Source organism: Balaenoptera acutorostrata, chromosome 14, assembly GCF_949987535.1.
Source record: "Balaenoptera acutorostrata chromosome 14, mBalAcu1.1, whole genome shotgun sequence".
NCBI lineage: Eukaryota > Metazoa > Chordata > Mammalia > Artiodactyla > Balaenopteridae > Balaenoptera > Balaenoptera acutorostrata.
Window position 1 is genome coordinate 10,773,901 of NC_080077.1, and position 72,089 is coordinate 10,845,989.

Below are 72,089 nucleotides of genomic sequence, written 5' to 3' on the forward strand. Positions count from 1 at the left end.
CTTACTTCCCCTCAAAACCACATCATTTTCTGCCACTTCTCTTAAGGCAGTCAAACTGGTAACTATATTTTGATACTATTTACCAACCACCAGATAGATGCCCTGACAAATGATTACTGAAAATAGAAACTAACAATGGGCAAGGATTTTCTTTCAGTTTCAGGCTCTTCAGACCCTTTGCCTCCAAACTTTTTTTTGATTCTGTGCCTCTGTTTATTAAAAAGAATGTTGTAAGCACATGGTGTACATGTATGTGATATATAGACATATATATACACACACTTGTATGTAATTACATTATGCATATCAGTAACATAAGCAAAAATACAAACCAAATGGGATGAAAAATATTAAATAATATTTAAACATAAATTTATTTTATTTTAATGGTTGTGATGATTAATTTTGTATATCAACATGACTGAGACATGGAATGCCCAGATACCTGGTTAAACATTATTTTGGGTGTGTCTGTGAAGGTGTTTCTGGATGAGATAAACATTTGAATTGGGTGGGAGAAATAGGGAGAGGTTGGTTAAATGGTACGAACTTTCAATTATAAGATGAATGTGAGTAGGCTGCATCAAAATTGTTGAGGCTGGAATAGAGCAAAAGGCCAAGTAAAGGAGAATTTGCTCTCTCTGCCTGACTGATTGAGCTAGGACATTGGTCTTCTCCTGCCCTAAGACCGGGAGTTACACCAGCGACTCTCCTGGTTCTCAGGCCTTTAGACTTGGGCTGAAACTTATACACTGGCTTTCCTGGGTCTCTAGCTTGCAGATGGCAGGTCGTGGGACTTCTGAGCTTCTATAATTATATTAGCAAATTCCTTATGATAAAGCAAACAACAAATTCCATATGTATATCTATACATACATCTCCTATTGCTTCTATTTCTCTGGAGAACCTGGTCTAACATTTTAACATAATGTTATGTCATTTTTGCTCTCATTAAAATATCTCAAAATCTGAAAATATCACTGGGGTAAAGTTCATTGGCCTTGAGGAGTCTTATTTGCACCTGGACCTGATATAAATGGTGAGATTCTAGATTTTGAGTTCAGGCTGTGATATGATGAGACTTTGGGGGCACTTAAGAGGGAGTGAGCATATTTTGCATGTAGGAGGGATGACAATTATTAGGAGTCAGAGGGTGGACTATAGTAGCCAGTCTCCAAAGTGGCCCCCATGATCTTTGCCTCCTGGTATTCAAACCTGTTCAGTCCCCTCTTACAGCACATTGGGGTTGGTTTACGAGACCAGTAGAATACGGTGCAAGTGATGGTGAGTGACTTCAGACGCTATGCCATAAGAGATTTTGCCACTTTTTCCTTGCTCTCTGAGATCACTCAGTGTTCGGGGAGTCAGCTGCTAAGTTGTGAGGAGACTCAAACCTAACAGAGAGGTCCATATGGTGAGGAATTGAGACTTCTTCCCAACAGCCAGCACTCAGTAGCCAGCCAAGAGTGAGCCATCGAGGAAGTAGATCCTCCAGCCCCAGTCAAGACTTCAGATGACCGTAGCCCTGGCCAACATCTCATGTAAGACCCTAAGCCAAAATCATCCAGGTAACCTGCCCCCAAATTTCTGAACAAAGGAAACTGTATGAAATGTTAAATTTTTATTACTGTCTCATGTCACTAAGTTTTGGGGTGATTCGTTACACAGCAATAGATAACTAATATAGATTTGAATATTTTTCCAGACTGCTTTCCAGATATGATTAACTTTTCATTGTTTTTGTCTTGTATGTGACTAGCAAATGTTCACACTAGGAGATGGGGAAGTGTTGGTTCTGCCATTTTCATGTTATTAATTTGTGTTTGGGTTATAGGTAATGTCTTCATTCTGAGGTTTCTTTGTAGAACTCTTGTAAGCTGCTTGTCTGTATCGTGGGTGTCACATACAAACTGTGATGTATTACAATACACTGAAAGCAAATGCAAGAGTGAGGACCCAATGTCAACACTGCTGCATTTGGGACACCCCTTCTTCCCTTGCAGTTCCTTCCATCCTGTATGTGACCTCTTATGCTCTGATACTGGACTGAATGAGGGCACCAATGTCAACCTGATATTAAATATTAATAGATTAATTTCTTACTGGCTTTTTTTGGTGATAAAAAACAAAAGTTGTGATACTTTTTTCCACACCCTACAGCTCATCTTGGATTCAATTCACTTTGGGGATCACTGTTTTAGAACAGTGGTTAGCAAAATACTGCCTGTTTTTATAAATGCAGCGTTATTAAACACAGCTACCTGGTTCGTCTATGTCTTATCTTTGGCTGCTTTTGTACTGCAATGGCAGAGTTGTGCAGCTGCAACAGAAATGGTATGATCTTCAAAGCCTAAACTATGTACAGTCTGGCTCTTTACAGAAAAAGGTGGCCACCTTTGGTTTAGAAAATGGATGGAGCTTGAGGGGTACCAGATGTTTAGCATACAATATGCACTCATTTGTTCAGTTAGATGGGGACAATATGAAGTATAAAAGACATCGATGGACTTCTGAGAGAATATATCTCTATGTCTGTCCCTGGCAGTATAATTCTGGCTGAAGCTCAGGGCCTGGCTTTGATTCTCCCAAACAGACTATATCCTAGAACTCAGTTACAATTTGAACTTTAAGGGGACCAGTGGTGCTCTGGCAATGCAAATGACCAGGTGTATCTACCATGGTATCTTATCTACTGTGTTTGACAGGAAACATCACTGGCCTTTCTTTCTACCTAGGTCTATCCTAAATGACATCAGAGGCTTTTGCTTCTTCCTTGTCTCAGAGCCTTTTTGTCCTTAGGTTACTCTTTTCTCAGATCTTGGTGTGGTTGGTGCCTTCTTGTCCAAACTCAGGTTAAATGCCACCTCTTTACAAAGGCCTTCTCTGAACACCCCATCTTAAGTGGCCCCACTGACACTCCCCATTACTCCCTATGTTATTGTTCTGTACTAACTTTTTCATTATACTTATCAAAATATCTGAAATTATTATATTTATGCCTAATTATTGTCTTCCAGACAGCAAACTATGAGATTGCAAGAACCAGAAGAGGAAGAACCTTGTCTGTCTTATTCATAATAGTGTCTCCAGGCCTTAGAACAGTGCCTGACCCAAAGTCTGACTACCTGAAGATGAACAGAAGGGATGCCTGATGTTTGGTTCTGGATGTAGAATAGGTATTGTATCATGGCTCTTAAATCATGCAATTGGCTTGTTAAAGGTTCAGGTCTGAATAAAACATGTTGCTTTTTTCCCTTGCTCTGGATTCAGTAGCAGTATCAATTAGACCAGTATTTAATCAATCCAATGATTTTTTAAAGAAAATTATAATGACAGTATACTTTTTATTTCCAGAATTCCTATTTAGTTTATGTTTTAATGCTACCTCTTCCTTCCCTTCTCCCACAATCCCCTTTTCTGTTCTTTCATTATAGCTTATAATTTTTTATATCTTTGGTAGAAATATTTGTTCTTTATTCTCTCAGATTCTGCAGTCTACATCTCTTGGAAAAAAAATTTTCCATTTGTTGCCTCTGCTCACGATTCCATGGTGACTCGTTTCCCCACGTTGTCTGCCATCTTTGAGTGTGAGCTCATTTCTGGGGTGACACAGGTGCCTGACTGTGCTCTCATCTAGACAGTCTTGTTATCCACTGCCCTGCTGGGGCCCAAAGGGTTTCAGTGGTTATGTACCATGTTTTCATAAAAACTTTTAAATTGTGGTAAGATACACATAACATAAAATTTACCATCCTAACCATTTTTTAAGTGTATCGTTCAGTAGTGTTAGGTATATTCACAGTACTGTGCAAGTAATATCCAGAACTTTTTCATCTTGCAAAACTAAAATTCTATGCTCATTAAACAATGACTCCCCACATCCTTCTCCCCTCATCCTCCATCCCCCCACTTTCTACTTTCTGTCTTTATGAGTTTGACTACTCTAGGTACCTCAGGTAAGTGGAATCATACAGTATATGTCTTTTTGTGATTGGCTTATTTCACTTAGTATAATGTCCTCCAGTTTCATCTCTGTTATAGCATATGGAAAAATTTCCTTCCTTTTTGAGGTGGACTAATATTCTTTGTATGTACATACCACATTTTGTTTATCCGTCCATCTGCTGATGGACATTTGGATTGCTTCCACATTTTGGCTATTGTGGATAATGCTGCCATGAGCATGGGCATACAATTATCTCTTCAAGACCCTGTTTACAATTCTTTAGGATAAATACCAAGAAATGGAATTGCTGTACTAGTGATTGTATGAATTTCTCAGCTGGGATTCTCTCACCATGAAAACAGTGCAGATTCGCATAGAAGGTACCTCATTCCAACTTGCTAAGGGTACCTTTTCCCAGTGACTGCCCTAAGCTGATGGCAATCTTCTTTGCTGAATCCCTAAACCGATGCGCTGAGTTTGTAAATTCACTGTCACAGTTCAGGCAAAGCCTCACCACCCCCAGTTTTATACAGGAGCTTAGCTTCTCCTCCCTGCCTTGCCTGGGCCCAAGGTTTTGTCTCCTGTCCCAATTCAGGCACTAAAACGGGAGTCCCCAGCCTACGAGGCTGTATCTGTATACGATACTCCTGTCATGTGTTTGGCTTCAGCTCCCACTCCCTCCTTTTTCTTTGAGTTGTTCTTCATATCTGACATCTGGGGATTTCCTTTTCTTGGTTTTGAGTTTGGCTATGTATTAGAAAAATAGTTTATCCAGCGTTTTCATGTGTTTGGAGTGTGTGTGTGTTCTTTCAGGTCAGTTTGGCCTGCGGTGCCAAGAGAGATTTATTTATTCATTCAGTATTTTTTGAGCATTCATGGTCTGCACAATGATAAGACCAAAATGACTAAATAGTAAATCTTCTGAACTCCTGCAACTAGGGGAAGGCATTTAATCAAAATATACATTATGCAAGATATAGATGTTGCTGTTCAGCTAGGGCAATGGGCTCCATTTTTAGCTTGGACCCCAAATGACAAGGTTCTCTTTCTGCCAAAGCTGGAGAATCAGCTTCTCCTAAGGCTGCACTGTTGTGGAGCAGCTAGGGCCAGAGCACAGAGACGGTAGAACAGAACTCTGAGCACTGAGGTTTCAGAGCAGGCCCAGAGCACCACAAACTGGACAGGAGAGAAGCCATTTTCCATCATTAAGTAATAACAGACAGGCATTTGTGATGTGTATTGAAGGATAGCGCAGGCTGTGGAGAGGCGGCATTGTTAATCAGTATTTAAATACACATGTAGGGCTTCCCTGGTGGCGCAGTGGTTAAGAATCCCCCTGCCAATGCAGGGGACACGGGTTCGAGCTTTGGTCCGGGAAGATCCCACATGCCGCGGAGCAAGTAAGCTGGTGCGCCACAACTACTGAAGCCTGCGCACCTAGAGCCCGTGCTCTGCAACAAGAGAAGCCACCGCAATGAGAAGCCTGCGCCCTGCAACGAAGAGTAGCCCCCGCTCACTGCAACTAGAGAAAGCTCACGTGCAGCAACAGAGACCCAACACAGCCAAAAATAATAAATAAATAAAACAAATAAATTAAAAAAAATACATGTGTAATAAGCTAACCTGCAATGACTAAGAATTTTTTGCAAATAGGAATAAGGGCAATGAGACAAGGAAGAGTCTACCCCTGAACAACTTGACATGGAAAGGAACTGCACTGGATACACAGCAGAGGATTAGCAGAATTTGGAAAAAAATACGAGGAAAAGGGAAATGTGGACCAGGAGAGATCCTTTTATTACTGTCATTGTTATTATTATTATTAATATTACCTATGTTGGTTAAAGGTTTTCAACAATCCTTTATTGAGGAGTGATTAGAAGTTTATACTAGAGCATCATTATAAAGCATTTCTACTTTATTGTATATAATGTTGCCTAAATTAGCCGAATAGTAAAATACGCATGATACTCATTTTATTTTCACTTTACCCACAATTTACATTTCTGTGCTGTATATACAGGCATACCTTGTTTTGTCATGTTTTGCTTTACTGTGTTTCACAGATTCTGTGTTTTTTACAAATTGAAGGTTTGTGGCAACCCTGCATTGTTAGATGATGGTTAGCATTTTTTTTTTTTTTTTTAGCAATAAAGTATTTTTTTTTAAATTTATTTATTTATTTATTTTGGCAGTGTTGGGTCTTCGTTTCTGTGCGAGGGCTTTCTCTAGTTGCGTCAAGCGGGGGCCACTCTTCATGGGCCACTCTTCATCGCGGTGCGCGGGCCTCTCTCACTATCGCGGCCTCTCTTGTTGGGAGCACAGGCTCCAGACGCGCAGGCTCAGTAGCTGTGGCTCGCGGGCCTAGTTGCTCCGCGGCATGTGGGATCTTCCCAGACCAGGGCTCGAACCCGTGTCCCCTGCATTGGCAGGCAGATTCTTAACCACTGCGCCACCAGGGAAGCCCGCAATAAAGTATTTTTAATTAAGGTAGGCACATTATTTTTTTTTGGACATAATGATATTGCACACTTTATAGACTACAGTGTAGTATAAACATTATTATATACACCGGGAAACCAAAAAATTCATGTGATTGCTTTATTGTGATATTTGCTTTGTTGCTGTAGTCTGTAACTGCACCTGTAATATCTCCAAGGTATGCTGGTAATGTTCTGAATTAAAGAGCACTTTTAGGCATTGTAGTAGGTAGACACTTGAACTAAGAGGGTCTATCCAACTTCGAAGGCTAAGTTCTGATGCTCGGAGTGTACAAAACCAGGAAAGAAGCCATTTCACAGAACATTGTTCACCAAGCTTGCTTCTGTCTAATTACTACTAATTAGTATATATAAGAATAATTCACACAACCCCATGAGTTAGATATCATCATTATCTCCCCTTTTCTTTAGATGAGAGATTAAATAATTAGAAAGAGTAAATAATTTGCCCAAGATTATACCAGTAAGTGGAGGAGTTTATTTGGTCATGGAAGAATGAGTGGGATGTTTTTTCCCTAAGATATTTTATCATCAATGGGTGTGGAATTTTTTCAAAAGATTTTTCTGCATTGATTGATATGATCATGTGTCTTTTCTTCCTTAGTTTAATATGGTGGATTACACTGATTGTGTTAGTTCTCATTTAAATGTTTAGTACAATTCTCCAATGAAACCATCTGGGCCTAGAGATTTCTTTTTTGGGAATTAAATAATTATGAATTCAATTTTCTGAATAGTTATACAGCTATTCAAATTATCATTTAATTTTGGGTGAATTCTGATAGTGTGTTTTTTTTTGAGGAAGTGGTCCATTTCATTTAAGTTTTTAAGTTTATGAATATAGAGTTGTATTCCTTTGTTATCTTTATTGAGGTTTTCTATTTTTTCATTTGTTTCAAGCATGATTATAATTGCTTGTTGAAGCACTTCTGTCACAACTGCTTTAAAATCGTTGTCAGGGGGCTTCCCTGGTGGCGCAGTGGTTGTGAGTCTGCCTGCCAATGCAGGGGACACGGGTTCGAGCCCTGGTCTGGTTAGATCCCACATGCCGCGGAGCGACTGGGCCCGTGAGCCACAGCTACTGAGCCTGCGCGTCTGGAGCCTGTGCTCCGCAACAAGAGAGCCCGCGATAGTGAGAGGCCCGCGCACCGCGATGAGGAGTGGCCCCGGCTTGCCGCAACTGGAGAAAGCCCTCGTATAGAAACGAAGACCCAACACAGCCAAAAAAATAAATAAATAAATAAAATCGTTGACAGATAATTCAACATCTCTTATCATCTTGCTGTTGGCATCTACTGATTGTCTTTCTTCATTTAGTTTGAGATCATCCTGATTTTTGGGGATGATGGGTTATTTCCAATTGAAAGCTGGGCATATTCATATTATGCTATGAGACTCTGGATCTTTTTTAAACCTTCTGCGTTTGCTGGCTTTCTTTGTCACTGCTGTGGCAAGGGAAGTGGAGGCACGGCCACAATGTTGCTGGGCAGAGGTGGGAGTTCTGGCTCCCCACATGATCTACACTGACACCACTCCATGGGCGATGGGGCGGGTGGGTCTGACTATCAGCTGGTGGGGATGCATGTCCTGGCTCCTTATTTGGTCTCTGATTGCTCCCTGATGGGAATGCTGGGTTCCTCCTTACAGCCTCATGAGGGTGGAGGTGTAGGCTCCCATTCAACCTCTGCTGGTGTAAATGGGGCTACAGTTTTATCTGTGGTGTTTGGCTGGAGTGGAGAGGTCACTGTCCAAATGTTTTCTGTCTTGTTAAGCTGCCTCCTTCTTGGTCCTTTGGTTAGAGAGGGCAGGCTTTTGTTGGGACTTTTTTGGTCAGCATCTGTTGGCATTTCAGGGTTGCCAGCTTCTCCAGTTCCAGGTCTGTGACATATAAGACAAAACGAAAACCCAGGGAACTCACCACTGTCTGGACCCTCAAGTCCCAAGGTCCCTAGTCAGTCTGGCTCCTTCCCTCTACTTTTCAGAGTCTTTGATTTTGATTTATATATGTATATATGATACGTAAATTTAACGTTTACATAAGTTAACAAATAATATATAAGGAATACATTAATAATAAATATATATTTACTAACGTTATATATATATATTGCCATTCAGACTTTTCAGTTGTAATTAGCAGGAGAAATAGGAAAAGTACATCTACTCCTTCCTGGTGGATAATAAAATTTTTTAAAGATTAAACTGGGTGTGTTATTTTTCTCTGATTATTAAAATACTATATGCTTATTAAATTCCTGATGATACAGAAGGGCTGAAGTTGAAAGTAATAATTGGACTGTGTAAGATTGTGAAGTATGGTGAAGGAAGAAAACACAGTACAGGGTAGGGATATGAGACTAGCAAAGGTTCTTTTCATTTCACTACAACTTTAGACACTTTCTGTCCACACTTTTCCCTGTAACTAAATTTTTCAATTTTAAAAAGAAAGATGAATATAGACGGACTTAAAGGAAATTTAAGAAAACCTGGGACATGTAGAATTGGATTTACAAAGTAAATAAATCAGGATGTGACTGGGTTTTACTCTGAATCACACAAAACTTCACAGGAACTCATGTGTTATATAAGGTCAACTTGGAATATTTTCACTTGGTAACCACGTTGGGATTCTTGGCATAAATATAATTCATGTAAACAAGTACAGTAAACCTTTGTTTAGAAAGTGCTTGGCTATCGTAGATTATATTACACTTGACTGTTGATCAAATCACTTCCCGTACATACTCCCTGATGTATGACTTGAATAAAACAACCCATGAAGCAAATATTATTCTTGCATTCTGACACCAGTGTCATAATAGGGTTCTACTGAATTATTAGTACAAAAAAAAAAAAACCACTTTCAATGAGATGTCTGGCCCTGGATGCAAACTGCAGTGAGGCACTGATATTTTCACATTAGCATCATCACACTGAGTGTTACTGTAATGGCATTCTCATGTCACACAACATTGGGGCCAAAATGAGTTTTTCCTAAAAGAGGCCTCCTTCACGAGGTAGCCCCAGCCATTTCACACCATCTCTCTCATGCTTCTGTTTCAGCAGACATTTCCCTATCTTGTTTTATCTCCCTGCAAGAAATAACTACAACCCACAACATGAATTACAATTTTAACTATATTGTAAAGTGGTTATTTAAAAACCAGAATATATGTTTTTGATGGGCAAGTTTAAAGTGGGGAAAAGCAGACAGCCCAGTCATCAAAGTACAAAAATCTATACTAATCTTAAAAGCAAAACAGAGCACAGGATTTCTTGTCTATTTTTCTACAAAAGATGCCACTGTACTTCCGTTCCTGGCCATGTCAGCAGTGATATCCCCCGCCCGCACTCCCCCTACCATTTTTTTCCCAAGCATTGATTGTTGACTTCCCCTGACACCCCATCACAACCCATTAGTACTGAAAACTGACAAGCCCAGCTGCAACAGCAAAAAGCAAGTTTGAAAGGAAATATCTAAAGCACAAGCTAAGCTCAGCTATTAGGACCCACACCAGCCCCAGATGCAACAACTCCCTCTCCTCACCCCAATCGCACCTTTGTGAAGGTCAGCCAAATCAGCAGATTTTCTTTAATCCAGACTCCAAGGTCTGGAGGAAATGAGGAGTATCGCTTTATTTTTACTTTCATTTTCAAAGGAATTTGGGTTGAGAAATATGAAAAGAGAGTTGGCTCAAGCGCTTTTGCTGATAATGCCAATACACCTCACGTCTCTTTTCAGACCCAAGCATTTCAGATGTTAGTGGCTCAGCAGTCCTGGGCTCCTGAAGGCCACACTTGAAACCCTGGCAGCCTAATTTATGAGTTTTTCTTCTTCTTCTTCTTTTTTTTTTTTTTAACTTGGCAGAGTTATATGGTGTCTGTGTCCCCAGAGTTACAGTAATGGCAATAGGAAGCATTCCTTGTGATTGTAGAGTTGATTGCCCAGGGGAAAAAAGTGACAACTCCAGACTTCCCACAGACCTTGTGTTTGCCGAGATAGAAGTTCAAGCAAGGGCGGCCAACTTGTCAAAATCTTAAAAGAGCCAAGACACAAGCTGAATCTAACTTTAGTTAAAAGGCTAGATCCAAGTTTTGTACTGTCAAAGCCCAGGAGATGGGGGTAACTGAACAAACAGTGGCCATCACCCATCTCGGTGGAAAATCGAGCAGCAGATGGTCACTGAGTCAAGAACAGCTAAGAATAAAGAGCCAAATAAGAACCGCGCACTGAGCTGTGCACCCCCTGAGGCGGGTGGCGAGCACGCAGTGACCAAGTCTGGGCCAGCAATGGTCACACAGCTATTACGATCTGCCCCAAAACGGGAATCTGAAAGCACATTATTTAGCACCATTCTCGCCGGGTGTGGACGGCTTTAGGGGGGAAAACAAGAACAAGTTCCCTAAGGGAGTTTTATGGTCTCCACTACCATCAAGCCTGGCGAGCTCGGGGCTGATCCACTTCCCCCGCCACCTCTGATCATGTTTTGTGTCTGACCAGGCTGCCGAGGTGTTCCTGGCCAGTCCAGACTCCTGCGAGAGGCCTGGGAAAACTGGAGCGGCCCGCCCTGAGGTCGTGTGGTCCACACAGACCTGCCTGCCCGCCGCCCCGACGGCGGTGGCCCATGCACGCTCCCTGGATTTTCCCCACCAGCCCTCCTCACTCTCTCCTCACCTGCTCTGGCCGAAATCCCAGGGCTTCCAGGCCTTGGGGCCTCGTTTACTCAGCTTGCCCAACCTTTTGCTTCCTCCGACAGGCGGACACTAAGCGCATCAGAAGAAGCCGTTTAGGGAGGACCGCGCGAGCTCCCGACGCCAGGCCTGACCTGGACGCGGGGCGCTGCCTGGCGCCTGGTTCAGCTCCAACGCGCGGAACCCGGAAGCTGCAGCTTCGCCTCGGCCTTCAGCTCTGAACCAGTCCTTTCGTGGGCGGGAGGCTCTGAGAAGACCTGGCCTGGCTCTGTCCTTGGTTCTCTAACTACAGCCTTGTGCCTGATAACGAACAGTCGCTGGCTGCCTCGGCGCCCAGGTTCTCGTCCGACACCAGCACCTGGGGCCTCTCAGCCCCCTCTGCCTAGTTTCGCGCCACGCAGCGGAGCTCCGTCTCCACCTGCGCTGTCTCCTTCCGCTTGGTCGTCTTCTCGCGCCGTCTCCTTCCGCGCGGCATTGCGTCTCCAGCCGCACGACGTCTCCAGCCGCGTGACGTCTCCAGCCGCGCGACGTTGCCGCCGCCCGACATCGCCTTCCTGCGTTGTCTCCTTCCTCCCCACCTGCAGGTGTACTTGAACTCCCTGGGATAACCTCTTCTTGCCTAAGGTAAACCTTTGGGTAGACTGGGGTCCAGAGCTTTGGCGGAAAGCAAGTACGTAGCTTTGACTAAAGACGCTTGCCAGTTTGGGACCATCTTTGGGCGCTTGGCCCCGTGTGCCAGCTCTTCACTTAACCACGCATGACTTTGGTTTGAGGTACTGACCCCAGCCCTTTGCCCCTCCACAGGATGACCTTGTTCTGGCATATCCGGGGTGCTCTTGCATTCAGTTTTTCTAAAAGTAACACTGTGTATTACTTGGCTGAACCACACCTGCCCTGCAGTGTCTTGAGTGTCTGGTCTCCCTCCCCAGCAGGGGGGAGTAGGAAGAGGGGGGGTCTTATCTGTGGTAGCAGTTTGAGACTAGAGGGCAATACCAGGATCATATGCAGGGAGAAGTCTGAGGTAGAGCGAGAGTGGCAGGTACTAAATGGGCCACGAAAACAAGCAGACCCTGACTGTGCATAGGGAACTGGGGCATATCCGCAAAGAATGCTCAGAGAACCACACAAGATGGGTGTGAGAAGCAACCAGAAAAGAATTTGTGCCGGGTGTGTGGTGGTCTGATTGAAATCCAGAGATGGGGTGTCAGAGCCTCTGACAGTTATTTTACATACTCTAGCCCTTGTTTTTGTGAGTGAGGCAGGTCTATTTAAAGCTGCTATGATATGACAGGTATTGGCTCATCATCAATAAATATTTATTAAGTACCTCTGCCTGTAAGCCTCTGAGTCCTTACAAGGTTGGAGAGCTGAGGTTCAGGGAGGAGTCCTAGAGTGGAGATGGGGGATGGGGGATGGTGCCCATAGAGATGGTGAATTTTCAGGGCCCTCTGATGAAAACTTCCATGTTCTTGTTTCAGAAAAGTATGTCCCAATGATGAAAAAATAGGGGGACAACAGTGATCACATGCTTACTGGGTGTTAGGCAATGAGCCTCTCTGTCATATGTGTGTATATATATATGTATCTAAATACATATTGTATGTAAAACAGATAGTATTATACAATACGTAATATTGTATATTATATAATAAATGTAACGTATAATATATGTAATATTAGTCTTGACAAAATCACATGAAGCAAGTATTATTATTAATCCCTTCTTGTTGGTGAGGCAAGTTAGGTTCCAAGATTTAACTTTTGTACATTTCACACCTAGTTCCTTCCCAGACCCCATAATGATTCCTCCCTATTTAAGAAACATCTAAGCTAAGTTTTACAAACAAAAATGCAAACTACAAATGATTAAGACGGTCTTGAGATAGACAGACATCCTGCTCTTCCACTTAATCAGGTCTGAGATATACAAGACTATCTTGATGGAGAATTTGTAATTTATACTGAAGACATGAGGAAACACCTGAAGAAACTATTATTATTTAAGCTTTTTTCAAAAAAGATGGAAGGAATAACTCTAGTTTCCTTGGGTTGATTCTTTAGTGAAATAGTTTGGTAATGATCAAGGGATGCATTTAGAATAGTGGTTGAAATATCATATCAAAATTTTTTTTAAAAATTAATTAATTAATTAATTAATTTATGGCTGCATTGGGTCTTCGCTGCTGTGCGCGGGCTTCTCATTGCGGTGGCCTCTCCCGTTGCGGAGCATGGGCTCCAGGCACGTGGGCTTCAGTAGCTGTGGCTCGAAGGCTCCAGCACTCAGGCTCAGCAGTTGTGGCGCACGGGCCTAGCCGCTCCGCGGCATGTGGGATCCTCCCGGACCAGGGCTCGAACCTGCGTCCCCTGCATTGGCAGGCGGACCCCCAACCACTACGCCACCAGGGAAGCCCCTCAGATCAAATTTTTGTCTTCACTCTTTGGTGTAATTCTTCCAGGTCTTTATTGAGGAAGAAAAAGTTATATGTTAAGAAATGAGCCCATAGTATGAATGTTTATGTATTTTGGTGTGTACAAAAGCAGAAAGGAGCAGACTAGAAGAGGAAAGAAGGGATTTAAAAATTATTTCAAATAATAAACCAACAAAACCTGGTACAGCATTTTCCCTAACTCTGAATTAATATAAGACCTTCCCTTAGATGTGGCAAATGGGAGGCAAGTTATGATTAGCAGACTTGGGTGGGGGACCACATAGCAGGGTTTCTCTGCCTACCAGGGGGAGTGTCATAGACTTCTAAAAAACTGTTATAATTGAAGGTGTTTTAACTTAAAGTATTCTTCTAGGTACTTAGTAGACTCATGTGTGAGTCCTCATAAGCCTTCTTAAGAAAATATGAGAGAAACAGGCTGCCTTGAAATTTGGAAATGCTGCAGAGGTTGACTGGTACCATCATGTAGAAATATGTCATCTGAAGAGCCAGTGTCAGGATCATATGCAGAGACAATGATGCCTAATTATTTGTGATAAGCGTAGGACCAAATCCAGAAATGTACAGCTCTGGTCTGAGCACGCAGAACATTATTATTATGTCCTGTCTCTGCCTAGCAGCCTACCTCAAACCTAAGTAAGTCACCGTAGAAGTCACATCTTAGCAAAGACCCTGGTTCTGCAGCCGTTTGCCGCAGGCTGAGTTTGGCTCCCCACCTGGAGCTGGGCACTCGGGTCCTGTTTTTCCTGTGAGGTCACAGTCCCCTGTGCGGTGCCAGGTGATTTTTCATTATGCAGTAAAACACTTCCCAGCAGGCTGTTTTCATTACAGCGACAGGAGAGTCTCTTGATTTGTTTTCATCATATCATGCACCATGGACCTTGAAGGGACTCAGCTGCCTCATGGTCACTCTAAAGCTCTTTTGTGATCACGAGCCTTGGCCCTACCTCCAGTTGCCCTCCTGTGACCCTAGACCCCGCTCGTCAGCTCCACACCATCCCCGCCACGTTTCCTCCTGAGTGTCACTGTGTCCAGCCTCCTGGCTATCATGCTTTGCCATTGTAATAATAATGAGAGCTACATCTGTTGAGTACCGACCCTATGTGGGATGGACATTGGGCAAGTTGCTAGTAAATCCTGGAAGTAAAACTATGAGGCGATGAGGGCAGAGGGTCTAGTGCTGTGTGCAAGGACATCCCAGTGTGTGGCAGAGCCAGGATTTGGACCCAGGGTCTCCCAAGCCCCACACATAACTTAAATCACCCTCTACTGTCTTTCCATACATAAGGCCTTTCTTGTTCCTCTCCTCAGAAGAGTACCCCATTTTCTCAATGCTGCTCAAAATCTACCTGCAGTCAGACTTATTTCCCCCAATAAACTCCCTGAATACTTCAGCATTTCAGTTTCCATAAACACTGTTTAACGCCTATTGCTTTCTCAATGAGAGTATGCAGTGGTGACTTTTAAATCAACCACATAGTATTTGTCTTTAGCTCATTATAAGACTTGTTAAGTTTTTTGTGGTTTATGAGACAAAATGGTGGCTGGTAAAATTCTCAAATGGGCATATCAACTGCAATTAAAAAAAATTTATTTATTTTTGGCTATGTTGGGTCTTCGTTGCTGCACGCAGGCTTTCTCTAGTTGCGGCGAGTGGGGACTGCTCTTCGTTGCGGTGCACAGGCTTCTCATTGTGGTGGCTTCTCTCGTTGTGGAGCACGGGCTCTAGGTGCGTGGGCTTCAGTAGTTGTGGCACGCGGGCTTAGTTGTTCCGCGGCATGTGGGATCTTCCCGGAACAGGACTCGAACCCGTGTCCCCTGAATTGGCAGGTGGATTCTTAACCACTGTGCCACCAGGGAAGTCCCAACTGCAATTTTTAATGGATTTCAAAACAAGTTTGTCCATGACCAGAGGTTATGGAAATATATAATTATATTGAAGTTTACAGATCAAAAATCATCTCCACCTGTGGTTAATTATACATACAAATTATAAGTGTATAAATATACACTTAATATAAGTATGTATATTTATACCTATATAGACATATAGATAAGTCCATATATATATATGTGTATAAAATTTGGTCACTTGTGTTTATATGCAAGTCTTCTTTCCACTCCTACACCCATGATTGTAAATTACGTAAAGACTAAGTCAATTGTAATTTGTACCTGAAATACAATGAAGACAACATTTCAACTTGTGCAAGAGAGATATCCATTATCTCTTTTTAAAAATATATTAAAAAATTTATGTTTTTAAAGTATAGTTGATTTACAATGTTGTGTTAATTTCTGCTGTACAGCAAAGTGACTCAGTTATACATATATACATCTTTCTCATATTCTTTTCCATTATGGTTTATCACAGGGTATTGAATATAGTTCCCTGTGCTATACAATAGGACCTTGTTGTTTATCCATTCTATATTATATATAATTCTACATTATATATAATAGTTTGCATCTGCTAATCCCAAACTCCCAATTCTCCATTATGTCTTTTGAGGCTGGTTTATACACTAAAATCAGGTATTTTGATTTGATTTGTGAAATAACTGTTTTTGCAAAGTTGTAAGTAAATACAATCTTATTTAAAATGCACTGGAAGGAAAGACAAATGGCTAATTAACATATGAAAAATGTTCAAATTTATGAGTATCAAAGAAATGTAAATTAAAAGAACACTGAGACTTTTTTATCTTTCAAATTGGCAAGATTAAAACAGTTTTACACTCAGAGTCTGAGAGGATGAACATGTGTTGGGAAAGCGCTTTGGCAATATGTATATATATTTTAAAAATGTTCATATCTTTTGTCTCAGTAATCCTATTTCTAGGACTCTTTCCTAAGGAAATATTGAAATATTTATGATGCAACATTATGTATAGTAAGTTCAAATTAAAAACAACAAAATATCCATAATAAGGGAGTAGGGAAATTATGGTAGATCTCTATGTTATATATGATATATAAACATCTATAATAGAATATTATTTACATATTTTATGTATTTAATAAACATTATATGTGGTTTATTATTTTTTTATTGAGGTATGATTGACATATAACATTATATTAATTTCAGGTGTACAACATAATAATTCAATATTTGTATACACTACAAAATGATCACCACAATAAGTCTAGTTACCATCCATCACCCTACAAAGTTACAAAAAATTATTTTTTTCTTGTGTTGAAAACTTTTAAGATTTACTCTTTGGGAAACTTTCAAGGATGCACTACAATATTATTGACTCTAGTCACCATGCTCAATATTACATCCCCATGACTTATTTATTTTAAAACTGGAAGTTTGTACCTATCAACTCCCTTCACCCATTTTGCCCAGCTCTCTGGCAGCCACCATTCTTTTTTCGGTATCTATGAGTTTTGTTTTGTTTTAAACATATTATATATTTTATAAACATGTTATATATATATATATGAAAATATCCATAATATATTAAATAGAAAAAGGCAAGATATAACCCTGTGTATTACATTAGTCCCACAATCTTATAAAACAATATGTTCACAAATATGCACAGAAAAAATATTGGAGGGAAATGTATCAAAATGTTAACAGTGGTGGTAGGTTAATGTTCATTTTTACTTTTATATTTTTTGCATTTCCAAATATTTACAAGAGTAAGCCTATTTGTAAGAATCTCTTACAACAATACAACAATTAAAAAATGCACTGGGATGGACTTTAGGCAAGGTGGCAAAGTGAGTAGATGTGGAAATTTCTTTTCCACGTGTACAGAAATTATGGATGACTTATAAACAAAAGTTAGAACTGCATAGCTGAGCTAAAGGAAAGGAGGAAAACCTCCCAGGACCCGGAGGGAGCAGCGTCTGGAAGCAGTGAGGTTGGCTGAGGCTGGAGACCTGTGGGAGGTGGGGATGAAGGAAGTGAATTTGGGATCAAGGATTTAAAAGTAAGAGGGGAATAGAGATGGGTGAGTGGTGAGTCTTGCTTGAGCCTCCTGTCATGAAACCAGTGCTGGCAGTGTGCTTCCATGCCTGTGACTGGAAGCTGAGAACATTCCAACCAACCCATCTGGAGTTTTAGCAGGTAATAAGCTGCTCACCTGCAGCAGAGGGCAGAAGCAAGGTACCTGCATGACTGGGAGGTGGACCAAGTTCTATCCTGGCGTGGCGTCAGGAACAAGGAACACCCAGCTAGGGGAGGCTGTACTTCTGAGCTGCAGCTCTCCTAGGAGCTAGGCTGAGGCATCCTACCACCACAGGGAGGGGGAAAGCCTCCTCTACCAGTTTGGAATAATTTTAGCAGCAAGTAATTGTACCCTAAACCATATAGACATTTATTATCTTTCTTAATAATGAGAACTGGAGTCAGGCTGTCTCAGGATGGTCTAGCAGCTCAACGATGCCATCAAGGATCCAAGGTCTGTCTTTCTTCTTTCTACTGGGTTTGCGGTGTTTTGCTTTACGGTTGTAAGATGGCTGCTGCAGCTCCAGATATCACAGTTCGTGCCTTCCCAGAAGCGCCCGAGCAGAATTTCCATTATATCTTTTTAGGCAGAACTGGGTCACATGGCTTGCCTTGGCTCAAGGGGAGACTGGGACATTGAATGTCTGGTAAAGGGAAAGAAGTATTCACAACTGACTTAGACCAATTAGATCTATTGGCTGGACACATTGCCACTCAAGATAAAATTGGGTTTTATTAGCAGAGAAGGGGAGAGGGAGTGGCTGTTAGGTAGGCAACTCCCATGCAGTATGAATTGTCAAACAAAATTGGAGGGACTCATACCTGAGAAACTAAATAATAGAGGAATCTGAAAATTACTGTAAAATCAATACATTTACAGTTGTTTAGTAAAATGAAACAACTACAAAACATGAACTAAGTAGGCAACTACATTAAGAATAGATGAATGTAAATAAAAATGAGTCAGAAATCTTGGAAATGGAAAATATAGTCATTGAAATAAAAAAAAAGCAACCCCTATAAATGAGATATTGAACTTGACATAGTTGAAGGAAGTGAGATGGAAGGCAGAACTTTGCAAGTCACCTGGGATGCAGGAAATTTAAGAGGGCCATGGAGGGTAAGTTGGGAAATTGTAAGTAGTTACTAGTAGGTATTCTTGAAAGAGTATAGCAAAAATGGGAGAGAAGCAATATTTGAAAAAGGTAATGGATAAGACTTTTCTAGGATCAAAGGTAGACACGAATCCTGGGATGAAAAAGGCATCCTAATTGTTAAGCAGAGCAAAAAACCCCTCACACCTAGATCAACTTAGTGAAACTACAGAGTGGCAAGAATAAAGAAATAAATTAAAAGGTATCTGAGAGAAATACAGATTACTTAAAAGGAGCAGCAGTTAGACTGATAGCAGATTTTTCATCAGTAACAGGAGATACCAGATGATGGAATAATACCTTAAAATTGCTGAGAGAAAACAGCTGCCATGCTAGATTCCTACAGCTGGTTAAATCATCTTTTCAGAATACGTGTAAAAAACAAAACCCAAAACAAACACAAACAAAATAGGAAAGCTAAAACAATAAAACTAGAAGAAAACATAAGAGAAAATCTTTTTGACCTTAGGAAAGACAAAATTGCTCTGATAGGACACAAATAAACATGAACATGAAAGAAAAAAAATTGATAAATTGAACTTTATCAAAATTAAAAACTTTTTCTCTCAAAAGATACCATTAAGAAAAAGAAAAGCTGGAGAATGGAATATTTGCTACGCATATATCTGACAAAAGGCTGTATCCAGAATATATAAAGAACTCTTACAATTCAATAATAAAAAGAGAAACAACCCAATACAAAATAAAAAACAAATATTTGAACAAATACTTTTCAAAGGAAGATAAAGAATGGTCAATGAACACATGAAAAGACGCTTAACATGATTAGCCATCAGGGAAATGCAAAAACAAAGCAAACCAAACAAAAACTATAATGAGAAACCACTATTTACTTACAGAAGTGCTAAAATTAAAAGACTGACAATACCAAATGTTGTCAAGGATGTAGAGCAAGTAGAACTCTCATGAACTGTTTTTGAGAATACAGTGGTACAACCACTTTGGAAATCTGTTTGTTAGTGTCTTAACAAAGTTATACATATACTCACCATAAGATCCAGGCATTCCACTCTTAGGTATTTACCAACCAAAACTGAAAACACATATACATACTAATATTTATGCAGAAATGTTCATAGTACCTTTAATCACAATAGCCAAAACCTGGAAATAATCCAGAATATCCATCAACTGGTAAATAGATAATATGTGGTGTATCCAATATGTGGAGTCTTGCTGAGCAGTACAGAGGAACAAACTATGGAAGCATACAGCAACATGGATCTTTAAATCATGCTGAATGAAGGAAGTCAGATACAAAGAGTATGAACTATATTTTTCCATTTATATAAACTGTAAAATAATTGATAGTGACATAAAGCAGATCTGTAGTTTCCTAGAGCTGGGACAGAGGTAGGGGTGGACTGCAAAGGGTCACAGATAATCTTCTGGGGGTGATGGAAATGTCTGTACCTTGACTGTAGTGGAAGTGTTATGAGTATTTACATATAATGAAACATCTAAATGAATGCAGTTTGTTGTATACAAATTATTCCTAAAGAAATCTAATACGGAAAAAAAAAACATTTTCAGACACACAAAGAGATCTTAAATTTGAAGGCTTGATAAAAAAAACCTCGTAAAATACTTTGGATGAAAGAAAACAAATGAACACAAAAGGGGAGAACATATTATAAGAAATTTAAAGATTCAATGAAAAAAATGCTTTGAGGGTCTCATAATTCTGGGTGAATCTTTGTGTAACATGACCAACTAGTAAAACTCAATAGTTCTCACTTAAAACATTTTTATTATAAAAATTACAATGCACAAAAATAGAAATATTGGTATAGAGAACGCCTATATATCTGGAAAAATCTGTACCTTCATACATTTGAACTTGCTGAATTAGGAAATACCTGCATTTGTTAATTATTATGTAGCATTCTTTCTTTTTAAAAAGGTTATTTCCTTTATGTTCTCTCAAAATGAGTCAGATGAAAAAGTCATCATTTTGCATATTTATAATATTTAAGAAATGTGAAAGGTAATTAAAAGATCAAGAATGAAAAATGGTATTATGCTCAAGACCTCAAATCATATTACAAATATCTTATAATTACAAGAGACCACCCTATTGCATGCACCCTTCAAATAAAGATTTCTTGGACATTGATTTTATTTTTCAAATATGTATTTCACAACTTAAAGACTTATGTAGATTAACTGAAATTCTATGTTTATTGAGCAACTGCCATTTGCCAGGCATTGAACTCAATAGAGTTAGGGAATAACAGATTTGAATAAGGTTTTATTGGCCTTAGAGGAGCTTATATTTCTGTAAGAACTCTGCTTTGTTACTGTAGATGTCCTGCCATATTGATAGAGAGATGGGGTGAATATTGTTCCTCTTTTAGTTAAAGTTAAGCAGAGATCGTGATGTCTCTGCTTTGGCTTACACCTAAGATATGCACATGCTAGCTTGGACTCAGGCTGGACTCCTAAACCCCATTTCCTAAAACATCCTTTTGTTTTAAGAGAGTTGGAGGAGGGAAAAGTAAACAGTATTCCATCATTCCTGGCACACACACTGTCTCATTCCTGAAAATTTATGAGTAAATGCACAACACCTCGTGGTTGAGCAATGGTTGTCTTTACAGCAATTTGTAATGAAATAATGTCATAAATCACCAGAGATTGGCCAGAACCCCAAATAAAATATCTATGGCTTCAAACTACAAATGTCTCACGTGTTAAGATGTGTCATGTGTTACGTTCTAACACAGAATGTTAGGACTACAAGGAAAGCAAGAGGAAAAATAAGTTTTATCACCTCCAGTCTGCCATATTCGCTGTAAATTGGTAATAAACACACCTAAGTTACTTCATTACAGTGTGATAGATTGTAACGGCAACTCTGAAGGTCCATTATATAAATCATTTAAATAGAGATTCAGACAATTTGAAAAATTCCCATTAATTATCAGAAAGTCAGTAACAATAACACCAGTGAGGTTCAGTTTACCCTGCAGTTGCGAATATAGATACTTTAAAATGCAGATTATGACCCAGTGAAGCAGAGTAGCTCATTAGTCATGTATAATTTTTTAATTTTTTAATTTTGATGGGATGAGAATTGTTGAACTAATAGATTATAATTGATCATTCACAGTGAAGAGGCTGCAGTATCTTTAGCTCAACATATTGCCTGAGATTGTTTATGGTCTGTCTGTCTTTTCAGAAACACTCAGAGTTTATCACATAATGAACACATTTGGAGGGCTGAGCACTGTAAAGAGGGATGCAAAAGGTGAAATATTTAGTTCCTTGCCTGGAAGGTGAGGGGAGGACCCCCCTTTTTTCCAGTTTATGGAATGAATATCTTAAAACAGAAACCAGGAATGATTCCTGGCACAGCCCTGATACTGGTAAGGGATTTACAACTAAGTGCTTCTTTTCTGGTGCAGCCAGTCTGTTTTCTGCTTCTAAGAATCAGTGAGTCCAACCTCTTGTGTGCCGAGGATGCTGAGCTGTTAATCACGTGTTTTGTTTTGAGAATGTGAGGCTGCTAACTTTGTTTCAGCTCTCCACCCTCCTCTCAGCTCTGGTTTATTCTGTTGTTACTGAAAAGGATGCCTGTCTTCTCCACGAGAATCTGAGTCTTCTCCACTAGAATCTTGAGGGCAAGGATCATTTATTACTCACAGGTATCCATGCATGGTGCTTGATTCAGCAGTCTGTGCAAAGTGACACTGAGTTCATAGTCATTAAACACAAGTGTGTGTGCACACACACGATAAGGAAAGGCAGGATGTTGAAATCTGGAATCTGAGTGAACTGGATAGAATCTGGGGATCCTTGCCTTGCTTATATGTTCTGCTTTCTTGCTCAGATGCCAGTGTGGGGCACTGGCATAGACCCAGGCACCTCGACTGGACTCTCTCTTCTCCATCACCTCCAAGCCACCTGTCCAGCCATGTCTCCCACTTCTGCCCTCCCTCCACTCCAGTCATCCTGGGCTGATTAGGGACCCCAGACTTGCTTCTGTTTTGGCCCAATAAATGCCTCTCAATTCATATTGCTGCCCAGTCTGTGCTTGTTGGAATTCTACTCGTCATGCAAGGACCACTTTGAATGTCGCTCAGAATGTTTATTGAGATGACCCGTCCTCCCCATGTTTGTGACCTTGCCTTCCTGTGAAGACTTGTGAACTCTGACGTGCCTCGTGGCACATACTCATTTGCCCATTCATGCACTCAGCCTGTACCAGGCGCTCCCCAGGCACTGGGACTGAGCATGGGATCCCACAGTGCAGCCCTCTCTTCATCACTCTGGTCATCATTCTGGCGATTCCAAGGAGATTCAGTCCCTAGGTTGCTCAGTTTCTTGATCCCTTGCCTCCTGGTTCTGAACTTTCACTGTGATAATCCTTGATGTGGTCTGTCTGTAGCCAGCTTGCTGGATATTTGGTGGGTGCTTTCAATGTAGAAATTCATATCCGTCAATTTAGGGACATTTTCTTGAATGATTTCATTGGATTTCACCCCCTCTTTACACCATTTTTCCTTTTCTCTTTTTCTGGATTTCCTATTGTTTGGATATTGATCTTCTGTTCTGATTCTCATTTTTCCTGTTTTTCTTCTTGCCTGTTTTGTCTTTGTTCTTTTGCTCTATTTTCTTGATTTTATCTGTCAGCCCTCTATTGAGTATTCTGGTTTCTGTCGGGATTTTATTTATTTATTTTTATTGTGGTAAACTATATATATCATAAAACTGAGCGTTTTAGCCATTTTTAAGCGTACAACTCAGTGGCGTTAAGTACACTTACAACGTTGTGCAACCATCACTACTATCTATTTCCAGAACTTTTTCATCATCTCAAACAGAAACTCTGTACCCATTAAACAGTATTAACTCCTCATTTCCCCCTCCTCCCAGGCCCTGGTAATCATCGCTCTACTTTCTGTCTCTATGAATTTGCCTATTCTAGGTACCTCATATAAATGAAATCATATAACAGTTGTCCTTTGTTGTCTAGCTTATTTAACTTAGCATAACATTTTTAAGGTTCATCCATTTTGCAGGATGTATCATAAGTTTATTCTTTTTTGTGACTGAATAATATCCCATTGTATGTATATATTACATTTATCCATTCATCTGTTGTTTGGGTTGTTTCTGCCTGTTGGCTATTGGAATAATGCTGCTATGAACATGGTGTACAATTATCTGTTTGAGTCCTGCTTTCAATTCTTCTGGGTATGTACCTAGGAATGGAATTGCTGAATCATATGGTAATTCTATATTTAACTTTTCTACATTTAACATTTTTTTTTAACTTTTTTGAGGAAACATCAAACTGTTTTCCACAGTGGCTGAACTATTTTGCATTCCCACCAGCAATGCATGAAGTTCCTAATTTCTCTACCTCCTCACCAATCCTTGTTATTTTCCATTAAAAAAATAATGACCATCCTAATAGGTGTGAAGTAGTATCTCACTGTGATTTTGATTTCCATTTCCCTAATGATTAATGATGTTGAACAACTTTTCCTGTGCTTATTGGCCATTTTTATATGTTCTTTGGAGAAATGTCTGTTCAGTCATTTGCCCAGTTTTCAATTAAATTGTTTATGTTATTGCTCTTGAGTTTTAGGGGTCATTGATATATTCTGGATGTTAATCCCTTCTCAGATATATGACTTGCAAATATTTTCTCCTGTTCTTTGAGTTTCCTTTTTTTCTCTGTGGATAGTATTCTTTGATGAACAAAAGGTTTTATTTTTTTTTTGTTTTTGGCAGCACCGTGTGGCTTGCAGGATCTTAGTTCCCCAACCAGGGATCAAATTCTGGCCCACAGCCCACGGCAGTGAAAGCACCACGTCCTAACCACTGGACCGCCAGGGAATTCCCAAAAGGTTTAATTTTGATGAAGTCCAGTTTATCTACTTTTTCTTTTGTTGCCTGTGCTCTTGGTGTCATATGCAAGAAATCATTGCCGAATCCAGTGCCATGAAAATTTTCCCTATGGTTTCTTCTGTTTTACAGTTTTTGTAAAGCTTGTAAATTTAGTTCTTTGATCTGTTTTGAATAAATTTTACACATGATTTTAGGTAAGGGTCCAACTTCATCCTTTTGCATGTGGATAGCCAGTGTACCCAGCACCATTTGTTGAAAAACTGTCCTTTCCCCATTGAATGGTCTTGGCACCCTTGTGGAAAATCAATTGATCATATATGTGAGGGTTTATTTCTGGGCTCTCTTCTATTCCATTGTTGTATTTGTCCTTATGCGAGTACTACACTGCTTTTTTAAAAATTAATCAATTTATTTTTGGCTGCATCAGGTCTTTGTTGCTGCGTGTGGGCTTTCTCTAGTTGCAGCGAGTGGGGGCTACTCTTTGTTGTGGTGCGCGGGCTTCTCATTGCGGTGGCTTCTCTTGTTGCCGAGCACAGGCTCTAGGTGCGCGGGCTTCAGTTGTCGTGGCTCGCGGGCTCTAGAGCGCAGGCTCAGTAGTTGTGGCTTGTGGGCTCTAGAGGGCAGGCTCAGTAGTTGTGGCTTGTGGGCTGTAGAGCGCAGGCTCAGTAGTTGTGGCGCACGGGCTTAGTTGCTCCGCGGCATGTGGGATCTTCCCAGACCAGGGATTGAACCCATGTCCCCCGCATTGGCAGGAGGATTCTTAACAACTGCACCACCAGGGAAGTTCCTACACTGTTTTAATTACTGTAACTTTGTAATCAGTTTTGAAATTAGGAAGTGTGAATCCTCCCACTTTGTCCTTTTTCTAGATTGTTTTGGCTATTGTTTTAGATCCCTTGAGATTCCATATGAATTTTAGAACAGGTGTTTCTATTTCTGAAAAAATCAGTGTTGGGGTTTTGATAGAGATTATGTTGAATCTGTACATCATTTTGGGTAGATGTATGTCTTACCATCTGTATATCTTAGCAATGTTAAGTCTTCGTCCGTGAACATGAGATGTCTTCCATTTACTTATGTCTTTTAAAATTTCTTTCACCAGTGTTTCATAGATTTCAGTGTACAATCTTTTGTCTCCTAAGTGTTCTAAGCTATTTTTTTCAGGTTATTTAATTTCTAATTTTTTTCTAATTTTTTTTTTTTTTCTCGGAATGCCCTCTTCCTCCTTTGAAAAAATACAGACTTATGCCTTGGATGCAATATCTTTTCTTATTTCTCTGAGTATATGAATGATAGTTATATTTTAAAAAGTTTCTTTTCCCTGTCTTTTGTTTGTTTCTTTCAAGCGGCTGCCTCCTGTTTATTTGGTGGCCTCCATCTTCTGCATTAGAGACTTTCTTTGGAAGTCCTGTCGTCCTGGCTTGTCTGATCATGATGAAAAGTGAGGATTGCAAAGCTGCTTGGGTAGGGCTTGTCAATTTTGAGCTTCACTATAGGATGGCTGTTTGTTAGGGAACCTGAAATCAGAGCCTAGACCTTTCCTCTTGGTGGGTCAGACTCCTTAGAGAGAAAGTTGCTAGTCTCTTGCCTGGAGAGTAGAGGTCTGGCTTTGGAACTGAGCGGGGAGAGGGCTGGCACTCCTATTACACTCACTTGCAACACTGAGTTTGTATGGGCTCACTTAATCCCCGGAGTTTTGTTACAGAGCTTGTGTCCTAAACTGTGCTGCTCAGCTTCCAGGCCAGGTTTTCTCCTCCACAGAGAGTGAGCGCCCAGTGTGCCACCAGAATGGGTCAGGGGCTGCTGCTCATCTGTATAGACTGGGGAAGCGGGTCTAGGACTCTGACTGCTTCCCAAACAGCTCTCACCCAGTTCTGTGGATTTCAGCCACCTCCCCTTCCCTCCCCAGTTCTGGAGGACTCTGGTGTTGACAAATTCTGAGCCTTTTAAGGTGCCGGCAGTGCAAATCTCATTGGTTTTTAGCTTTCCCGCCATTACCTTAGGATTGGGCTTCTCCAGGTGTGCTAGGGCAGTTATCTCTTATATTTCTGTTTCCAGCAGTTTTTCTGTTCTCCCTCCCTGTGCGTTTGTCTTTAAAAAAATCACACAAGCAGACAACCCTTTGGCCTTCAGACTTTGGGATTTTGCCAGGTGGCAAACTTACGTGGGCTATTGGCTTCTTTCTCCAAAATCAACTCTGAAGAAACTATAGAAGAACATGGAATCTAGGGACTAAACAACAACGACAAACACTACAAAAATAAAAACAAAACCCTGACAAGAGAAAGCCTTGAGGGAGACTGTGGGTATGAGTGTGTCTTAGGCTGGAGTGGGGTGTGGCTGGGACATCAGGGAGAGGATAGGATAAAGTGTGACTTTGGGACCATCATTGTCAATCCCTTAACTGGGAACCAGCCCAGGCAGCAGATGCAGGTGTTAGCAGGATACCTGTTAGGGTCTGAACTCTGCTGGGAGAGGGCTTGAGAACACCTGTGTGGAGTGACCTCAGGCCTTGGGCCACCTGCTGCTCTATACCCTCAGGACTGGTGGGTGACACCCGTGCGGATGGCTTTCACTCTTGGCTGTACTTTAGAATCACCAGGGAGCTTTCAAACCCATCTCTCAGACCTCACCCCAGACCAATGAACCTGTCAGAATCTCTGGGTGTAGGACCAAGGTTTTAGGATGTTTAATGGCTCCCCAGGTGATTCCATTGTGTGGCTGGGTGAGAGACAGTCGCCCAGGGAAGTCATATTCTTCTCAGACTGCTTCTCCCTACCGTTTGCAAGTGAAGTCCTAACCTGAGCATTTGCCCAGGGAGTGGTAGAAAACAGGTGATCCAAGTGATTTTTTGGTGCCTGGGCCTCTCTCCTGGGCCTAGGTCTACTTCCACCCAGATGGGAGCCTACCTTTGGCCACAACCATTCCCTCTCCCCACCATAAATCTCCCTACTGAGTAGTTGATATTTCCAGGAAACATGAACTTAGAAGTTAAGATGACTAGATACCAGGGGAATACAACACCTCAAAAAACTGGGCTACATATAACCATCTGAAGTAGAATTATTAGAACAGATGGAACAAAAGTTTAAAATAAGTGTTAAAAAAGTATTTATATATAAAGCAATAAAGAGTGATTATTTTACTGTCAACCTTTCTGTGACAAACAAAAACTTTTTGTTTTAAGCTTGTCAATGTAGGCAATGGGTAGTTGGACCTTAGATTTTTAAGTCAGTAAGACTGTTTTTTTTTTTTTTAAGATTTATTTATTATTTATTTATTTTTTAATTTACTGTTTTTTGGCTGCGTCGGGTCTTAGTTGTGGCACATGGGATCTTTGCTGAGGTGTGTGGGATCTTTCGTTGTGGTGTGCGGGCTTCTCTCTAGTTGTAGTGTGTGGGTTTTCTCTCCTCCAGTTGTGGCGCACGGACTCCAGGGCACGTGGGCTCTGTAGTTTGCGGCATGCGGGCTCTACCGGGCTCTCTAGTTGAGGTGCACAAGCTCAGTAGTTGTGGCGCATGGGCTTAGTTGCCCCGCGGCATGTGGGATCTTAGTTCCCTGACCAGGGATCAAACCCGTGTCCCCTGCATTGTAAGGTGGATTCTTTACCACTGGATCACCAGGGAAGTCCCAAGACTGTCTTTTTTATTCAGTAGTTTAACTCATTTAGATTTAATATAGTTGCTATTATAATAAGATTTATTTTTGCTATCTTGTATTTTCCATTTATTTTCCTATATTCTTCTCTTCCTAGTTTCCACTGAATGGATTGACGTTTCTTCTGCACCTTAAGGATTTTGCATTCTATTTTTGTTCTCCTGTTGTTTGCCTTTACCTTAAGATCATATTTCTGTTTATCCCTATTGGTTTCTTAAACCAACCAACTTCTATATTCCTATTTTAAAAGGCTACTCATGAAAGTATTGACTAGGATTTTCATTTTTTTAATGGGTATATATTCTTTTTTTCTCTTATTTAGCCCTGGCCTTAATTTAAAATATTTAAGATATCAATAAACTTTGATGATCCTTCCTCTCTATAATTTTTGCAGGTTCTCTTGGTCTTATTTCTTTTCATATTTGAGTTCTTTCTCTGAAAATGTTTTCAATATGGATTTTTTGTGTGTGTGACAAATCTTTCAGGTGGTGTATTTCTAAAAATACTTTTTTTTACACCTTTACATTTAAATGACAATTCAGATGATTAGAAGGTAATAGGTTCAAAGTTCTTTTCTTTCAAACACTTTAAAACTGTTACTCCATTGTCTTTTTGAACTCATTGTTGCTGTTGAGAAGTCTGATGTCAGTGTGATTCTGGTCCTTTTATATGTGATCATCTCTGAGTGTTATGCCCTCAGATAATAAAATTGAATTGATTTATAGTCATCAGTTTATCTCTCATTCTGGCATTTACCTTTTCAGTGTTACTCTCTTTGAGGTGAAACATACTCTTTAGGTTTGGTCCCTTTGTGCTGTCTTTCATTTTTTTTTCTTCCCATTTTATTGAGATATCACTGACATACAGCACTGTATAAGTTTAAGGTGTACAGCATACTGATTTGACTTACATACATCGTGAAATGATGACCACAGTAAGTTTAGTGAGCATCCATCATCTCATATAGATATAAAATTAAAGAAATAGAAAAAATTTTTTTCCTTGTGATGAGAACTCTTAGGATTTACCCTGTTAACAACTTTCATATATAACATCAAGCAGTGTTCATTATATTCATCATGTTGTACATGACATCCCTAGTACTTAATTGATTTTATAACTGGAAGTTTGTACCTTTTGATGGCCTTCATCCAATTCCCCCTCCTCCCACCCCTCACTTCTGGTAACCACAAATATGATCTCTTTTTCTGTGGGTCTGTTTGTTTGCATGCCTTTGAAGTGTAATTGACCTTCAATACTATGTTCATTCCTGTTATACAACATAGTGATTCAGTATTTCTGTACATTTCACGATAAGTCTAGTTACAATCTGTCACCATACAAAGATGTTACATAGTTATTGACTCTGTGCTTCACACTGCACATTTCATACCCTTGGCTCATTTATTTTGCAACTGGAAGCTCATACCTCTTAACCTCCCTCACCTGTTTCTCTCATCTCCCCACAACCCTCCTCTCTGGCATCCACCTGTTTGTTCTCTATGACTCTGTTTCTGTTTTGTTATGTTTGTTCATCTGTTTTGATTTTTAGATTCCACATATAAGTGAAATCACATGGTATTTGTGGTATTTGTCTTTCTCTCTCTTATTTATTTCACTAAGTATAATAGCCTCTAGGTCCATCCATGTTGTTGCAAATGGCAATATTTCATGGCTGAGTAATATTCATATATATATAGTCATATATATATACACACACCATACCTTCTTTATCTCTTCATCTATTGATGGACACTTAGGTTGCTTCCATAGCTTGGCTATTGTAAATAATGCTGCAGTGAGCATAGCGGTGCATATATCCTTTCAAATTATTGTTTTCATTTTTTTTGGATAAATACCCAGGAGCAGAATTGCTGGATCATATGGTAGTTCTATTTTTAATTTTTTGAGCAGTTTCCATATTGTTTTCTACAGTGGCTGCACCAGTTTACATTCCCACCATTAGTGCATGAGAGTTTAGTTTTCTCTACATCCTTGCCAACACTTGTTATTTGTTGTGTGCTGTCTTTCTATTGATATTTTCATAGGGATCTGCTCTTTGTAAAAGCTCTGGCTGATATATTTACATACAAATCTCTAAATAATGGATAAGACTCAGTGAATTTAGGCGATAAATAAATCCTAAGCTGGAATGATAAACTCTAGTTGTAGAACCTCAACTGCAGGCTGGAGAAGTCTGCAGATGACTCTTTAGACAAGGGTCCTTCTGATACCCTCTCAGACCCCGCTATGTAGCAGCCCAACTTATGTAGAGCTTATTACGTGCCTAGGACCGTTCTGTGTACTTTATATACATCATTCAAGCCTGGTGTAGGTATTACCCCCTTTTTATACGTGAGAAAATTGCAGGCCAGAGTGGTTAAGTGACTTGTCCAAAGTCACACACCTAGTCAGTGTCAAAGCCAGGATTCAAACCTAATCTGGCTCCAGGGTCTGTGCTCCTAACCACTGAACCCCATTCATTCTCTCCTACCATGGACAAGGAGGGCGCTGATGCTAGACCCAGAAAGAATAAGAAAAGTCTAGATTCACTAGAAATATTCTGAGTGCCAGCTGAGAGCTGAGTACATTACATACATTTTTCACTTTTCAGTATTTCAAATTTCTAACTTTGAAAAATTTTAGACATATAAAGAAGTTGTAGTAATGGTACAAAGAATTTCTGTATACTCTTCACAACACAAATTCACCAAATGCTAACATTTTATCACACTTGTCTCTTTTTCTCTCTCTGTACATATCTATCTATCTAATCTATCTAATCTATCTCTCTCTCTCTCTCTCTCCATATATCTTTATCTCTCTATATATCAACCTACCTATTATCTATCTATTATCTATCTATCATCTATCTATATCTCACACACACATATGTTTTTCTGAAACACTTGATAATAAGTTGCAGATATGATGCCCCTTTCAATTCTTCAGTATGTATTTCCTAAAAAAAGATCATTCTCTTCCATGATTAGCACAATGACCCCAATCAGAAAATTAACACTGATACAATAATACTACCTACACTACAGATCTCACTCAGAGTTTTCAACTGTACAACCAATATTCTATTTTTGGTCCAGGATTCAATCCAGGATCATATATTGCATGTATTTTTCATGGCTCTTTAGTTTCCTTTATGCTGCAGCAGATCCTCCTTCTTTGTTTTCTTTCACGACTGTATTAAGTTTTCCACTCTGCTGTAACAGTTTACCATGAAATTAGTGGCTTTAACAACACAAGTGTATTGTCTTACAGTTGTGTAGGTCAGAAGTCTGACATGGTCTCACTGGGCTAAAATTAAGGTGTCACCAGGACTGTGCTCCTTTCTGGAGGATCTAAGGGATAACTTGTTTTCTCGCCTTTTCCAGCGTCTAGACGCTTCCTGCATTCCTTGGGGGTGTGGTCCCTTCCTTGTCTTCAAAGCCAGCAATGCCCAGTTGGGTTGAGTCTCTCTCAGATGGTTGCACCACTGATGTATCTTTCGCACATCTGACCACAGCTGGGGAGGGCAGTCTCTGCTTTCAGGCCCCATGTGATTAGATTGGGCCCACCCGGTTCATCCAGGATAATCTCTACACCTTGAAAGACCCTTTGGCCATGCAAGGTAACCTGTTCACAATTTCCAGGTATTTTGGGGGGGAGGGTGAGAGAATTATTCTGCCTACTCCTATAACTTTGACATTTTTGAAGAATACAGGCCAGTTGTATGTAGTCTATCTCTTTTGTTTGGGTTTGTCTGGTGTTTCCACATGACTAGACTCAGGTTATGAGATTTTGGTGGGTGGTTGTGCTGATGTGTTCTCAGTCCTGCTTATCGGGAGGCATGTGATGTAGATTCTTTGAGACTATGTATATATCCTGTTTCTTATACTTTCAGCCACTAATTTTAGCATCTTGGTTGATGATTCTTCACTTGAAACAATTATTACTATGATGGTGGCCAAATGGTTACATTTTCTCGTTTAATCTTTACAACCACGACACAGGGAGTGTTGTCATGCTTGCTTACATTACAGATGGGGAAACAGGCTTACATAAATTATGTAATTTTCCCGAGGTCCCACAGGTAACAAGTGTAAAATGTACGGTGGGACCGCAACATGGTAGAGTTTCAGGGCACTTTTACTGACCTTCCTGGGTAGAAAGGTGGTTGGCCAGATGCATGTTAGCTGTTCTTAGAAAAAAATATTAGAAAGGTCGATGGACTTCATTTCATGTAATGCTGCATCCAGTGTGATCCATTTATTTTGGGGGAAAAATCCCTCACAATGACGAGTTCTAGGAACAGAACAGTGGAAATAAAGTCATACTCAAAACCACTGACTCTGAGGAGGGTCTTTCTCATGGAAAAGCACGTGGTACTTCACCCAAGCCTCTGTCCAGGGATCCTTACACCGCTGACCTCAGGCCCCCAGGCAGGGCTGGATTATATAGGAGCCCTGTTAGAAAGTGGCTCTTCTGCTGCTTTTGGTAACGAAACCTCCCTGGAAGGGAGCCAGTGCGGGCTGGGGTTAGATCGGGTTTCCCACTTCAGCAGGCTGATGCCCCAAAGCCCTAGTGAATTTGTATTAAGCCCCAGTTATCTTTCCCCACTGAGCTCCCTTAACTGCTCTCAGCCAATCAAAGAGACATGACAAGCAAAAAAGCCACCTGGAGGGATTTCCATGGCCAAGAACCTGAGGCCCAAGTGAGTCCGGTTCTGGCTAACGCTGTCCGGAGGTGCCTCCAAGGCAGCCTCGCTTATCCATGGAGAAGGGACTGTCATCGCCGGGGGTCCTGCAGGACTGGCCCCGAGTGCCCTGTAGGCCCTTTAAAGAAAAAGAAATTGATGACTTCTGCTTGCTCCTGGTTCTGTTCTCCTGACTCTGACCCTAATCAGGAACTCATCACACAAACAGGGATAATTAGAAACAGGTGATTCTGGGATCGTGCCTGGAGAGTTCCAACTGCTGGGCTGTGGGTTTTCTGTTTCCCACATGAGACTGGGAATTAGGATCTCAGGATTCTCTCATCGCTAATTCTGTGCAGCGGGTTAAGTACTCTTACCGAGCTTTAACTTTCCCACCAGGGAATAGTATTTTATTTCCTTGTAGAAATGTAGTAGTGCATCAGGACTAATATGTTTGTGATGTTCTCTGAGCAGCCCAGAGCAAGGGGCTACTGTGTAAACCCGGCAGCACTGTGTCTGCAGAACACATGGCCATAGTGGTAACAATGCAGCCTCACGCTGGAGACACCTGACTGTCTACTTCTGATTCCATGTGCTGGTAAATCCTGGGTCTCTATATGCTGGAAGAGAAAACTGACTGGATAGTACCTGAACTTGATTAAAAAAAACACAACAAAACGCAAAGGTGATTGACTCATTTCTAGCTGCCTTTTACAAGAGACTTCCTAAGCTGAAGTGGATATTCCCAGAAGTAACAAGAAACCTAAAGCTAACGCATAGAGTATCGTGCAAGCAAGGGCTGGGTATCATCTAGAGGACATCCAAGAATAGTTTGAGTGCCTTGGGCTCTACTGTGTTCAAAGTTCTCCAGAAGGATCACTCTTTAAATTTTCTAGAGAAGCAAACGGCACAGCTTTTCTTAATAACGTACTCCATTACCTTGAGAGTTCTTTGCAGATGGAGCTTCATACCTTTGTTTCACATGGGCCGGTTCAGTTCCTGGCCCATGGTGTTTAATAAACACCTGTTGAATGAATATCCAAGAGATCACAGTTCCTCCACTTGATAAGCTCTTATTTATCAACCTTAATGTTTCCTCTTACAAATTACATCCTTGTTTTCTTCTACTCAGTTGGAAATTGAGTAGAGTCGTTCTCATTGTATAGGGTAGTTCTGTTACGGCTTCTCTGCCCACAGGCTTTCCTGCTCTAAAAGGCCATGTCCCCATAGAATCAGCCACTTCTCCTGGCCTTGGATGATCCAGAGGGGTAGTAGGCTCCTGGCTCCGTGCTGTCTGGGGACGTAGGTCTTGTATGGCTTGGCTCTTTTCTGTAACTTGAAATTATGAAAATGAGAGAGACTGCCGCCAGTGTGCAGGCCATGTAGACTTAGCGTCTGGAGTGGCTGTCTTGGGGCCCTGGCAGGCTGATGGATGCATGTAGGAAGTGGTCTTCAGGGAGAGGAGAAGGGAGCAGGCATGCAGACCGGAAGTGGCTGAAAGCCATGGGGCTCCTGAGAGGTGGAGAGAGTGGCCCAGTTTCCAAGGATACCATGAATCCAACTGTACATGACCTCTTAGCTTCTGAGAGACATTTCTGTAACCTTATTTTAAATTCTCTCCCTTGTACTTGAGCTTACCTCAGTGAGACTCACTGTTGAGTGAGAATACTCTTACCATATCCTATTACCTCTTTCTGAAGTGTAAATGAATGCTCATCTTAGTCCCTTTAATTGTAAACCTGTATAAGCTCACGGCCACTGGTTTGAATTTAAGTAGTTCTAAAACTTTCATGTGTCCTTTTTTCCTTTACTGTAGCTCTCCAGCGTTCTCATTCCTTGTCTCTAATTGGGTATCCTGAACAGAACGTGATGCTTCTAATAAAAGTCTGACACATGCTGTTTAGAGTCAGAAGAGAACCTCAGAATCCCAGTACATTTATGTCTTAGTTATATTACTGTCTTAGCCAGCTCCGGTTGCTGTGACAGATACCATAGACTGGGTACCTAAAGAACCAACATTTATTTCTCACAGTGCTGGAGGCTGGGAAGTCCAAGATCAAGGTGCTAGCAGATTTGGTGTCTGGTAAGAGCTCTCGTCCTGCTTTGCAGACAGCTGTCTTCTTGCTGTGTTCACACACGGCAGAGAGAGAAAAGCCTCTGGTCTCTTTCTCTTCTCTTCTTTTTTTTATTTTACTGGAGTATAATTGCTTTACAATGTTGTGTTAGTTTCTACTGTAGAACAAAGTGAGTCAGCTATATGTACACATATATCCCCTCCCTTTTGAGCCTCCCTCCCACCCCACTCCCCATCCCACCCCTCTAGCTCATCACAGAGCAGTGAGCTGAGCTCCCTGTGCTATACAGCAGCTTCCCCCAGCTATCTATTTTTACACATGGTAGTGTATATTGTCAGTGCTACTCTCTCAATTCGTCCCACCCTCCCCTTCTCCCCCCTGTGTCTTTCTCTTCTTATAGAACACTAGTTGTGTCATGGGCACCACCCTCATGACCTCAGCTAAACCTATATATGTATATATATACGTATTTTTTTCTTGGTAATTGTGTTGTTCTCTAGCTTTCCTCTCCATCCTTCTCTAAAGATCTTCTACATCTTTTCATTGTTTATTCTGCTCAAACATTCAGAGACATGTGCTAGATTCACCCACATGTTTGTGAATTAGTTTGTCTCTCACTATAATTTAAATAATTCTATATATTTTGAAGCCGTGTTATTAAATAAATATAGTCTATCATTATAGTATCTTTCTGGTAAACTTTTTCTTTATCACAATATAGCGACCATATTTTCACCTGTGAATGCCTTTTGATTTGAAGTTTGTTTTGTCTCATTTTATGTAGCTGTACCAGCTTTCATGTGGTTTGTGTTTTTATGGTATATCGTTTCTTTATTCTTATATTTCTAACCATTCTGTAATATTATGTTCTAAGCATAACTATTATAAAAACATATTTAGCCAGATTTTGATTTTTTAAAATTTAATTTTTTTTGATGTGGACCATTTTTTAAAGTCTTTATTGAATTTGTTACAATATTGCTTCTGTTTTATATTTGGTTTCTTGGCCACAAGGCATGTGGGATCTTAGCTCCCCGACCAGGGATTAAACCCTCACCCCCTTCGCCTTCACTTGGAAGGCGAAGTCTTAACCGCTGGACCTCCAGGGAAGTCCCCAGGTTTTGATTTTTAAAAAGTTATCTGAGAAACTTTCTTTTCGCTGGTAGATCTATATCTATTGTGATTAAAGATTTACTTTTATTTTTTACTTGCCCTTTTATTTTTCTTTGCTTTAACTTTCGTATCTTCCACTTTATTGGTTAATTTAGTTTTCTTAATTTTCTTCCTCCCTACACCTCAATTTCTTTGGAAGCTAGGCATCTTATTCCTATTTTTGTTACTGGTTACCTTACTGCTTTACTGGTTAACAATGTAACATGATACTTAATATTCGTGTTAAGCATTATATTTACATACTTCCTGACTAATAACTTAATACCTGACTAATAAATACCTTAGACTGTTTTAACTTCAATTATCCCTCTCATCTTTCATGATATTTATGTCCAGTATTTTAGTTTTACCTTATTTTCGTCCCATATGTCATTATTATCACTGTTTTATACTAGTTTCTTTATAAATACCCACGTATTTACTAATATCTTTGCTCAGCTTTCTTGCATCTCAATCTTTCTATGTTCAATTTCTTTCTTTGCTGAATAACACTTTAATTGTATTTTTTTTCAAGTGAAGTTTTGCTAATAAAAAAGTGTCTATCTTAGTTTGTCTGAAAATGTCCTTTTTTGTCCTCATTCTTCAATTATAGTTTGGCTGGGTTTAGAATTCTAAAATGACAGTTTTTTCTCTTAGCCCTCTGAAAACTTACCACACTGTTTTCTGGGTTCTGTTATTGCAGTTAAGAAGTTGGTTGTCACCTAATGAAACTTAAAAGCTTTTGCACAGCAAAGGAAACCATAAACAAGACCAAAAGACAACCCTCAGAATGGGAGAAAATATTTGCAAATGAAGCAACTGACAAAGGATTAATCTCCAAGATTTACAAGCAGCTCATGCAGCTCAATAACAAAAAAACGAACAACCCAATCCAAAAATGGGCAGAAGATCTAAATAGACATTTCTCCAAAGAAGATATACAGATGGCCTACAGACACATGAAAGAATGCTCAACATCATTAATCATTAGAGAAATGCAAATCAAAACTACAATGAGATATCATCTCACACCGGTCAGAATGGCCATCATCAAAAAATCTACAAACAATAAACACTGGAGAGGGTGTGGAGAAAAGGGAACCCTCTTGCACTGTTGGTGGGAATGTAAATTGATACAGCCACTATGGAGAACAGTATGGAGGTTCCTTAAAAAACTAAAAATAGAACTACCATACGACCCAGCAATCCCACTACTGGGCATATACCCTGAGAAAACCATAATTCAAAAAGAGTCATGTACCACAATGTTCATTGCAGCTCTATTTACAATAGCCAGGACATGGAAGCAACCTAAGTGTCCATCGACAGATGAATGGATAAAGAAGTTGTGGCACATACATACAATGGAATATTACTCAGCCATAAAAAGAAACGAAACTGAGTTATTTGTAGTGACGTGGATGGACCTAGAGTCTGTCATACAGAGTGAAGTAAGTCAGAAAGAGGAAAATGAATACTGTATGCTAACACATATATATGGAATCTAAAAAAAAAAAAAAGGTCCTGAAGAACCTAGAGGCAGGACAGAATAAAGACACAGATGTAGAGAATGGACTTGAGGACACGGGGAGGGGGAAGGGTAAGCTAGGATGAAGTGAGACAGTGGCATGGACATATATACACTACCAAATGTGAAATAGATAGCTAGTGGGAAGCAGCCGCAGAGCACAGGGAGATCAGCTCAGTGCTTTGTGACCACCTAGAGGGGTGGGATAGGGAGGGTGGGAGGGAGACGCAAGAAGGAGGCGATATGGGAATATATGTATATGTATAGCTGATTCACTTTGTTATAAAGCAGAAACTAACACACCATTGTAAAGCAATTATACTCTAATAAGGCTGTTTAAAAATAAATAAAGTTCTTGGGGGATTAATGATGCTGTTTTTTTGTGCTTGTTGACCTTTCCCCCCCATAATGGATTAGTTCCTCACGTATCTTTAAATTCTAGATTATGTGCATATCTTTGGTGGGGTTATCTGTGAATTTCCTTGTGGCCTGAATTTGGGATGCACTCCTTCAGGGTAGTTTTGAGTTTGCTTCTGCCAGACATCTTAAAGATGTTAGCATTTTGGAAACATTTTCATCTTAATTTCTTGGCATGAAGGTTTCTGGATCATGTGAACCTATAAATTTAACCCAAAAACGAGTGAAAGCATGTCCATTGTTGCAGATTCTCAGCATAGTCTTTTTCCAGTCAAAGCTCGAGTCAATTATTAAAACTTCCTTGATGTTTCTCTGGGCCAGTGGATGAATTTCCCCCTGCCCCCCAATTCATCCTTTCACTGGGAATGTAGTCGTTTGAAAGTCTTGGCTTCATTTTGGGGTCTCAGTTCTAACTTTCAGTCTTGCTGGTGCTAAGGTCTCATTGTCTATGCCTGTGAGACATTATAACCCAAGACTCTTGGTTTGGTTGAAGCAACTCCTGGTCCAACACAGATGACCTTAACTTTCTGATTTCTAATTCCTTATTCTTTTCTAGCCCTTGAGGAGTTCCTTTACTTTATTGTAAGTTCAGCTGTGCATCTTACAGAATATTTGCTATACTTCATCTGCATTTGAGAGCATTTTTAAAGTGGAGGGTTTTCAGGTTGTTTATTCCATCTTATAGCTAGAAATAGAATTATTACTATTGTTTTTTATGTGTCAGTGTTGAACCCCTGCCTTATAATGTCATTTAGGTTAGAGAGAAATATTTGGTAAATAAAGTCCAAAATCATATTACTGTCAGTCAGCTCTGTACAAATTACTGTGTTATGAGAAGTGAAACACCCCCCCCCCAAATTAGTTATTTATGCATAATCTTAGAATGTGCTTAGGTACTATTACTATTCTGTATGACTGGAGTAATAATATGGAGATGTCATGATAAAATAGTGATTTCAATAAATCATAGTCAAGACCTATAGCCAGTTTATGACTTAAAACTTGTATGTATAACATAATAGAAATATATTTAAAAGTTATCAGTTATTTTGAGATATTGTATAACTTCCCTGTGACACTTTCCCAAAGGGTGTTCCTTAGTATTCTGGTTCCTCAAGATATTTTACCAAAAATGTTTACACTGGTAAATAAATTTGGAAAATCCCGCATCTTATACCTCTTTTTGGTGAAGTTAAGCATGTCAGCATACAAAACTCACTGATGAGTTTTGAGGTAAAGAAACCAATTTGAAATTTTTTTAACCCAATGTATTCCAAATCTACTTGACCAAGAAAAATTGTTTATTGGTTTAATTAACACTTTTTAATATTCTAGTCTATGAAACTCAACTTGGGAAATGCTGTTCTGTTGGGCATATGCTTTTGTCAAGATAATCTTTAAATATTTACTTAATTTCCAAAACAAGAAGCATTTTATATACTGTTATACTATAAGCATCTTATGTACTTAAAATTAAATTGATATGTAAAATTAAATAGCAAAATCCCCCAAAAGAAAATGCAATTTAATCTATAAAAGTACTCAAATTTATTAAATAAATAATTTTTTAAAGTAAGGTGAATATCTAAATGTTAACATATTGGTAGGAAAAAACATTCCAAGAATGAATTCCATTTTTTAAAATTAAAAATAATGTTTAAAGTTTAATTGAATCATGTTTGGAATGTTTTTATACTTAGTATTGTAGTATTATATTACTCAGTGTAGGGGGAGATTAGCTTAAAATGGGTTTGTCTCATATTTCCCATAATAAGATCTGAACCAAGGGAGTTTGTAACGGCAAGGACCTCATTATTCTCTGTGACTTTTATGTAGCCCCATGGCCTGAGTTCTCAGGACAGTATGATAGAGAAGCTCCAGGGATGTATTGAATATGTATGTATTTATCAATCTAGATCTAATCTGTCATCTGTCAGTTAGCACACGGGAAGAATTGTGTTTAACATTCTTTCATCTCTGAGTTTCAGCTGAAGCCCCAAAGGCTGAGAACAAACATTAGTTGTCATGTGCACCCACATTCTAAAGTGAGGTGCTAGATCAACGAGGTAGGACTTGCCAAAAGGGAGTGTGAACATATAGGTCCTACCAGCACTGGCCCACTGCCCACCTGCTTCAAGCTGCATGAGGGGAGGGGAAATTAACTGGGAGGTGTCTTGGTCAGGGGTCGTTCAGAGGAGTGGAACTGCTGTGAAGGATTTAGGGGTGCGTGGCGGGCTAGATGTCATGCAGCTGTGGGAGCTGCTGAGGTAGCCTCCGCTCGCTCTTGCCCCTTATCTGCCGTTGTGCCTGACGTTGCGGAGGATCCGCCAGACTGGCAGTTGTTGGAGTGTGGATGTGGATGAGAACCAAGAGAAAACGAAACCCTCGGGATGAACCGGGACCCCGAAGGAAACCTGAATCCTGCCAAACGGGCCCAGGCGTCTGGCTCCCCAGCTCCAGCTCAGTGCAGGAAAAGCAGGCGCCCTCTGCTGTGGAGCGGCGCGCCCTCTTGGCCCGTGACTCAGAGAAGCCAACCGGCATCTCCTGGGAACCGGAGAAGCTGCACATGTGGCTGTCGCCCCGCGGCAGCTAGGGAGAGAACAGATCGGAGAGCTGCCTACATGCACAGCCAGGGCGCCTTCAGGACACAGAAATGATGGCTGTCGCTTCATTTCCACCTTCTGTATCTTGTGCAAGTTGTGTCATGTGGCCAACCCTAGCCCAGAACCATACAGGGAAGGGAATTCTGGAAAATGTAGTTCAAAGCCATCACAGAGGCCAAAGGCTGGTAGTGAGGAATTGTTTGGAGAGAAGGTCAGTGTTCTGTGTCCCCAGCCTGCCATGCGGGGACTTCTCCACACCTCCAGCTATGTTGGGGTGGTGCTTCATGAGAGTCACAGGGCTTGACGGGTGTACCCTGGAGTTTGGGGACATGGGAACTGAATATCTGCCAAGGGAAGACTGAGGGGTGAGATGTGGCTGCCCATCACAAGCACGGGGCTGTGTGCCAGGTCTGCCAGGGTCCGGACGTGAGGGATCCCGGAGGGCCAGAAGGGAGCTGGCACAGAGGGACATTCAAAACACATTTGTTGAATGAACGAAACTATTTCATTTATGCTCTAGGTAAAACATGATTTAATCAGTTATTTTCCAAATATCCAAATTTCCCTTCTTCCTTAAAAGCAGAATCCTAATTTTACTTGTGGTAGCAATGCACTCAGTAAAAGGCCAGACTGGTTTCCCTTGTAGTCAGATATGATCATATGGCTAAGTTTTGACCCTATATATATTTACCATATAGAAAGTTGTAAGGAAACTTCCAAGAAGGCTACTTAAGGAGAGCTGACTCATCTGGGGGAGGTTCCTCTTAGCTTTTCCATGTGGACATGATGGCTGGAGGTCCAGCAGCCATTTTGGACCATGAGATAACATTGAGTGGAAAAGTAGAACGACAGTATTCGTTGGTTCTTCTGTAGTCCTGGGGTAAGCAATATGAACAGCATCATCCTAGATCTTTTTTGTTCACAATGCTTAACCCAATACAGTGTTTCAAGAGTGGAACAATTGTGGCACGGGGGTGCTGGTATTGAAGGGAGGGAGTGTTGGATTCTTTGTGAAAACAGTATTTTAAAAACTGAAATACAACTGACATAACATTGAGTAAGTTTAAGGTGTACAACATGTTGATTTAATACATTTATGTATTGCAATATGATTACCACCATAAGGTTAGCTAACAGCTCCATCGCATAATTCTCATTTCTTTTGTTGTGGTGGGAGCAATTAAGATCCAGTTGCCTAGCAGCTTTGAAGTTTATAACAAAGTATTGTTGACAATAAAGGACAGCTGTTTTTGACGGCAGACATACAAAGAAAAAGCCATGTCAGCGAGCCTTAGTTAAGTGAGGAACAAGGTAAAAGACTAAGAAAATGAGTCATGCATTAGACTTTCTTTCTGCTTCTCCAGAAAGTTAGAGAGAGTAATTGTAAGAAAGACACTGGAAAATATAGGCTATAAAGTGTCACATGTAGTCTAGGCCTTGGGCCATTGCTTCTCCCAGACCTGTGTGGAAGGGACAGGGTGTTCTTAGTTCCAGTTCAGCCAGAACATGTAGTGAGTACCAAGAGATGATATCATTAATTGTGCTTACATTCACAAAAATACAACTGGCATTAACATTTTTTAAAAAAATGATAGTCCGTCTGACTCAGTCTTTAAAGGGCAGAAGTAGTTCAAGTTGCAGCTTTTCTCAGTGTATCTTTATGTCTGTGTCTCTCAGTGTATTGTTCTCTGTATCCAAGTGTCTTTTGTCCCAGTTATGTGGCTGTTTCGGCATATCTCTCTGAGTGTGTGTGTGTGTGTGTGTGTGTGTGTAAGAGAGGGAGAAAGACACAGACGCAGAGATGGGGAAAGATGGGGAGAAAGAGAGAGAAAGAGAAAGAGAGACAGAGGCAGGGAGAGGAGGCTGCCTCGTTGGCTGACTTTCTCCTCCCTCGTGTGTCCCCCTCTCTTTCTGGCTTTTCATTCCCTTCTCATTCTTCTTCCCTTTGACTTGGTCTCCATATCTGCCCTGTGAAAGAACTGAGCCACACTGTGTTTTCCTTAAGTATCTCCTTGATTCCCTCCCCCTGATTCTGGGCCAGTCACCCTTGGTAGAGGAGGTGTTCCTTCCTTGGTAGTCTAGCCCGATGGAGAAGGATGGGGGGACTTCAGCTGGCCTTCAGCAGGGCTCTGACTGGCACCCAGTTCAACAGGCTTATCTGGTTGAGGCTACTACTAAAATCTCATCTTCACTTAAAAATGCCTTGAATGGAGCTTCTCGTCTGTGTTCTTGAAATTATGTGTGTTTGCTTGGTGTCACTTTTCAGTAAGGTATCAGTAAGGTATTAGTTATTAGGGTCTTTGGGCATAGCCTCCCAGAAGGGCTTCCCTTAATCAGTGAGTTCTGTGAGATTTGAGGACCCGTAATAAGCATAGGTGTAAGTCTCAGGGCCCAGCATCACTCCCTGCCAAATATTTCCACAGGTTCCAGCGTCTTTACAGAACTCAGCACCTCGAGGACAAGAGGGATGGGAAGTAGGGAGAAGTGTGCATAATTCCGGAGCTGAGAGGCGGCCGGCCCGGCTGTAATAAAGCTGTCTGTTAGGAAGTTATCTTTCATATACAATTGCTTCCCCTAAGCTCTTAAGCACATTAACTGCACCTGTAATTATACACACCTCAGAAAATGCATAAAAGCTGCCTTCTTTGCCAGACTAAATAAAACTGCAGTCTCCTTCATATCCTCTACTGCCTACTGTACCTTAACACTAGGGGGGAAAAAAAAGGAAAAAGAAATGAAAGAAAAGAGGTAATTGCCCATTAAACAGTTGCTCATAAGTGAACTTTGTCTCTCGTTTCCAGCATTAATTTTGCTCTGCGTGAACTGCACTTGACACTGCTTGGAGGGCCGGAGAGTCCTGGCCGCTCTTGCTGGCCTACGCAGCTATTTGCTGCCCCTTTACATCTCAGACAGTATTTGAAACAACAACAGCAACATTTGCTGTGACTCTCAGGAATAGCTTTGCATCAGGGTGGAAAAGCACATATGATTTTCACTGAGAGTCTATCTTTTCTTTTCCACTGACCTACTTTCTTGCATTTGACTATTTTACACCATTCGGTACTAATGAGCCTAAAACCCCTGCTAAGATCTCCCTTTATGCCATACTGATCTCCTCCTCCCCCTCTGGTAGCTCTTTCTCAGGTATTTTGGGGGCTAGAGGGAAAAGACAAATTCTCTGAATCTGGGCTCCTTAGGCATAATCCCTTCCAGCTGGGGTTTATCCATCTACAACAGGGCATAGCCATGGAGACAACTCTGGCCCAGTAGCCAGACACACTTCTCACATTAGGAGAAAGTAGATAGTGGGCAATGACGTAGCATCATCTACTTTCAAAACCTACTTTAATGTAAACCTTCCTTTTACAGTGTCAGTAGAATTAATTGGCTGGTAATCCACAGGAGATGTTCAGATCACCTACAGTTTATTTTATGAGTCCTCCAGGATCAATTTCATGTTTGAATGACTATTCCTATCATTTATTTACATACACAGTTGTCCTTTGCATTCAGAGATGACTTGGTTGCCTTTTTACTCCCCAGGCATATTCTTTCTGGAAGAGAAAGGTGGAAGTGTTACCTGAAGCCCTTTAGAAAATTAGCAAATATTTATCCAGCATCTAATCTGCAAATATGTGGAAATTAGCTGTGGAAGGAATCTAAAAGACATAAAAAGACAAAGTGTCTGCCCTCAAGAATCTTATAATCTCCCTGGAGGGAGGAACACACACACACACACACACACACACACACACACACACGAATGAAACACACTTGGAGCAACTGCAGACAAAATAGTAAGTGCAGAATAATGACATTGGCACTGAAATAGAGTCCTGGTGGGCTGTCAAGCAGGTGTGGTGACCAGAGAAAGTGGAGTGAACTTCCCAGAGGGGCCAGGTCTTGAAGATGAGTTAGATTCTTCGTCTTGTGTTGAACTATCACAGGAACAAACAATTAATTTCAAAGAATGTGTAGCCTTTGCATGCCTCTTGTCTTTGGGTGGTTTTTTTTTCTGTAATGCCCCATTCCTGGACCTTTCTCCAGCTGATCTGGGAAGTGGGTGAAGGGAGAACTCCAGGGCTCTGAGGGCGTCAATTGTGTGAGGAGTGTGAATTTAATACTGTAACTTACGAGACTATGAAGTTAATAACTCTCTGAAGAGTGAAAAAGACCAGGAAGGCCAGAGGAGGTGGAGTGAAGGGAGAGGAGAGGGAGGCATCAGGCCAGTGCAGGGTGTCTGGATGCGGGTGGCCGGCGCTGGGAGAGGGATGCGGGGTTGGTGGCAGCGGGTATGCAGGGTGAAGACTTCCGGAGGAGAAATAGGGAAATGGGGTTTGGGGGGGAGTTTGCTCCTTGTGTGTCATGTGAGGCTCCCTTTGGGGACTCCTTTAAAGTCCTCAGTAGAAATGTGGCTCTGCAAGGATCTTCGAAGCCCGGTTGATGTTTCTTTGTGGTGCGTGTGGCAGAGTGCCAGCTTAGCACTGGAGGGAAGGGAGGCTGCCCCTGAGGCCCAGCTGCTTTAGAAGGAGAAGCTGTTTTATTTGTGTTTGAGCTGAGAAAAAAGGGAACGAAATGAACTCCTTAAAGTTTTGACGGCATGTTGGATCTCCTGTTCCATTTGGCTGTTCCGTTTGTTAGGGATGTGGACGTGTTTGTAGGCTCATCACTCGTCCATTCATTCATCGTGTATTTATTGAGGGCCTTCGGTGTGACAGGTCCTGTTCTAGGCTCCCGCAGTGCGGAGTGAGTAGAAGAGAGAAAACCCCAGGTCTCGTAGAGTTCACATTCTAGTGGAGAAGGTTTTCACTGTTGCAGTTGGAAGCAGGCGTTTTTCTGCTTTGGCAGATCTTGAGATTGTTCAACTATAACTCAAACCTCATGCCTGTTATTGACAAAGTTTAATTAATCAGTGTTGGAACAAACACAATCATTTGCAGCAATTCCAAAATGCAGGTCTGCAGATGGGTGTTGGTCTCTCTCTGCCTCAAAATCATCTGAGATACCTTTTAAAATGTAGAAACCTGGTCCCCTACCTACAAAGCCAGATTCAGAAGGTCTAGGGTAGGGCCAGAGAATGTGTATTTAAAAAAAATTCCCAAATGATTCTTTTTGTACAATAAACTCTGATTACATACATAATTCTGAAATCTATATTTGGTAAGGTTGCACCCTCATTCTGTTCTCAGGCCCAGCCCCTTTCCTCCTGAGTTTGATATATATAGAAACTATATATATATCAAACTATATGTATATAAAAACTATATATATCAAACTATATATATATGAACTATATATATATATATTCAGACCTATTTCTATAACCTTACATGTATACAGTTATACTGATAGAAGATATACAGTGTTGTTTTATGGGCTTATTGTTTTATATAAATGAGATCATTCTTTCCATGCGGTCAATTTCTCAGCCTCCCCCTTTCTTTTTTTATAAATTTATTTATTTTATTTTTGGCTGCGTTGGGTCTTCCTTGCTGCACGCGGGCTTTCTCTAGTTGCGGCGAGCGGGGGCTACTCTTCGTTGCGGTGCGCGGGCTTCTCATTGCGGTGGCTTCTCTTTGTTGTGGAGCACAGGCTCTAGGCACGCAGGCTTCAGTAGTTGTGGCACGCAGGCTCCGTAGCTGTGGCTCGTGGGCTGTAGAGCGCAGGCTTAGTAGTTCTGGCACACAGGCTTAGTTGCTCTGCGACATGTGGGATTTTCCCGGACCAGGGCTCGAACCCGTGTCCCCTGCATTGGCAGGCAGATTCTTAAGCGCTGAGGGAGGCCCTCAGCCTCCCCTTTTCCTTCTTTTCTTTTTAAGGTAATGTCCAGGTATATAAGTGGACACATGCCTCGTTCTGTCTTAGAGCAGCTGGGAAGAGTTGGGGTCTTTGGAACTAATATCTTTGCTTCCTCTGGCAAAAGGGCGGTGGTCCTGCTGCAGCTGGCAGCAGCTTGCCCTCGGTGTTCAGTGATGTTTGTGGTGGGGGGCAGCTTCACCTGGCTAGCACTACTCCCTGACTTGGGATGCTCTCAGCGTCATCCTCCATCCAGCCTGCTGCGGGCCTCCTCCTCCCACTTCTCAGGCTCCAAGGAAGGCCCATTCTCCCTCAGCTCAGGGTCTCTCTACTACAACTCCAAACTGCCAAACTGCCCCTGATACCTAACAGGGGAAGTTAAGGAATACAGACAATCCTTTCCTAAGACAGTTGCCTATTCTTTAAGGTTATTTTCTTGCAGAAGAATCCCTAGTGCATGTCATAAGCCATGGTCTCTGTCTTGGCATTCTTTTGGTACCAAATTCTAACTATCCTCCAGGCAGACAGATGTTTCAAATGGAGCAGGCTAGGGGGTATGCACTTGGAGAGGTGAAGAGAAAAGTGCGTGACTCATTTAAAAATATTTCCCCTGTTCATCTCAGAAATATGTTGTCCAGTCATTTTTCACTGGGTCGTGTGACTGACAGTCAAAAGGCAGCCAGAGCGTTTACTATGTTTTGCACCTCTTTTCTTTTTTTTTTTTCTAGTATTTGTATGTTTAATATTTTTACGTTGAAATCTTTGATCCATTTACTTATTTATTTTTAAAAGAAATTTATTTATTTATTTTTGGCTGTGCTGCGTCTTCGTTGCTGTATGTGGGCTTCCTCCAGCTGCGGTGAGCAGGGGCCACTCTTCACTGTGGTGCGCAGCCTTCTCATTGCGGTGGCTTCTCTTGTTGCAGAGCACGAGCTCTAGGCGTGTGGGCTTCAGTAGTTGTGGCATGCCAGCTCAATAGTTGTTGCACCTCTTTTCAAATGAACATAGTTGAAGGCATTTCTTGGCCAAAGATTAGGAGAGACTCCCCTCTCCTAACCAGGCCCTAAATTAATTAATCTGTTCTTTTTATAGTTTAATGAGGAAATGATTCATAAACCCAAGAGGCTGACATAAGTAAAAAATCCTTCATGACTGCTCCCTTTGTTTTCTGCTTAAGAAAATATGGAGTAATTGTGGTGAACATACCGTAAGGTGATTCCCAATGAGTCACATCTTTGCATAATCCCCTGCCCTTGAGTGTTCATGGAAACTGAGACTTGCTTCTGGCCTATACAGTGTGGCAAAGGAGATGAGCTGTGGTTATATTACATGGCAAAGATGAACAGATATTTAATGAAAGTCCCGAATCAGTTGATCTTGAGTTAATCACAAAGATTACCCTGGGTGGGCCTGACTTAATCAGGCAAAAGCCCTTAAAGAAGGGTCTGGGACCCTCCCTGAGGTCAGAGACTCTTTCTTCTCACTTTGAAGAAACAAGTGCCTATGAATTCTACAGCCTCAAGGAGACTAATTCTGCCAGCAACCTGGGGGTACTTGGACATAAGTCTTTCCCCAGTTGAGCCTCTGATGAAATGTAGCCCAGTCGACATCTTGATTGCAACCTTGTTAGACCCTGAGCAGAAGGACCAACTGTGCCTTGGCATACTCCTGACGTCGAAAAACTGTGACATCATAAATGTGTGTTGTTTGAAGCCACTACGTTTGTGCTAATTTGTTAGGCAGCAATAGAAAACTAATACGGTAATAACAAGTTGCCACCCATCCCGGTTTCTCAGCCCTCTGTTGGTGAGGTTTCTCTCTCCCTCTCTTCCTTATTTCCTCCCTACTTTCTTTCCATCCTTTCTCTCTTTCCTTTCTTTTCAGAAGTCTGCAGAGTGACGATCTCTCTTCCTAGGGTGGGAAAAGGAGACCAAGCTTGGCCAAATTCTGTGGATGGAACCTGGTCACTGTGGTGAGGTGAATCCACTTACAGAAAAAAAGACTTTGTTTTTTTAGACTAGTTTTAGGCTCACAGCAAAGTTGAGCAGAAGGTACAGATTTCCCATATACTCCCTGCCCCGACACGAGCAGAGCCTCCCCACTATCAAGACTGGCACATTTCTTACAACTGATGAACTTACATCGACGTGTCATTATCTCCCCAAGTTCATAGTTCACATTAGGGTTCACTCTTGCTGTTATTCATCCTGTGGGTTTTGTAGGTTTTGACCATTATAAAATGACATGTATCTACCATTGTAGTATCATACAGAATTGTTTCACTGCCCTAAAAATCCTCTGTACTCCTCCTATTCATTCCTCCCTCCAACCAAACCCTGGCAACCACTAATCTTATTTATTTATTTACTATCTCCATAGTTTTGCCTTTTCCAGAATGTCATATAGTTGGAATCATACAGTATGTAGTCTTTTCAGATTGGCTTCTTTCACTTAGTAATATGTATTTAAGTTTCCCCACATGTCTTTTTATGGCTTGAGAGTTCATTTCTTTTTTTGTAGTGGTGAATGATACTCCATTTTCTGGATGTACCACTGTTTATTTATCCATTCATTTCCTGAAAGACATTTCGGTTACTTCCAAGTTTTGGCAATTATGAATAAGGCTGTTATAAGCATCTATGTGCAGGTTTTGGTGTAGGCATAAGTTTAACTTCATTTAGGTACATACCAAGGAGTGTGATTGTCTGTATCATATGGTAAGAGTATGTTTAGCCTTGTAAGAAACTGCCAAACTGTCTTCCAGAGTGACTGTACACTTTGCATTCCCACCAGCAATGAATGGGAATTCCTGTTGCTCTGCATCCTTACCAGCATTTGGTGTTGTCAGTGTTTTGGATTTTTGCCATTCTAATAGGTGTGTAGTGGTACCTTGTTGCTTTAATTTGAATTTCCATGATGACAGATGATGTGGGGCATCTTTACTTACTTCTTTTTTTATATCTGAGATGAATGCCAGTGATGAAATCCATTTGTGACTTTTCCTTTCACCTATGGGGCTCTGAGAGGTGGGCTTTCTCTGTTCTCCAGTGAAATATTGCAAAGCAGCAAGCATGCATAAGATCTGTTACAAGAAAGCATGTTAAAAAGTTGTGGAACATCTTCACGCTTTATTCCTATTCTTTATTGTAACTTATATAAATGTTCTTTGGGAAGTTATATGGTGTAGGTCTTACAGTAGCAAATGAAGGAAGGATTGGGGAATGGACAAAGAAGCTGTTAGGACAAGGTTCTCCGAGGGTATCCCACATGGGGCGAAGCAATGAAGGTGGCGTCTTGTGAAGTTGCTTTCGTTACAGGTTTTCTTTTCTGGTGGGCATGAGGGAACACACAGGAATTTAGGTTTGTGTTTATCTGCTGATCCAGTCTCATGTTGCCCAATCATCTTAGTGCCCACACCAGGGAGCTAGGTCAAATGAGGCAACTGCTCATCCAGTTATTGGCAGAAATCAGCTCAGCTGTCCCTCTGGGCTGCAGAAACACAGCCCAGACAACTGGTTTGGTTAACTTAGTTGTGGTATTAAAGGACTAGGGCAAGAAATCACATCCATTTCCTTTACAAGTGGAATATTCTTCCTCTATTTTACAGTTTCAAAACTGAGAAGTTACAAAGTGTCCAGAGCTCTGGCAATGGTACAATTTAGTAGGCTGCACCATTTCATAGTCTCACCCTAAAATAACAGTGGCTAAGCTTTGTGACAAATGGTCTAACTCCTGCTCAAATGATGGCCTTGTTACTGGAGACAGGAACAGTTGAGGATGGCCGGCTGACTTTTCTCCCTTTTCTTTCTCCAAGCTCGAAATGAGGCTGCATAATTGTAGGGGGTCAGATTTGAAACAAATGTCTGCAGTGAGGACACAGCTCACCTGTTAACAGTCAGAGATGGTGGGGCCTGAGGTTTTTGCCTGTTCCGAGTACACTCTGTGTAAAGCTCTTAGATCGCATAAGGGCTTAGGCACACATTTTTCTTGTCCATGAACATATTTTTGTTTCAGAAGAGCCAGTTATGCATGGCAGATGGAACAAATGTGTTTTGTAGCCACTTCCTCTGAAAATTGCATTAAAATGATAATAAAGGCAGAGAAAAGGCCTAGGCTCACAGGACAAAAAGAACAGGGGAGGACGCAAGCTATAAGTAACCACATTTTGCCTGCTCTAAGTCTAGTGGTCACTGATTTTGCAGATGTGAGCTGGCCAAGGGAGAAACCAGATGCAGGCTGAGTTGAGCCACCCGAGGAAGCCTCAGAGATTGGAGTTTCCAGCAACTTCCTGGAGGTGCGGGTGGGGACAAAACCAGGATTGGTTGAAAGTCTTTTTCTGAAGCAGTGAGAACCCTCCCAGCACAGTCCCTTCTCTTCTTCCACAGGGGATCGAGTTGCCTCTTACTCCTGAGCAGGAGGCGAGGGTTCTACGGTCTCAAGAGGCAAAGTGGAGATCTTAGACATGGGGATGCCAGCTCAGCTGAAGGCAGGGGCCACAGTCCACACAAGGAACCCAGCACAAATCAACACACTGCCCGTCGTGCAGGGCTCCTCTCCCCAGTGTGGCAGCACCATCCAATTAGAAGCTTCTCTCTGGGGGCTGCTCTTCCTCTGATACCTGTTGGCCTGATAATGGAGGGCTGGGCTCTGGGGTCAGGTAGCTCCAGCTCCCCTCTTACTTACGTGTCTCCCCAGCTCTATGAAATGATGGATGCTCACTGAACTCATCGTGGTCATCATTTCACGATGTATGTAAGTCAGATCATTATGCCGTGCACCTTAAACTTACACAGTGCTGTATGTCAATTATGTCCCAATAAAACTAAAAGAAAAAAAAGATGCAATCATCCTGAAAGCCATCTCTCAGTTTTTAGGTAGCTGTATAGAAATGTTTTCAGTACTCCTGCCAGTTATCTGTTCTTTTATCTGACTCTTTAAAATTCAGTTCAATAGATAACATACTAAATAATTAAGGGGGCTTTTCTAACCTCCCCTTACAGCTGTGGTGACCATATTTAAAATGTTAGCCATGGGACAAACCTGATTAGATGATTCCTTTTTAACCAGTTTCAAATCAGCTTAATGGCCCTTTTCTTTTAACTCCTTTCTTTCATCTCTTCTCAAGTGTGCATCAATTTCACATCCTTAATAATTTCAAAGATGAAGGTTTGATTAGAAAACATCCATAGTGGTCCAGAACGTGTCTCACGTACTGCTTAACTGTAGGCACTCTCCAGACGTCAGTCTCTCACAGGCTCCGTGACATCTCACTATTACTGAATGAACATCACTTATACCTATATCCTGAGGAACGTCAGTCTGAATTAAAATGTGCCACATTTCTTAACAGCACCAACAGATTTCCTAATTAACCTATGAATACTGTCAATCTGTTAATATAGTTCTCTTGTTCTTTTGGAATGAGTTATGTAACATTTTCTTTTATTTACTCCAGCAATTTTAGAACTAAAGTGCTCCTAAGGGTATCCCAAACTTCCTTTCAAAAGTAAAGAGAATATGAGTAGCATGAATTGATTCATCAAAATGGCTGAAGACTTTTTGGCTTCTAGACTTTTTTTTCAAACCAGTCAGTTGAACTTCATGAATTTCCCTTTCTGCAGTGCCTCTCGTCCACATTGCCTTCTGTCCTTACAGAATTCTTGTGGTGAGGTGGATTCCTGACGTTGGTCCAAGAAGCCTGTAGACAGTAGCTTTTATGATCCTTAGAATGGCTTTCTTGACAAAGTTGCTACAATGTGTCCTTTCTGAATGGACCTCAGTGCATAGAATTGGATTAACCATAATCCTTGTTTCATGCCATAGTCTCATTACTAATCCATGCATGGATGTTATTAATTACTGTAATACAATGGATACCTAAAGATCCACCACCCAACCCAGTAAGTGGAACACTGGTAATGTCTTCTGTCTACTTAGGTGCTTTCCTCCCATCCGTCCCTCTACATTCCACGTCGTCCTCAAAAAAAAGGGAATAGCCTTTTCTCCTCTTCTTTTTTTTTTTTTTAAATCACTCATGATTCATCCTGTGTTATAGCTTGTAGTTGTGGTTAAATTTTTACTGCTGGGTATTACTCTACTCTGTGGATATAGTAAATTTATATATCTGTTTTCCAATCAGTGGGCACAATCTATAACTTTACCATGGCCAACTCTTGGCAAAATTGTGAGGTAGGATGGAGTTTGTCTTTGATGACTTTAGTATGTTTTTCTACCCTTCTTTATCCTTTTCTCAGAAGATCATCGAAGCATCCTTTCTGTCACATAGTAAAGTACAATAAATGTTTATTGAGCGATATTGTAAGTGACAGATAAGATTGACAGCAACTCTAGTCAAATGGAAGTAGCTGCCCTGAGCACTGAGCTGAAGAAGCTTCTGCAGCCTCATCTCAGCTCAGAGGGAAGAGTGCCAGGATCAATGACCAGTGTCTGCATGGGCGGGGGCTGGGGGTGTGGTAGCTTGGGAGCCCCTTCTTGCCACCCCAGGTTTAGTATATTACCTCCCTCATGGACATTTACAACCAGCTGGAGTCATAGGCGTGGGTTAAAAGCAAAGGAATAAAATTTCCACTGTGGAATTTCAAGTTCCAGCCAGGAAGGTCATTTTTATGGGGGGGTGGGGGTGGTAGCTGGGCTTTGAAGACAGCGTGGTGCTCTTAAGCCACACTGTCTCCCCACGTAAAGATCAATCCTGATCTTTATTCTATGTTAAATATCTAATATAAAACCTTGCATGTTTCTCAGGAAAATAACTGTGCAAAGGATGTTATTTTTCATCCCTATGGCTAAATGCATATTTTTTGTTTAAAAGTAGTCTTTCACTTGTAAAGACTGAATATGATGACACTTGATGTGTTTTTAAGTTGTCTAGTTGTTTGAATGTAAAGTGCTGAAAAATTAATCAGTATTTTTGGCTATGGACTCAATGTCCTTTCCCTAAATTTTTTTTTAAAGATTTATTTTTTATTTATTTATTTTACTTATTATTTTTGGCTGCGTCGGGTCTTAGTTGCAGCATGCGGGAACTTTTCGTTGCGGCGTGCGGGCTCTTCGTTGCAGCGCGTGGGCTTCTCTCTAGTTGTGCCGTGCAGGTTTTCTCTCTCTAGTTGTGGCGTGAGGGTTCCAGAGCGTGTGGGCTCTGTAGTTTGCGGCACGCAGGCTCTCTGGTTGAGGCGCACGATCTCAGTAGCTATGGCGCGCGAGCTTAGTTGCCCCGTGGCATGTGTGATCTTAGTTCCCTGACCAGGGGTTGAACCTGCATCCCCTGCATTGGAAGGCGGATTCTTTACCACTGGACCACGAGGGAAGTCCCCCTAAAATTTTAATTTCTTTATAGATGTTTTGTTCTGGCTCAAGTGTTGATAGCAATATTGGCTTCAGTGATACCAATTCCAGCTGCAGCTTTGCTTGTAAATGGCATTATCGTAAAATAGTAGAGCTGGAAAGAAACATCAAATATCATCTAGCTGAGTGTTTCAGATCCATGGACTACCTGCGTGGAGTCACCTAAGGAAACTGCGTAGAATGCAGATTCCTGAGCTTCATCCCTGATCAAATAAATAAGGTTATTGGGGTGGAAGCCCAGGAATCTTCATTTAATAAATCTCCCAGGTCATTCTGATCCATATAAACGTTTGAGAAACATTGAGCCGGTCTAAATTTCACTCTGTAGTGGAGGTAACTAACCAAAGAGGTCAGTGACTTTTCTAGGGTTGAGAACTAAGTGATTCAGAGCTGGGTAGTCACTTGAGGTGAGGTTATGGCAACAGAAATTGACATGTTTATTTTTCAATTTATATGGTGGGATTTAAAATGGCTTATTCTCAAATAACTTCCAAGCCCCATAGGCTGCAAATGTGCCCCAAACGCCTGTTATCAGAGGTTAATCGTTTCTTTTTACCCTGAGTATCCTAAAATATGCAAATATTTGATGTTATTGGAAATCCATGGAAAAAAAATCTTGAGATCCTCTTTAATTACTGTGTAATTATCCTTTGGGGGATTCTTTTGGGAAAAAAGGAAATAGTCAGCATTCTTATTCAAGTGACAACAAGATCTGTGGATCCTTTTTCCAAAGATACTTGTGTCTTGCAACATGGGAAAATAGTAACATCTGAAAATTTCCTTGAAAGTTCTTTTTTGTTTAGAAAGTGGACTCTGTTGTTTTTTTATGATTCAGTTGAAGAACAGGGATTCAGTTCCTCTTAAACTCCTATGTCTTCCCCAAGGGAGATACAAAAGGGACTAGAACCCCACCCCCAGCTGGATACTTGCCAGGCCAAGTCCATGGAAAGCCCCTCTGTATCTGCCTCCCAAGACTAAGTTAAGCTGCATCAGCTGAAGTGTCCAGATCAATCCAGACATTTGAAAAAACTAAACAAAATTCCATCTTTCAGCAGTGTGGGTTGACTTTTGCTTGAAATTATATTGATCAGGGAAAAAGGGAAGTGAAAGTCTTTGGTCCAGGTCTTCTAATGCCTTGATTCTTTGCTGTCATGGATATTATTTATAGAGGCAAAGGCTTGGAAGTCAACCCTAATTTGGGTTGTTTCTAAAACACGCAGGATCAGTATCACGTTAACATTGTAGCATGAATTAATTTTGTAATTTGGTAGGCGCTGGTCTGGCCTCCTTAAAGTAGCCTATCAGTATGTGGGCCTGTCATTGATTTTAGGAAAACACCATCAACATCAATCATAAAGTTAACCTGGACTGACCTATGATCTAGTTGAGTTTACCTGTATTATTGGTCATTATTCTGATGCTGTTCTTGTTCTCAAAAGAGAAAGTTCTTGGTTTCAACATTTAGGAACAAACTCTGAACTATTCATGTAGTTTTGGAACCTCCAAAGATTTCAAACCTAAAATCATTTATACACCTTACTAATTGTTTTCTTGAAACTGTGTGTGTTTTCTTTCATCCATGTTGTTGTGTGTATCAGTAGTTTGTCCCTTTTTGTTCATGAGTAGTATTTGATTTATGAACTTACCACAATTTGTCTTATCAACAGTTGATGGATGTTTACGTTGTTTCCAATATTAGTTGCAATGAATACATCTGCTGTGAACATTTAGGTATAGGTGTTTGTGTGGCCGTAAGTTTTCATTTCTATTGGGTACAAATCTAGGAGTAGTATCGCTGGGTCATATGGTAAGTGTATATTTAATTTTTAAAGATACTGCACAACGGTTTCCAAATTGGCCATTCTATTTTGTATTCCCACCAGCAGTGTGTGAGAAATGGTTTCTGATGGAAGCCTAGGAAGGCTGGGTAAGTCGGTTTTCCTAGGAAAATGTGAGTGGTTGCTGGAACTGTTCGAGGCGGTCGGGGCTGGCGCCACGGTGTCTTCTTACAGTCACTGAACAGAGTGGCCACCACAAAATCTTCTGGTGTGTCTGTCTCTCCCCTTGGACCTAGAGCTGCCTGAGGATGGGGGTCAGCTCTTATTCCTCTTTGTTGCCTCAGCTCCCAGCGTGTCCAGCCACAGCAGGTCTCAGGATGCGTTGGCTGGGTTGAAGAGCAAATATCTCTAGTGGCCAGGAGGGTGTTAGGAAGGAAGAGCTCAGGTAGGGTGCCTCCTCCCTTACTCCTGACTTCTCATCCTCTGTGATGGAGAAGCACCCATGGTCATGAATTCCATGTAATCACACAGTAGATGTGGAACGAAGTTGAAGAAGAGTAAAAGTTTTAATGGCCGTGGGAAGGATCTATCAAAGGGAGAATATGAAAACCATTGACAACCGTAAAAGTCAAGCATATTGTGATGAAAAACATTAGGAGGTACCAGAGATTTATTTTACAACATACCTTCTCCCATGTGTCCTCCCCCCGCCCCCATACATTTCCCTCCCTGGATATATTTGGGAGGGGAAAGGAGAGTGCTGGGATGTTAAGATGCTACCTGATTTTTGCTCTGGCTGAAATCAAGTAAGCCCCACTGATGTCTGCACGTTAGTAAGTCCTGTTCATGGTGCTGTTTTCCGCAATGTCAGTGACCTTATTTTTAAACCATTCCCTGTCCCTTCTCTTTTCTATTTGTTATTGTGCTTTAGATGGTGAAAGTTAAGGGCGGGTCACTCATTCTTAACAAAGTCAGTCAGCCACTGGACTCTCCTGTAAAATGTTTCCATCTAGCAGGCAAACCATATTATTTCTTTTTCCTTCCTTATTTCCCCCACCTCCACTTTTATCCCTGAGAGCAAATTCAGGTCCCGTCTTGAGTTTATATCACCTTTGATTAATTGGCACTAATGCAAGTGTTCACGGCTGGGTGTGGGATGTTTCGAAGTGTGAAATGCATTCTGTCTGTGCCTAGGAATGATTGCTTCCCTTCAGGGGTGTAATTCGTTGTGCTGCAAAATGCATTTCCTGCATGCTACTGCTGTTTCCGAAGCAGCCACGCTCAGGTGCCCCTACAGTAGGACTCAGGTACAGACATTTACATATGGTCACTTAAAATGTGAGTAAATCTTATTGGACGTTACCATACATGACCACAACCTGCAATTACAGAAACACAGAACTTTCCAGCAATCCGGAACCGTCCCAGAAAGATGTGGGCTGCCTTAGAGGCAAGGGGGTCCCATCACCAAGAGAGCTCAGGCAGGGCCCAGATTGCGGAGTGTAGAAGGGAACACCCTAATTATTTCATAATGTATAGTTATATAAAATCATCACATTGTACACCTTAAATGTATATAATTTTTATTTTTCAATTATAGCTCAATAAAGCTGGAAAAATAATTGGATTGAGCTAATCAAACAAATGTTAAATACATAGAAAAAGAGAGAGAGAGAGAGAGCTGTACCTGTATTGTCCTCTAACTGTAGTTCTGGGCCCAGCACATACTCTTGCCCCCATCTCTCCCCACTGGGATGGGGTATTTTTTTTCCTAGCTCCCTTCCTTGAGCTGCAGTGTGTTTTCACTAGTGCACTAAGGGCAGCGCTGTGTGTTGCCCTTCCCTCCACAGATGAAGGCTTCTGTTTCATAGAGGAGATAGAAGTGTGTGGGTGGTTTGTACCTCTCCCCTGGTACCTGCTCTTCGTCTCCTCCAGGCAGAACCACTAGGAGATACATGTACACACACATACACAGATTTATTATAGGGACTTGACCTTATGGATTTGCCCAAACCAGTTCAGTAGTCTAGGGGAAGATGTTTCTTCTGTTTCTGGCCCTATAGCCTGAAGTCAATAGGATAGATAGACAGGAAGAGAAGAATTGGGAAATGACAGGAAAGGACTGGAACCCATAGCAGCCTCTCACTACCTCCAAGGCTCCAACTTTGATGATGAGGTGTCCTGCGGAGGAAGCTGGCATCCTTTGATATAGAGCTGAAAATGTGCCCATACCAGGATTTGAAGAGACTAAACAAGGAAATCTGAGAGGAGCTGGCTGATGCTCCGAGCCTACAAAGTGAGTCAGCAGGTAAATGACAAGGTGTGTAAGCTGCAGCAGTGCTTTGTGCCCTGCTATGTCTGAATGTAAAAGGAATAGGGCTGCTGATTTACTTCTGTCTTCTTAATCTTGCACAAAGTGTCTCTTGTAACCCACGTTAATCCATGTTATGCAGGGAAGAAAATTCTAGCAAAAGTAGTTCCAGCTTGGCTAAGTTGGCATGATACAAATTCATCTCATACCTGATAATCTCATTCTTCTCTTTCTGAGCTCCAGTTACATATATTAGACATTTTCTTGCTGTCCCATGTCTCTTATATTGTATTTTGTACTTTCCATTCCTTTGAATCTCTGTCCTTCAGTCTGGATATTTTCTTATTAACTGTCTTCCATTTGACTAAATCTCCCTTCTACCATTTTGAATCTGCTGTTAAACCCATCCTTTGAGTTCTTAATTTTGATTATTTTATTTTCCTGTTCAAGATTTCCCTTTGTTCCTTTTTTATAATTTGTAGTTCTCAACTGACATTGTCTATATTCTCATTTACTTTCGTGAACATGTTAATCATAGTTATTTTCACATTTATATCACATAATTCTAATATCTCTGTCTCTTGTGGGCTTGTTTCTATTTTCTTTTTATTTCTTTTGGTTTTTATCCATTCTTTTTATTGATTGAATCTTCCTAGTTACTTAGATTGGATTATAAGCATTGTGCATAAAATTTTGGAGATTACTTGAGACTTGAATGATTTTATCTTTGTTCCAAGAGAATTTACTTTGCTTCTTACAGTGATAAGTGTAAGGACTGATAATTTCAATCTAATCAGAGATTGAACTGATTCAAGCTTAGCTTTGTCTTTGTAAGGGCTTATATATTTCCATGTACTCCTACATGGAAAAGCATATGTTTTCCAAGGAGTGACATTTTAGGGGTCCCAATGGAAATGGAAAGCTTCAGGTTTTTAGTAGGACAGTACTTCTTCATGGGTCCTATATTTTAATCTTTGTCTCCCCAGCTCTATTAGACTCCTGAAATCTTTGCTCAGCTTCTCAGCTTCGCTGCTGTTACTTTTGAGTAAAAGTATCTGCAGGAAAAGAGTGACTTCCTTACTCTTGAAGGATTTTGGTCTTTCATTCCTTGCTGCCTTGGTGATTCTCTGATACCTTTGAACAGATGTTCCTCATATTTTTTCCATGTTTTCTAGCTATTGATGGGAGATATAGTCTGAAAAACCATTCATTGTAGGAAGGAGCTATTTACCTTCAATGGCATTCTTTAAAATTGGTTTTCAGGTTGTTTTGGTTGATATTTAGTTTTAGGGATTTAAGAATTCATCTTTCTGAAAGAAAAGCTATTTTTGAATCTTGAGCTGTAGCAATATTAGGTGGAACAATGCCCTCAGTGAAGTTTCTGTTGTCTGCTTATTTATTTTAACAAATAGATGTACAGTGCTATGGCTTGGGAAATTCATGATCAACACACTCATTTCATAGAGGAAGAAACTGAGGCAAGAGGATCGAGTCATTCGGGTTTACGAGAGACAGTCGAAGATATAGAGTTTGAGTTTGTATGCTCTATTCTTAAGCTCAGAAAATCTTATACCTTTTGATTTTCTCATAGTATTTTTGCTTATATTCATAAATCAGAAAAATGTTTTAGACCCTTCTCCTCAGCCACTCATGAATGCTTTTGGCTATGTTGCTGATGTTTTGGCTTTTAGGTTCCATCTCTTTGCATCATTTAGGTGAGTCTTGGATAGCTTTACATCTTTTAGTTCGCTGGGATTATCTTGTGTAAACTTAAACACAGCAGGAAAATCAACATCCTTTCAAATATATGTACAGATTCTTGAGAGTTACTTTCATTTTTCCTAGTCATCCTGTCTTCAGATTTTAATTTTGTTGAATTCTTATCTATTTAGCTCCTGTATTTGTTGTTTTCCCCCTGTTGTCTCCATGCTCTTGTCAGTCATCACCCCCAATTATGGGCATCTCTTCCCAGCTCTGCTTCACTGGGGTCATGTTGGTGGCTTGGAAATGACCATAATGGAAGTATTTACAGCATGGGAATTGGAAACACTACTTACCAAGGCTTTTATTTCACAGAGAGCAAGTTGTGAAACATTAACCAGCACACCTGTGCCCTAACCCCTCCATGCAGCAAAGTACCATCAACTCAAAGATGGATGTAGGCTTGGTGCAACTGAAGTGGAACTGCATCACCCGCCCCTGAGTATCACAAACAGACTAGGAATGGAACATTAGCACCTCTTGTTCATAAAACCCCCTTGATTATTCCTGCTTCCACGGATCGTTAATTTGTTCCTCTTCTGTTCAGTCTCCAGCTTCTCACTTGGATGTTTGGGAAAGAGGAGGAAAGCAGTCATTCCTCTTCTTTTTTTTCCCTTCAACCCCCAGTTTGCACAACTACAGAGAGCATCATTCCCTGTATATTGTATTTGAATGCATGTGAACGGAGTCCCGGCATAGTGCAAGGCAGTGGTGTCGAATCCTTATCCCTGTCCCAACAGTGACGTGTTTTCCAGCTCTGCCTTGGTCTTGCAGTACGATGGAATCGAGGCACAGACCCACCTGAAAATTTCAGGCGAGCGGCACATATTAGCCTCAGTGTTCCCCGGAGCACGACCAGCAGAGCTAATGAGAAGAGTCACTGCTGCTCCTGTCGCCACTGCCATGGGGTTTCTCTCTGGGAGCTCCCCCAAAGCATCAACACAGGCCCACAGCTGGGACCAGCACGTGTGAATTAGGAAGCTGGGATTTAACCTTCCATGTTGATGCGCCGCCACGTGCAAGTGACTTGCTATTTTGTCTTTTTACCTGTAAAATGAGTGCTGTGTTAGTTGACTTTTCTGTCTTTTATAACAAACACAACAGTGCTCGTTACCTTATTTAATCTTTGTAAGAATCCAAGATGGTAATAACTATAAAATGATTTCAACAGCTACTGTCAATCAGTCACTTATCTGCCATTGTAATCTTGGGTACTTTACACAAGTTACCTCGTTTAATTTTCACAAACTCTTAGGGGTTAGCTGCTACTATCATCCCAATATTCAGAGGAGGAAACTAAATCTACTAAAAGTTAAAAATGATTTGTCCAAAATAGCATAGGAAATGGCAGATTCAGGATTTGAGCCCAATACAGGACTCTTAACACCTGCATTCTTAATCACTGTTCCTTCTCAGAAAAAGAAAGATGAAAAGAATGCATGGTGCTATAATTTTTGCCTCTCAGAGAGGAAGGAGGTAAAATTGGCCTTTGGTGTGGCCCTCAGTGCTGTGGTGTGGGGCTTCGAGGGTGGGGAGCACAGGCCTCCTGGGGGGGCCCCAGTTTGAATATGGTCGCTGTCCTGCTCTGTGCCCCAGCTTTCTCTCCCCTGAGAAGGTTTCACTGAGACCGGGCTGCTGATCTCCAGGGAGGGAGGTGCTTCTTGCCAGCTCCAGTCTTCAACTGCAGCCCTCCAAGGGGATTAGCACCGCGGAATCGGTGTACAGACCAAACCCGAGTGTCACGAAGTAAATATTTCACATTTCATGTTAAATCACATCCTAAAAAAAGTGTGAATAATGGGATTCAGTGAGAAATGCACATTTCAGGATTGAAATGGGTTTTGATCGGGGTGAAATCCTATCAGCGCTCTGCCTGTCCCCACCTTTTCTTGGGGGATCTGGCCATTCTGTCACCAGCAGTGAGAGGTGATGAGGTGGGCATGGTGGGGAGGGTGGATGGAGTGCCACTAGCCACAGGCACTCCAGAGTCAGGAAAATAACGTGGGGTTTGGGGCTCGAGAAAAGGTATCTTTCTGATTATGCATTAAAAAATTAACAGAAAAAGGACCCTGGGGCCAGGAATAGGCACAGATGGATAAATGTAGCATCTATGAGATTAATTCAGCATATTTTTAAAAATGAGTAAGAATCACAGGCCACAGAGGTTTTCCTTAAATGCTAGCACTGCCCGTCTTCTGTCCTCTTTACAGGCAGTGGCATGAAGGTCTCCGTGGTACTCTTATGCTGGGCTTGGCTGTTTGGCTTTTGTATGACTGACGTGTGTCATGGGTGCGTCCCCTGCTGGGGGTGGTCCTGTGCGAAGCAGAATCCTGGCAGGTCCTGGAAGAGCCCCCCCACCATTGCCATAGGCCTTGCCTTTCCTGCCTGTGAGCTGGGGCCGTGGAGGTTTCAGAGAAAAGCAAGGTTCTGCACAGGAGAAGCAAGCACAGAAGAGCCAGGGAGAGGCCCCATGTCAGGGAAGGAGAGGACAAGGGACACTGTTAGCCAGTGAGCCGAGAGCCTGGTGAAAGCTGAGGCCAACCCCGCAAGAGGATCCGCAGGCCTCTGCCCAGACTGAGGGGACAGCTAATTTTTAGTTCTTCTCTTTTCATATGGTTGAAGTGTTGGCTTATTTAACTAAGGGATTATTGAGGTTTTTTGTTATTGTTTTTGATGTTGTAATTCTATAGCAAATACTACTAGATAACATCATGAAAAAAGTCATCTCTTCGGTTGAGATTTCTATGTGGGTGGTTTCCTTTATGTGTTATGCATGTGCCTGACATAAATACCCGATGACTATTTGGATCCCAGTCAATGCCTGATGTGTTAATGATGGCCCCGATAGCGGCAGGTCCCCTTCTTGTCACCTGTCATCGGTCTTCAGTGGGCATCTCCCGCAGGAGGAAGGCTCACTGGAACTTGGGTACCAGCGTTGTCACCCTACCTCCATCCATGGGGTTTTGCAGAATATGTGGCTCTTGTTTACCTCTTGGGTTCAAAGCTCTGCAGAGACCTTCTTTTATGCTTCTATTAAGGCCATGTCCTTTAGCCTACAAGGGAGCACAGGTCTATCTCTGCTGTATCTCCCCCTGCCTGCCCCCCAGTCTCTGCCCCACTTCCCCTGTGTAATGACTCCACTATACATGGATCTGCAGAACTTCAATTCTGACTGGGTTAGCTGGCTAGGACTGCTGTAACCATGTACCACATACTGGGGAGGGGGGTGCTTCAACAACAGACATTTATATTCTCACCATTCTGGAGTCTAGAGGTCTGAGGTCAAGGTGTCAGCAGGGTTGGTTTCTTCTGAGGCCTCTCCCTCCTTGCCTTGCAGACGGCCGTCTTCTCGCTGTGTTTTCTCAGGGTCTTCCCTCTGTGCGTCTCTGTCCTCATCTCTTCTTATAAGGACACCAGGGATACTGGATTGGGAGCCACCCATATGACCTCATTGTAACTTAATCTTTTCTTCGAAGACCTCATCTCCAAGTCCAGTCACCTTCTGAGGCACCAAGGGGTAGGACCTCAGCATATGGATTTTGAGGAACACAGCTAAGCCCATAACACTCACTGAACAAAAATGGCCAGACAGCCAGTGACCATGACATTTGGACAGCCCTGGGTGGGGTGGGGAGAGCAGAGGAGATGGTCCTATCACCAGCAGGTGGCACAACCTTGGTAATGCCGGGGGCTCACCAGGTCAGTTGGCTTCACCACCTCCCTCTAAGCCTGTCCTCGCCTGGGACCCCCACTTCTCTTGTCACATCGTAGCACATCCTCTGACCACTTGCCCCTCTCACCTGGCTCTTTGCCAGCTCTGACCCCCTGCATCTCATCTCTCTTCCTACTTGGGACTCCCAGAAAAGTGGTTTTGGCTACTCTGAATTTCGAGTTCAAATTTTAACCCTTTTAGCTCAAGATTTAAATCCCTGTAAAAAGATCTCTCCCGCTTCACGCTGTTACAGTGGTTTGTGGTGTGAACATGAATCTGAGGCTGGTTTTGACAAGGGTTGAGGTGGGAGCAGTGTGAATGGGGGTGATGAGGGAAGAGGCACCGCTCGGGGGGAAACGGGCTGGGTTGAAGTGTTTGTGGGCCACCTCCTCCCCTGCTACCACCGGCTTTTCTCATACTCAGATCTCATTTTTTTTTTTTTTTTTACTGGCTTTTTAAAAATTGAGGTATACTTGTTTACAATATTATATTAGTTTCAGGTGTATGACATGATGATTCAAAATCTTCATAGATTATACTCCATTTATAGTTATTATAAAATAATGGCTATATTCTCTGTGCTGTACAATGTATCCTTGTAGCTTATTTATTTTATACATAGCAGTTTGTATCTCTTACTCCTAATCCCCTACCCCATCTTGCCCATCCCCACTGGTGACCACTAGTTTGTTCTCTATATCTGTGAGTCTGTTTCTTTTTTGTTACATTCACTAGTTTGTTTTATTTTTTAGATTCCACATGTAAGTGATAACATACAGTATTTGTCTTTCTCTGTCTGATTTATTTTACTTAGCATAATACCCTCCAGGTCCATCCATGTTGTTGCAAATGGCAAAATTTTATTCTTTTTTATGGCTGAGTAGTACTCCATTGTATATATGCATACCATATCTTCTTTATCCAGTCATCTGTTGATGGACACTTAGGTTGCTTCCATGTCTTGGCTATTGTTAAATAGTGCTGCTATGAACATTGGGGTGCATGTATCTTTTTGAGTTATTGTTTTCATTTTTTTCAGATACATATGCAGGAGTGGGATTGCTGGATCATATGGTAGTTCTGCTTTTAACTTTTTGAGAAACCTCCAGACTGTTCTCCGTAGTGGCTGCACCAATTTACATTCCCACCAGCAGTAGGAGGGTTCCCTTTTCTCAACATCCTCACCAGCATTTGTTAATTGTGGTCTTTTTGAGGATAGCCATTCTTCATGCTCATATCTCATTTTTAAAGTACAGATAAATTTAACCTTTTAGGTTTAGATCGGAAGTGAGGGTTCCATTCCATTCTCCCAATTTAGCTGAGCAAACATACATTTTATAATATAAAAAAAAGAAAGTGGGAACATTGGGCTGTGATTTCTGGTGTGTCGGTGCCTCGTTTGTGACCCTGTGGTATTTAAGAAGGGACATTTTGGAGTAGAGGTTCTGGCTGCTTGAGTAGCAGTGGCTGGTGGGTGGAGTGTGGAGTGCTGGTGGACCCAGAGTGAGACGTCCACCCTGGTGGGTTCAGGAGCCCATGAGATAACCGGCACGATGCCCCTGGGGCAAAGAAGTTGCTTGTCCTCTCTTCCAATCTCCCTAAGTGAAAGTGCTTTATAAATTCTAGGGCAGTACTTCTCAGTGGGGTCCTCAGGCCCCCAGCATTGCCCTGCCTAGAACTTGTTAGTAGTACATGTTTTTGAACCAGAAGTTCTGGGGGTGGGTCCTGGTAATCTGTGCTTATAACAAGCTCTTCAGGTGATTCTGATGCATGAGAGGGTCTGGGAACCACTGCTGTAAGGCCACCTGATACATGACTAAGATACTATTTGTTATCTGCTCTTCAGAGGCAGGGATGGTGTTGATATGGGTGCAGAGAAACATCTCAATTACTATAACCTGGTTACTGCTCTTAAATGAAATAGGATTTCATCATCTTACTCAATTCAGCAAGTGCCTTTAATAATGGTTATATCTACATTTCACAATATACTTTTAAACTAGTGTTTGGTAATCTATGAGTCACTTCATTCTTTCACAAAAATTTGTTGGATATCTATTACCTGCCAGGCAATTTGCTGGCCCTTAATTTCACTGGTTAGCAAAACCAGAAAGTATTCTTGTGAGACTTCAAGAGTGTGTATTTGAGTGTGTGGTAGTTGGAGGAAGGGTAAACATTAAATAAATCATCAAAGAAATTGCAGTTGTGATTAATGCTTTAAGGAGAAGCAGAGATAGCATTCAAACGACTAAGCAAATAAGTATAAAATTACAAACCTGATACGTTCGATGAAGGAGAAATATGTGGTAGATTGACTGAGGGACCAGGAAACCTTTCCTTAAAGAAGTGACTTTTAAGCTGCAGTCTCAAGTGGCCATAGGCCTGGTGTGGGGAAGCAAGGCTGATCTAAGGAAACGAAAGTAGGGCTTTGAAGCCAAGTTATGGATTTTGCATTTTAATTTAAGAGTATTGAGAAGCCCCATGTGTTAGTTGGCATTTACTCGACAATGCTGTGTAGCAGATAGATCCTAATATCTCAGTAGCTTCCAGTAACAAATGTCTGTTTCTTGCTCATGTTATGTCTTGACTCTGGGCCAGCTGTCCTCTGTGGGGCCACTTCATCGCAGGACTCAAGTTGAAGAAGCAGCTCAAAATAGGGGGTCATGCCTCTCTCAAGGCGGAGTGAAAAGAGCAAGAATAAAGCCCCCAGATGCCTTTAGGACTTCTCCTCAGCCATGGCACATGTCACCTCTGGTCACGTTCCATTGGTCAAAGCAAGTCCCATATTGTGAGAGTGGCAGGAATAACTAAGATTAGGGCTCCTTTCAATTGGCCCTTGAGGAGTTTTCTGTGTGGATGGGCTGGTGGTAACATAATCAGACTGTTTTGGAAAGTGTAGGGACTGGACGAAAGCGGGTGCCAAGGTACACAAGTGCAAGCCTGTGGTCTCCTGATGCTCCAGGTGAGAGATGATATGAGCCTGCACTGAAGAGGTGGGTGTGGAAGTGGGGAAAAGTTCATTTGAGAAACATTTTGAAGATAAAATGAATAATCGTGATGATCGACATGGGGGCTGAGGGAGAGTGAGTTTTAAGGGAGACCCCTTGATTTCTGCCTTGTGTTACTGGACAGCTGTGCATCACTGATGAATGGAACACAGGAAGTGACCGTGTTTGGCAGAAAAACATCATGAGTTTGGTTTTGAGTATATTCTGTTTTGAGATACCGTGGAACCATCCATGGGGTTACATCCTACCAAGTAAGTAGCTGGTACAACAATTAGTATATTATTTTAACAGAAATCTCCCAATTTCCTTTTAAATATTGCCTAAAAGTCAACCTGAGAGTAACTTTTTTTGTGTCATCATTTTTTTTTTTTCACCTGTGCAGTCCATAGATATTAAAATGAAACATTGTTCATGGGTAACAATTTTTTCCTGTTTTTGTCTCAGGTTATTCAGTGGAAGGAAAAGCACCCTTCCTTTCTATTTCTCAGGTATTGGTACAAGTGTTCCTGCTTCACCACAAACTGGAGAACACACCTCCTTTTCCTTGGTAACGCGTTGGGGTGGGAGCTGGGGGAATCAATGTGTAAAAATCAGACAGCATCCCTTTCCACCACTGTGTCTGCAGACCTCCCAAACGGAGGCGCGGCACTGAACACCTCCAACGTTTTCGCATCAGAAAATTGGGAAATACAGTCAAGGACGATGAGCAGCTGGAATTACAAAGGGCTCCTGGACCAGTGAGACAGATTTTAATTTGTTTAGGGTCAGCTAACCTTTTCTGAGTGTTGCTTCATCTTATGTAAATTGTTGGAGTTCAAGAAGATACAGTCTTTATCACACAAAACAGGACGGATCACAGCTTTCTTTTTTGTTTTCTCCCAGTGTTTCTAGAGTAAATACAGTTTCAGAAAACTTACCATTTGATTTTTAAATTGTGGTTTGGCTGCAGTCGTGGCAACACCCCTCCTTCTCCTGGTGATACCGTCCAATACATGAAGTTATTGGACCAAGATGACAAGTATCATGGAATGTCAGATGTCTCCACAGCCTTACGTGAAGTTTGGAAAGGTTTACACGGAGTGTTTTAGTAAAAATCGAGGTATTCTGTTTTCGCATTGATTGCCATCCAATAAAGTATTCATCAATTTCTTTCAATACAAGCCAGAAAATTACCACGTGTGACATTCCATACGACACCAAAATGTAAGCCCAGTGGGTCACAGAGAGGACTTAACAAGTGTCTGTTTATTAGATGTGAGCTCCAGGAAAGCTGGCCTTCTTCATCCTGGTGTCTCTCCAAGCACCTGCCACAGGGCCTGGCCCAAAGAATGTGCCCCAGTAGGGCTCATTGAGTGGACTAAGCTGCCTAAGCGTTGGTCTGGGGAGAGAGTATCTACCCCTCCAAGGACAGCTGCACCTGCCGGGTGGGCGAGAGGAGTTTAGCAAGAGCTAACTGAGCTCTGTGGGGGCCAGTTTGGGCTCCGATATCAGAAAAATCTACTTGGAATCCTGGCTATGTAGTCTTAAGTTATGTAGTGTTTAAGCCTTTGTTTCCTCTAGAGTGTGTATTGGGATTGAGGGATGCAATGTGTAAAAAGCACACATAACTAATATTAGTAATCTCAATAGTGGGACCATCATCGCACCCGGAATGGGTTTTGTTTATAAAACACAGGTAGATATGAGGAATAGTTCACTTGTAAAATAGATCCTTATTTGCCTCAAGATGTGGCTTTTTATTAACAGTGGACTTTTTTTTTTGGCTGCACCATGCGGTGTGTGTGTGTGATCTTAGTTCTCTGACTGGGGATCAAACCCGTGACCCCTGCAGTGGAAGCGTGGAGTCTTACCCACTGCACCGTCAGGGAAGTGCCCTGGAGCCGGCTCGCCACAACCGGAGAGAGAAAACCCGCACGCCACAACTAGAGAGAAGCCCGCACGCCACAATGAGCGCTGCAACGAAAGATCCCACATGGCGCAACGAAGAGCCTGCGTGCTGCAACCAAGACCCGACGCAGCCAAAAATAAATAAAAATAAATAAATAAATAAATAATCTTTAAAAAAAAAAAAAAAAAGCCTAAAGGGACTTGGTGCATTCGGCGGCTTGTTGTGTCCACTCCACTTGGCATGAGCTGGAATGTTCCACGCCCTGTCCCTGCCCAAGTTTTCATTACCTTTGTAACCAGGTCTGTAGAAGAGCTTTGTGAACGAGGTGTATGATCCCTGCAAGTGTTAGTGCGAGGGGTTGTTTCTCCCTAGTTTGCTTTGTCTTTTCGTCTCTCCTGATGTGGAGTCACGCTTGTGTCCCAGGAAGGAGCATCTTCCCACGTCAGTGTGCAGAGGGATGGTGTGGAAAGCCTGCCTCCTGCACTTGGGAGGGTGAAGAGCTCTGGACGTGAGTGAGAAGCCGTAGTGGGGATCCAAGACCCGCACCGTGAGGATGCGACGAATTAGCCAGGAGCTTGGGTTCCTTGTCGGAAAGATGAGGGTGCCCTCCATTTTTCCTGGCAGCATTCTTCTGGGTGTCAGCTGTAGGAATGAAAGTGCTAGAATATTATTCAGCTGTGAAAAGGAAGGGAATCCTGACACATGCTACAACGTGACCGAACCTTGGGGACTTCATGCTAAGTGAAATAAGCCAGATACAAAAGGACAAATATTGTATGATTCCCCTTTTATGTGGTGCCTAGAACAGGCAAGTTCATAGAGACAGAAACTAGAAGGGTGTTTGCCAGGGGCTGGAGGACAGAGAGATGGAGAGTGTTTAATGGGGACAGGGTTTCAGTTTGGGAAGATGAAAGAGTTCTGGAGATGGATGGTGGTGGTGATGTATAACATTGTGAATGTACTGAATGCCACTGAATTGGAAACTTGAAAATGGTTAACATGGTAAATTTTATGTTATTTTACCACAATGCTGAAAATCACAAAAAAAAAAAAAAAGAAACTATCGTAAACATTGCAAGGTCTGGTACAAACTCGGGTTATAATATGAAATGTCAATTGTTTGTTTGTTTTGCTTGGTGAGAGACTAGGGGACAGAGTAAGAAGACAGTGGGGTTAACTGGTGCCTCTGGTGGCCTTTGCATCTTCTGGCTCTGATAGCGGGTTGTGATGAGGAGGGCGCAGGCTCAGAGTCAGGCATTGTCTGGGGGTGGTCTAGCCTCGCTTTGCTAGTGAGGGCGTTGTGAGCTCTCTGATCCTCAGGTGTCTCATCTGTCAGAAGAGGGGTTCATCCCAGATGGCCTTCAACGCCCTCACCTCAGCCCGTAGCCGTTACAATTCTAAAATTTCATTTACCTTCTTTTAATCCTGTTCTATTCTTTTAAGCAATTTCATCCTCATTTGCTTTTATAAACACATAGGAGCAAATCATATTATTTGCTTACTAATTTAAATTTTAAAACATGAAACACACACAAGCAGGTGTCTACAGATTCTGAAAAACACACCCTTTCCAATGAAGAAATAAACACCCCAGGCTCGGCTTCTGTGCCCAGGTGGTCAGAGTCTCCGGCCCTGGAGGGGGCAGGCTGTGCTGCTCTGCGGCGCCCTCTGGCGGCCACTCTCCATCATGGTCACCGTCGCTGGAGGGTTCTCCCCGGCTTGTGCCTTGGGCTGGGTGAGGACACTTGTCTGAGGAAAAGATGTACTCGGGCAACGTGTGTCTGGTGCTTCGGGTAGAAACGTGGAAAATGACATCTTTCTATTTTGGAAGTCTCTTTATCAGTGGCCAGTGATGGAGATGCCAGAAAAAAGTGGCCCATTCATTATATTTATGTTGTGTGCTATTACACCACAGAGGGTAAAGTCAATGAGAAGAATAAGTAATTGAAACAAGCATTTTTTTTCCCTTGGCAGAAATTCACTCATTAGCAATATACCTTTTTACAAAGGGAGATTAGATAAATTAGAGATTAAAGAAAGTGGAACAGATGTTTTTCCTCTGATAAGCATCATTCTATAAGAAAACTCTAGAGAGGTAGAACCAGTGTGGAAAGCATGAATGCATTTTTTTTTTTTTGGTGCTAACCCATTTTTAGAAGGCAAAGAAATACTAGGCGGGAGGGGGTGCTGACCCAGCACAGGGTCACAGCCGGACAGCTGGCTGACACGCCCGCAGCAGTAGCACCAGTAGTGGTGCCTTCCATCTCGTGAGCACCTGCGAGCAGCTCTGTGCACTCTGTGCTACGTCCTTGTGGACCTTGTCTTTAATCCCTTTGACAATAGCAGCGTGGAAGCTATTATTATCTCTGTTTCACAGATGAGAAAGGAGACTGCGGCTCAGAGACGGCTAATGATTTGATCAAGATCAGGGAAAGCATGGTCTCAGCCAGCAAGCAGCATCAGTATCGCCTGGGAGCTTGTTAGAAATGCAAATTCTTGGCCTCACCCCAAACTCACTGAATCAGAAACTCAGTTGTGGGACAAAGCAATCTGTTTTAACGAGGCCTCCGGGTGATTCTGTTGCTGCTAAAGTTTGAGAACCGCTGAGTGAGAGCCCCATTTCCCAACGCTCCCCAAGCATCTGAACCCTCTGCGAGGCTTAAAAAACAAAACCACAGGTGTCTGGATCATCCCCAGGAGACTTAGATTTAATTGGTATGGGGTGGGGCCCAGGTAATTCTAACAGGCAGCCGGGATTCATAGCCACTGGAGTAGAGTAAAGGCATGGTGGGAAGTGAACTTAGGTCTGTCTTGTCTTGTCTTGAGACCTCTGCTCGGAACCACCTGACTAGTTGTTTCTTTGGTCCACAGCCTTCCTCAGTGGTGGGGAGAATGTGGAAGACATCCACCCGACCATGAAGAAGGCAGAAATGGCCAAAAGGCAGCTGAGCAAGTGAATCCCATGTGGACCTGACATTGTGTATGCCCTCCAGCCCTGGTGACCAGGCAGGCTCAGGATCGGCTCAAGAATGGACCTGCCATTGATTTCAGCCATGTGGCTTGACCAGAAGTTGGCTCTAGGTCTTCAGGGGAGATTGTCTTCCTCTAAGACTGAGCTACAGGAAGAGACAGCAGAAAAATGGTCCCTCTTCTTCCTCTTAACTTTGTTGCCCCTGGAGGGATGCTCCATGATGAACCTGCCTGGGCACAGCAGGGAGGCAAGACAGGAAGGACCCATCGCCCTGAGATGTTGAGAGCACCTGCCTCTGGGCTCAGCCACGGAGAACGAATTCCTTGGCTGGTTAGAAACCCAGCTGAAGCAGGCTGTCCCTTGCAGCTGAAAGCATCCTAACCGACATGCCACGTATCCAAATCCCACCCACCTCTCAAGGCTGCCTCCCAAGGGATGCTTCTTTTATTAAGGAAGGCGCCCCTCCTGGAAGAACTGTAGTTCAGTTATGAGCTCCCACGCATCTTGTGGTATCCCCTTTTCTGCCACTTATCATGTTCTGTTTGGCGATGTAGTTATTTCTACGCCCGTCTTATCTTTCTCTGTAAGATTTTGAGACCCACGTTCACGTTGGAATTTGTCCTGCGCCTCGCACACAGTCTGGTGGGGCTTGGGCATCGTCAGTGATCAGTAACTAGTTATTGCATAGTGAACAAATGAAGGATTGTCCACGTCTGAAGGATTTCCAGAAACGGGTAGAATCGCAAGACGTTAGGTGTGGAAGAGGCTTTCAAGAGGCCAGTGAGATAACTGA